The sequence below is a fragment of the Caretta caretta genome, chromosome 22, assembly GCF_965140235.1.
Source record: "Caretta caretta isolate rCarCar2 chromosome 22, rCarCar1.hap1, whole genome shotgun sequence".
NCBI lineage: Eukaryota > Metazoa > Chordata > Testudines > Cheloniidae > Caretta > Caretta caretta.
Window position 1 is genome coordinate 7,270,314 of NC_134227.1, and position 60,948 is coordinate 7,331,261.

The 60,948-nt window shown below is 56.5% G+C and overlaps 1 protein-coding gene across 1 annotated transcript; it reads left to right on the forward strand.

Moving 5' to 3' along the window:
• The first annotated feature begins 34,737 nt into the window (after window positions 1-34,737).
• On the forward strand, window positions 34,738-58,296 carry VSIG10L2 (V-set and immunoglobulin domain containing 10 like 2). Its single transcript, XM_048827146.2, has 11 exons — window positions 34,738-35,092; window positions 39,842-40,117; window positions 40,685-40,960; window positions 42,571-42,831; window positions 44,138-44,398; window positions 46,644-46,934; window positions 48,598-48,912; window positions 55,546-55,668; window positions 57,059-57,083; window positions 57,618-57,676; window positions 58,187-58,296. The coding sequence occupies exons 1-11, from the start codon at window positions 34,738-34,740 to the stop codon at window positions 58,294-58,296; spliced, it is 2,352 nt and encodes a 783-aa protein (XP_048683103.1).
• Window positions 58,297-60,948: the final 2,652 nt, after the last annotated feature.

The window sequence follows — 60,948 nt, forward strand, 5'->3', positions numbered from 1 at the left end:
GAGGGGCAGAAGATGCTGAATGCGCCGAGGTCAGACCCAGGAAGGTGGAAGCCGGGTGAGCTGTGTGTCCTGAAGACAGGCTGCTCCCAGAAAGGAGACTGCCCCAGAGTCCTGACTGGCTTCGTAGGGAGCAGTTCCAGAGCATCGTCCGGGGACTCCATGACACAGGCTGAATCACAATGACGTCAACAGGGGTTTTGTCTGAGGATGGAACTCAGGGTTTGGCTCAGTAACAATGAAACTTGACACTTGTAAATTATGGTCCTTGCATCTCCAAAGCATTCAGTGAGTATCAGTGCAATGAGTATCATTATCCCCATGGGGAAACAGAGTCCCAGAGGAGCTCAGCGACCAGCCCAGGGGCTGCTAGGACTCAGAGTCCATGCTGCTTTCTCGGATTTTCCTCCTAGGAGACTCCGGAACCCCTCTGCAAAACCCGCTAGGGACTCCGAGAGCAAACCCCTGCAAGCACACAAAGAGCATGTGGGGTTAAAGCCCTCTCCTGGCCCCGTGCTGGGCTGAGCTGCTCTGAGAGAGTCCATGGAAACATTACGAGCCAAGGAAAAAACAATCATAGCTTTGAAGTGCTGCGGACCGCAGGACCACTGATACAGGGCCTGAGCGCAGGGGTGCGGAGCACCCACACTTGGAGCCAAAGGGCTCTGGGAGCACGCAGCACCTCTGGGAATCAGTCCTGGCTGGCTCAGTTTGGACACTCAACATCAGCCCCGATCCCGCCACGAGGCTGCATGTGGGCAGCCCCCTGCACTCATGTGAAGCTCTGCTGATGTCACCGGGGCTCTGTGCAGCTGCAGGGATCTGTCCACGCACGCTTACTGCAGGATCTGGGCCCCAGTGGCCACTTCTGAAACATAGCCTGGAGAGGAAGGGAAACCAAGCAAGCCACAGGTGGAGTGCGTGGGAAGGACTGTCGGGGAGGGCAGCTCTTTGCGGGATTGCCATTCCCAGGACACCTTTTAATGTACATCAGAAAAGCAAGTGCAACTTGCCAGCCAGCCTGCCGCAGGAGCAGGGAAGCAGAACTGCTGATGCTCAAGACAAGAGCTTGCTCGGAATAAATTACTGCTAGCTCCATGGAATAGAGAGCTGGAAAAGAGACCCACAGATTAGGTCATCTCCTCCCCAAGCTCATCGGGCCAGGGTAGAACATGCTCCAGGGCTTTGTCCAACCCAATTGTAAATGGCTCAAGCAACATGATTTCCATTGATCCCTTGGGAGACTGTTTTACAGCCGCACAGATCTCAGCGTAGGGATCTTTTCCTGCTCTCCCTCGGATCCCAGGTCAGTCAGCAGGGCTGGGCCCTGATCCAGCAGGTGCTTTCATGTGTGGGAGCTGCGGAGGCAAGGAACTGACCTGGGGCTTCTTGCTCCCAGATATGGGGTGTCCAATCTAGCTGTATCACAGCTACTGTGCACTGGTGTAAATGGTGACACAGGGCAGGACAGGGGAGACGCTGGCCCATAGGGCCCGATCCTGTGAGCCTGCTACCTGCTGGAGCTCCCACCTGGTGGCCTGCATACTGGGCCTGCCTCTGATGTTTGTACAGGGCTCTGAGCACAAAGAGTGCTCAGCATCCGCCCCGATGAGCGGAATGGGGTGGCAAGTTGGATGGAAGGTTTTCCCATTGCAAAATGCTGATTCAACAGAATAGGGACATTTTGCAGGAACATATTGATTTTTTGGCATTTTCAATGAAAAATTATCAAAGCATTCCTGTTGTTTTGTTTCACTAACGTCCAGGTGCTTTGCTTCTACTTTATCAGTTACTGTTTCGCTGTGCGCTCCCCGCCACAGAGCATCCCCTGCTGTCAGGATGCGATGCTGCAGAGCTTCTGTTGCTGTCGCACCCCCTTTTGCATCCTGGTTCCACAATGGTCTGCTGCCTCCAAGACCTCACCCACCAGCTCCCCGCCCAGTCCCCTCTGACTGGGCCCAGAACCAGGCCCTTCTAGGGTTAACAGAAAACAAATTGAATCTTAACTCAGAATAGCTACCTGGGTATTAAAGTCCATGATATAAAGACTGGTCCTTCACAGAAGCCAGTGTTGTCAAGGTTAGACCCTGACTGGGTCAGGTTACTCTGATTACAGCAAGGACAACCTGCCTCCCTGTCCTGTCTCCACCCAGAACTGGAAGTGGCCCCTAGTAAGCAGCCAGCCCTTTTTATGTGTCCTGCTGGGCTCTGATTGGCCTCTGCCTGCTCCCAGCCCTTCTAGGTGCTGGAGGACTAGCTCTTGCTGGTTCTGCCTGAAACTATTAAGGGGATGCCTCTCTGGGCAACTCCTGGAGGTCTGAATTTGCTGGTCTTACCTTCCAGCAGGGTGGGAGAGCCAAGGCAGTGGGTCTCCGGTAGGGGCAGTGAAAGCAGGGTCTGAATGAGTTCTTCCCTAGCTGGGAGTGGGAGAGACTTCAGGAGCAAACCGTATTTACAGGAACACACCTACTCTGCCTAGATATTCAGCAGATAGAGCGGTGTTGCTCAACATGATCAACTTTGGCTGGTGTTGGGTTACAAATCACTTTAGTACTGAATGCAGGGGTAATGATATGTTGTTATCAGTGTTGTTGTCTTTATTGTATGAGTAAAGGGGATCAGAACTGTGCTTAGCCTGTCCCAAATGAGGGGGTCACCTTCAGCTGAAAGGACCTCTTTAAGCCAGGGGCTCAAATGCCAGAGCCCTGTGAAAGTAAGAGGGGAGGGGATAGGGTGTCCTAGTCAGGAGGTGTGGACTCTCCCTAAGGATCTGGTTTAACCTGTTCCTTCCTACTGTTCAAAGATAGAGCTCCATGAGGTGTCTTTTTTATGTTAAGTGCTCACTAGAGCTGAAAACACTCGTGGTGGGACAGCATTTCTGCCCAGCCTGCATCACTAAGAGACCTGGGAAGGGACTGAGTCACCGCAGACTTCACTGGCAGATGACCCCAGAGGACCCATGGACTGCTGTACTGGGAGACCAGGTAGGAAGTAGCCCAGGGGAAATAGATACTAGTCCAGTTGTAGGACCAAGAGACTCATCAGCGTGTTTTGGTAGGATCCCTGTTGACCCAGTGGTGGGAACACTCCCACCGACACTGTTAGGGCCCTGGGCTGGGACCTAGTGGAGTGGGTGGGCCTGGGTCCCCCTACCACCTGCTGCTAACCCCACACTCAGGGTAGCAGCTACTCCCCCACCTTAGGCCTAGAGGCTTGCAGTTGTCTACCGTTCGCCTGAGTCAGAATGCTAGACTATTGAGACTCTGTGTTTGCAGCTCTGGCCTATCTGAGGGTCTTAGCAACCCAGAGTGTTGATTTGATGCTCGACCCTACTTGAAGTCCTGGGACGCTGGGTGGTAGCCCAGTCTACTCTGACTACTAGGTTACACTGCCCTAAGAGTAAGGGTAGGCCAAAGGACTCTGATCACACTCTCCCGTTTTGTGGGTTATGTTGTCAGGGAGGCTCTAGCAATCGGGGCATAAGCTTCCCACTGACTGTATGGGACGGACACCCCTTGATGGGGTGTATCCACCCCACGACACACAGTCTAAGGTGAATGAAAGGCAAAAAGTAAGTGAATAGTTTACACAAGAAATGACACTGGGGAGGGGGGGTGTAGGGTTCATTATCAAAGGTGTTATTGGAAACACATGTGATGAAACATTTCGAGCACAGTCGGGGTTGTAAGTCGATGGGAGCTCACTGGGAATGTTTGTATAGAAGCACTGCATTCCTGGGCTATAACTGTCAGACCTTCAGAAGGGTTTGGACATTGGCCAGTAATCATGGCCATTCATCTAGCCCATGAAGTTTTGCTCGAATGAGAACTGGTGCCAGAATCATGAATTTCCCATTCTCCTGTTTACAAAGTGTCACTCCTCCAGTCAGAGAACAGAAACAGAGCCATGCGGTGACCAGCCATGCCCCACAAATGGTTATTGATTTGCTGATGGAGCACCCACAATGTGCTGAGCACTAACTTGCTAATGGAAAGCTGCTCTTCAGTCCTAGGCCCTCAGAATCCCTCCAGAGCAGCAGAAACTTGGTGTCCTTCAGTGGGATCCACCCTTCTACAAAGCCCTAAGGCCTCAGGGCTGTTCTTGCTGGTCTGTGGGTCTCAGCAGCTGGAGCGTGGGGTGAGATGATGTCGCCCCACACTTGTGCTCTCTGTCCTGGTGAGCATGTCAGGTACACACAATGACGAAGCTCTGGGGTGGCAGCAGGCAGAGTGGAGCTGCTCGTTGGCCAAGCACCAGCTACTGCTTTCCACCTCCAAACATCCCATTTGTGTGGTTCTCCTTACCGCCTGTCCCACACTCCAGCTTCCCAGCTCTGCACAGCCGCCACAGCTAACCTCTTATAGTGTCATAGAGTTTAAGGCCAGATGGGATCTGTGGCCTCTGGCCTCCTCCTGCACATCACAGGCCATCACCTTCCCTCCAAACACCTCTACACCAAGCCCAACACCTTCAGTTAAACCAAAGGATTTCCGTCCTTCGGACACTACACAGTTGTGTGCCCCAGGCCGAGAACAATGCCCTGAGCATGTGAACAAGACACGAGCCAGGCATCTGACAGGATTTTCTGTACCAGCTCAGAGCACTGGTCCATCCAAACAGTGTCCTTCTGTCTCTAGCTGGGGCAGAACTTTGATGTTCAAGGCAAACCCAGATTACAACTGGGCATGGGCGGAAAATGTCCTTCCTGACCTTGCAGGTGACTGACTGAAGCCCTGAAGCATGACAGTAGATTATAATCAGTATCAAACACAGAGTTCCAGCTGTTATGCGCATGTTGGGCTACCTGGAACTCCCCAAGGCCCATGAAGGAAGATGAACGGGGGAATCTAAGAGTCCAAGGATCACCAAGACCATCTAGCCTAACCTCTGGACACACCGACGGCAGAGCTTCTCCACAAACTGGATTAAAGCTTGAACATGCCCAGCTAGGCCGTGGGCTGTCAGAATGCCTTGCACACCCTCCGTGAGGACTTAGGGCAATTAGAGACACTAGGTATCTAATCCACTCCTTAAATGCAGTCTCCCCTTCCCGAAATCCTGCTGGGTTTTCCCAAGTGTTTCCCCACTCTGTACATTAAAATAACTCCTACGGTCTTTCCACAGCCCCTGTCAAACCAACTGGTTAGCAATTTCCTCCCACATCCCCAGACATCGTTTTATACAGTAAAGGAGTTGAGTTCACTACTCCTCCATCCTCAGGGATTTCTCCATAATGAAGCCAGACCTTGGCAAACCTCTCCAGTTTCCACCCTATTCTTCTTGTGTGCAATCGAATATATGTTCCTGGCCCTGGTGCCATGTCAGTTTTAAGAGCCTCTGACCTTTGAATCACCGTTTCCTGTGTTATCTGCACATTTCCTAATTCCTCATCTGCTGTCTCCAGAAACCTGATCCCTGATTTGGACAAATGGCTGCCGGAAAGGCACATGCAAAAGTCATTCTCTGCACTCATCTGCAATCAAACACTCCCTCTACGAGCACGCGGCCCACTTGCTGGCTGCTCAGTTCCCATCCAGAGGTGACCTGCCAAGGAAAAATAAAGGGGGTGGCTCCTTTTTTCGCCTCTATCTGACAGACAAAGAAGATCGGAAAAGACTGTTTATTTCAACTTTTCTCCTGAGGAATTCGGCTTTCACTTCCCTTCTATTTCCTGGGAGAGTCGGGGCAACTGGAGAACGAATGGTGTTAGAACGTCACTGGAGGGAAGGAAATGACCTGAGCTTTTGGTCCCTGGTTCAGACTCTCTACCCCAGATGCTTGGGCGTGGCAAGACCATTCCATGCTGTCGAACAGCTGCTCAGTCAGTGTAGGGTTCTCGTTGGCTAGAGCTGGGTTTGCTTCTCATTCCTTCTCTCCTTTCAGCTGCAAATGGCCATCACGAGCCATGCAGCCTGACACCCCCTCAGCTCCCTGCAGACTGGGGCAGCGTGGGCAGCAGGGCAAGGCTTCCACAGCCAACACACATTAGTCTTGACCTGGAGGATCCCACCTCTGGGGTGAGATTCTGCACAACCCCTTCCAATTTGGTGGGACCACTGCAAGGTGCCAGTTCATTGTGACCTGTGCTGGGTTCACACAGTCACTGCAGCAACATCAGACAGAGATGCGATGGGCCAGACTCCAGCCAGTGACTGGAAGTGTCCTGTTACGAACTCCCCTCTCTGTCTTGACCCCTACTCCATTTTCCTGGGAGCTCAGTTCTTCCTAGGCACAGCTCCCTTTTACTTAAAGGGGAATAGCATCCTGTAGGGCCTGATCCTGGAACAGCTGAGCACCCACAACTTCCTAGCCTGTGTCTCTTCTTCCATTTCCTTTGGAAAACCCCTCTCCCACATCTGCTCCCCGCCATGGCAGAGAAATGAACTAGTGAGACACACAGGACGGAACTCTGCTCTCACTCACACCTCGACCAGGTCTTTGACTGTAAAGTTGCTGGGGGTCAGTATTGGGGTGGGTGGAAGGGTCCACTGAAAACTGTTTTTTAAGTTGTAGGCTGTCACTTAAAATTTCGGGAAGCAGGGGCATTTCCTAGCCCTGCTTGCTGGTTAGGGGGCTCTGTAAGGAAGTGTGCAGGAGTAAGCTGGCCTAGAGTAAAATGGGGTGACTTGTGCCTCGCTGCCTTAGGGAGCAGCCTGCTTTGTCTCTCTCTGTTTTTGGGTTCCTGGGTGTGATAATTCTGATTCTGACAAATAAAGCAGTTTTATGCTGCCGCCTTCCAGCAAGAGTATTTGTGTCTTTATCTAACTTCTCTGTGTGAATGCTGAGAATGTAACATTGGACCTATGGTTTTTTACTTTCTGTAACTGTTCCTGCCCCTCACTGCTCCTTGTGGACTATAGAAACCTCCTGCTACATTTCTGCCCCCTAAATCAGCTGCTTTGTCTGTTGTTTCAATCCCTTTCTTCTGAGTCATTCCATTTGACGTAGCCTCTCTGGGGCGTTTAAGAGTGGGGAGATTACGTTGACCAGACCCAAGATGTTTGCCTCTTTTAAGACCACCTTCTTAAGATTGCAACATGTCCAATGAGGCCTCTGCCCTCACTAATTGCTTAGAAACCAGTGCAAGGGGCCCTGTCCTGTTCCCATGCTTCCCTGTCCCAGCGGCTAGTGATTCAGCAAAGCAAATTCTAAAGTAACATGAGACATGACAGAGAGAAACAGGCACCCAGCCTGTACATATTCATACTGATGGTGACGGCATTTGAGATAAACCCTGCAACCGATCTCACAAAATTGTACGTTGCCTGCATGGAGTCATATTGCAGGGCCAGCACATCGGTCAGGATGCAGTTTGTTGGGCTTTGAAGTATTGCTTTTATAACAAAGGAGCCAGAGCCCAAAATCTTGATTTACTCCCTCCCCCTGCAGAACAATTTGCAAAGACCAGGTAACACTAAGGTGTGTGATTTCTCTCCCCCTCTCCCCCCGCCCTTCATTTCAATATATTAAGTGAATTAGGGGCTGGTGGCAGACACCAGATGGAAATGCTCTTGACCTTGCATAGGTGAGACCATGTGCAGTCAGTCCTCGGCTAGCTAGCTGGTATATTTCAGTCATTAGCAGCTGGGGCTGGATTTGAACCAGGAACCTAAGGTCAAGGGGAGAGGCTCTGGAGCATAGCACCAATCAGCAGAGCTAGTCTGTAATCAGTACCAGCAGCTCAGTGCTTGCAAGCAGGGCCATAGAAAATCAGGGGCCCGGACGTTGCTCATGACCAACATAAATGTAATGGACACTGAAGAGCTGCCACCCTGGGGCACTCAGTGGGGCCGTAAGCCACTCCCAGGCCCACTTAGGGGGTTCCAGCAGCAATCGAGACGGCCCAGAACATGAGGGACAAGAGTGCCCCTGAAGGTGGGAACCAGCTCTTTTGCTGGTGATACTAAACTGGGAGGAGTGGTAGATACGCTGGAGGGGAGGGATAGGATACAGAAGGACCTAGACAAATTGGAGGATTGGGCCAAAAGAAATCTGATGAGGTTCAATAAGGATAAGTGCAGGGTCCTGCACTTAGGACGGAAGAATCCCATGCACCGCTACAGACTAGGGACCGAATGGCTAGGCAGCAGTTCTGCGGAAAAGGACCTAGGGATGACAGTGGACGAGAAGCTGGATATGAGTCAGCAGTCTGCCCTTGTTGCCAAGAAGGCCAATGGCATTTTGGGATGTATAAGTAGGGGCATAGCGAGCAGATCGAGGGACGTGATCGTTCCCCTCTATTCGACATTGGTGAGGCCTCATCTGGAGTACTGTGTCCAGTTTTGGGCCCCACACTTCAAGAAGGATGTGGATAAATTGGAGAGAGTCCAGCGAAGGGCAACAAAAATGATTAGGGGTCTGGAACACATGACTTATGAGGAGAGGCTGAGGGAGCTGGGATTGTTTAGCCTGCAGAAGAGAAGAATGAGGGGGGATTTGATAGCTGTTTTCAACTACCTGAAAGGGGGTTCCAAAGAGGATGGCTCTAGACTGTTCTCAATGGTAGCAGATGACAGAACGAGGAGTAATGGTCTCAAGCTGCAGTGGGGGAGGTTTAGATTGGATATTAGGAAAAACTTTTTCACTAAGAGGGTGGTGAAACACTGGAATGCGTTACCTAGGGAGGTGGTAGAATCTCCTTCCTTAGCGGTTTTTAAGGTCAGGCTTGACAAAGCCCTGGCTGGGATGATTTAACTGGGAATTGGTCCTGCTTCGAGCAGGGGGTTGGACTAGATGACCTTCTGGGGTCCCTTCCAACCCTTATATTCTATGATTCTATGATTCTATGCTGGCTCCTCCTGTGGGACTTGGAGCATCCCTCATAGCTGTTAGGGTCCTTTTCCTCTCTTAGCCCGGGAAGGCAGGCCAGGCCAATAGGACTTTTCCCCGGGGTCTTTCTCAAAGCCCTGACCGGGGGGGCTGTGGTGGAGGCAGCTGGTTTCGCTTTGTGCCCTGCCCGCAGAGGGAGCTGCTGGGTTGTGGGGCAGCATCGGCTCCACGTGTTGCAGACCCGACGCGTACGTCCCGTGCTCTCTCCCGGAGACTTCCCTTTTGCTCATTCTGGTTTTCCCCAGAAAGCGGCTGTGGACGGTTTGCTCCTTGCAGGGAGGGTTAGTAGCAAGCTCCAGGGCTGCCGTGGGTGTGGGGTGTTGGCACCGTGCCTAACAGCCTGGACTTGGGGTCCCACCCGCCCAGCGCGGGGCCACTAGCCGGTCTCTCAGGAGGTGTCCTGGGTCGTCTTTCTGGGGGTGCTGGAAGAACTGGCTTTGTGTGAGCTGAAGGTGAGACTAAGGGACTTCTTACTAGCCTCTGCCACTGAAGGGCTCCTTTGGCTCCAGGCTTTGGTGGTTTTGGTGCTGACAGTCCAGGCTCCTAGTCCCAGGTCCCCCAGAGGACACGCTGGATCTGCAGGGGCCTGCTTTCCTCCTGCGTCCCAGGGTGACTTATGGACACCGAGAGCTGTCTTCCTGGCCGTCACGAAGCCCTGATGTGGAGCAGTCGTGCAAGTAAAATATGACCCATCACACCCGTGTATTGAGGGGCAGCAGAGTGCCCGGGCATCTGGGGCAGCCATGCCAAGCAAGAGAAGCTGCATGCCAGAAGCAGACAGGGAAATTCTCAGCTCCAGCCGCTGGCTGCTCCCATTTCACTGTTCATTGTGCGCCCTGTTTATTCTGTCGGAGCGAGCCGCTTCCCCCCGCCCCCCACAGGGTGAGCTCTGTGCCCAACCCCCACATGTCAGTGATACCCGGTGGCAACACTGAGGCTCATCCGGCCCCTCTAACTTTACAGCTGCCCTGGCTCCTGCGCAATAGCACTGCGGTTACCTTACCAAAACCCGTGTATATTTAATGGCCCTGGGCTAAGGGGAGACTAAGGGATGAAATATCAAACCCAGCAGTGCACAAAGGCCCTCCTTGAATGCAAGCCAGCAGCCGGCAAGGTGGAGAATGAAAGAGCTGCAGCTTTCCGCACCCAGAGCCGCTGTGTGACCCCCCCCCCCCCAGCCCCCCGGCCGGCAGCGAGAACTGATGCTTTCAGCTGGGGGTTTCAAAGGAGCCCAAGGGAGTTGGGTGTCTGCATCCCACTGAAATCCCTGTCCAGGCCCAGACTTTGCCACTCACAAACTGATCAGTGTCATGTATTTTACATGGTGCCTCTCACCTGTTCTCAGCTTGGCTGTGTGGCTGCCAACTCCCCAAAGGCCTCTGGGGACTCAGCCAGGGGAGAGCAGCTCTTGGGCTCTGGGTGATGGCGCTCCAAGGGCCACCAAAACTCATGCTTCAGGGTGTAAGGGGACAGGAAGGAACTACAGCGCTAATCCCACCTGCCAAATACACTGTAGCGCAATGAGTGGCGTTCGGCATTGCAGGGAGCGCTTCCCAGCCGAGGGATTTAAAAGCATTTCATAGAATCATAGAATATCAGGGTTGGAAGAGACCTCGGGAGGTCATCTAGTCCAACCCCCTGCTCAACCCCAACTAAATCATCCCAGCCAGGGCTTTGTCAAGCCTGAACTTAAAAACTTCTAAGGGAGGAGATTCCACACCTCCCTAGGTAACCCATTCCAGTGCTTCACCACCCTCCTAGTGAAAAAGTTTTTCTTAATATCCAACCTAAACCTCCCCTCTTGCAACTTGAGACCATTGCTCCTTGTTCTGTCCTTGTTTCCTCTCCTCTAAGTGCTTCAGAACTGATTCCTTGAGGACATGCCCCATGATTTTTCCAGGGACTAGGTGAGGCTGACGGCCTGTAGTTCCCCGGATTCTCCTGCTTCCCTTTTTTAAAGATGGGCACTACATTAGCCTTTTTCCAGTCGTCCGAGACCTCCCGCGATCACCATGAGTTTTCAAAGATAATGGCCAATGGCTCTGCAATCACATCCGCCAACTCCTTTAGCACTCTCGGATGCAGCACATCCGGCCCCATGGACTTGTGCTCGTCCAGCTTTTCTAAATAGTCCCGAACCACTTCTTTCTCCACAGAGGGTTGGCCACCTCCTCCCCATGCTGTGCGGCCCAGTGCAGTAGTCTGGGAGCTGACCTTGTTCGTGAAGACAGAGGCAAAAAAAGCACTGAGTACATTAGCTTTTTCCACATCCTCTGTCACTAGGTTGCCTCCCGCATTCAGTAAGGGGCCCACACTTTCCTTGTGTGACGAAGTGGGACTGTTCTTAATGTTTCCTCTGAATAGTGTGGGGGTGCCTCAGTTTCCCCTAGGCAGTTCTTAAGTATCTAGGGGGTGGAGTAAGGGTGTATGATCATTGCAGAGCCCTAGAGGGCAGGTGTGTGAAGGGGTCTGGACACAGAGAATGGCCGACACCCTGTTTCCTGGCAACTGATGGCCTGGGCCCTTCCCCCCCTGCAAGGTGAGAGCTGAAGGGTTGGAGAACAAAGGAATCAGGTGACCTTCTGGCCCGGGAAAGGAACAAAGCCCAGAGGAGGAGGGGCTGGAGGGGTTTCAGTTTGGGGCTCGCTGGGACATGGAGTGAAGTGCAGACGTGGTTGTCTGGCTCACTGCCCCCCAGAATGGACCCAGCTGAGGGGTCCCGTTCTCTGCACCTGCAAGCTCTGTTTTAGACCATGTTCCTGTCGTCTAATAAACCTTCTGTTTTACTGGCTGGCTGAGAGTCACGTCTGACTGCGGAGTTGGGGTGCAGGACCCTCTGGCTTCCCCAGGAGCCCCGCCTGAGCGGACTCGCTGGGGGAAGCGCACGGAGGGGCAGAGGATGCTGAATGCTCCGAGGTCAGACCCAGGAAGGTGGAAGCTGTGTGAGCTGCGTGTCCTGAAGACAGGCTGCTCACAGAAAGGCGACTACCCCAGAGTCCTGACTGGCTTCATGGGGAGCAGTTCCAGAGCATCGCCCAGGGACTCCGTGACAACTGGTGGCAGCGGTGGGATGTACTGCACCCCGTGGATGGCGCTTCCTGCAGTAAGTGACTGGGGAGCAGTAACACGAAGGGGGATTGCCGAGGACCAGGCCTGCTGAAGGCTCAGAAAGGAGCGGTTTCGGGGGGCGGTTAACCCCTGGGAGTGTGTGACCAGCGAGAGGGACTGTGCAGTAATGGGGTCCCCCTGGGGACTGCAGTGAGCAGTCTCAGGGGCGGAGGAGTCTGCCGCTCGACCCTGGCAAAGAGGTGGTGACCTGGAGAAGGGCTGGCACACTAGGGGTTCTCCCTGGAAACCGTGGGGAGCTGAGAACACACGGACCTGTGAGTCCACAACAGCTTGGGAGGAAGTGACGGCCTGTCACCGTCTCCTTAAGAAGGACATTGTAACCCTGTGCAAAAAGAGAGGGTTGAGCTTTGGAAAGTTCACCAAAGCAGAGTTAATCGTGCAGCTGGAGGAGGATGACCGCTCTAAGGAACAGATTCCTGACCCCAACTGGGGCTATAGCAGGATCTGGGAGCAGCTGGAGTGGGAGCCAGGCATCGCCAAGACTCCTGTCCCCGACCAGACGAGGGTCTTCACGATCGGGTTCCCCATCGGGGGATCGAGACGGACGGGATTGGAGCTGAGTCCGAGAGAGCAAGAGGACCGTGGGAGACAGCGAGAGCCCGAGAAAGAGCTGCAGAAGCAGCAGCAGCATGAACTGGCGTTGGGGGAGCGGAGAGGCCTAGGGGACCTCCCCGGGGTGAGTGGGGATAGACCCCGGGGTGCCAGTTCCGCAGGGAACCTCGAGACTAAATTGCTGCCCCTGGTTAAGGATGGGGGGGAGGTGGATGCCCGGCTCACTGCCTTTGAGCAGGCTGGAGATTTGAACTAGGGGGACCCTGCGGAAAAGCCCCGGTGTCTAGCTCCCTTGCTGGGTCCCAAGGCCATAGACTCCGTCAGCCAGATGGGTGGGGATGTGGACAGGCTCCCACTCCTGACCCCAACCTATATGTCGGTGTGGAGTTTCCTGGGGCCAGGCCCCTCGGACCTCCAGTGGGAGCAGAAGGTGATGGTCAATGGGGAGACATTCTTGGGGTGGCCAAAGGGCATGGGCTGCATAAACCTTCCCACATGCGGCCTGCGAGTGCTATCGACCACCCCTGACCTAAGGGAGGGCGTGAAACCGGAGGGGCCTGGTGTAACTCCTACCAAGGAACGGGAGAGATGCTGGGGCATCCATGGGAACATTGGTGGCTTCGAACTTCCCCAGGTCACCGGCTAAAGTGACCCCGCTCAGTTCGATCTCGAAGGGGGGAGAGATGTGACGAAGTGGGACTGTTCTTAATGTTTCCTCTGAATAGTGTGGGGGTGCCTCAGTTTCCCCTAGGCAGTTCTTAAGTATCTAGGGGGTGGAGTAAGGGTGTATGATCATTGCAGAGCCCTAGAGGGCAGGTGTGTGAAGGGGTCTGGACACAGAGAATGGCCGACACCCTGTTTCCTGGCAACTGATGGCCTGGGCCCTTCCCCCCCTGCAAGGTGAGAGCTGAAGGGTTGGAGAACAAAGGAATCAGGTGACCTTCTGGCCCGGGAAAGGAACAAAGCCCAGAGGAGGAGGGGCTGGAGGGGTTTCAGTTTGGGGCTCGCTGGGACATGGAGTGAAGTGCAGACGTGGTTGTCTGGCTCACTGCCCCCCAGAATGGACCCAGCTGAGGGGTCCCGTTCTCTGCACCTGCAAGCTCTGTTTTAGACCATGTTCCTGTCGTCTAATAAACCTTCTGTTTTACTGGCTGGCTGAGAGTCACGTCTGACTGCGGAGTTGGGGTGCAGGACCCTCTGGCTTCCCCAGGAGCCCCGCCTGAGCGGACTCGCTGGGGGAAGCGCACGGAGGGGCAGAGGATGCTGAATGCTCCGAGGTCAGACCCAGGAAGGTGGAAGCTGTGTGAGCTGCGTGTCCTGAAGACAGGCTGCTCACAGAAAGGCGACTACCCCAGAGTCCTGACTGGCTTCATGGGGAGCAGTTCCAGAGCATCGCCCAGGGACTCCGTGACACCTTGATTTTCCCGGACTGCACAGTCCAGTGTCACCCCCGCTGTCCTGCCATCCCCTCCTTTGCTTCAACGGTGCTGTGACCTCACTTCCTTCCAGCAGGCCCTCCCGCGAACGACAGCTCCTCGCTCCTCCCGTGGAGGGCCACACGCATTCCCCAGATGCCCGAACTGTAACCCTCTGGCAGGTTCCCAACAGCCAACCTCACCAGCTCTGTGCCCCTCGTGCCCGGGGGCCGTGCACACAGCCCTTCACGGTCCAGTTTCCTCTCCAAATCCCCTTTTCACCCCAGTGCCGTCTCTTTTCATCTCCTTCTTCTCTGACCACCTTTGGGCAGACCCCGGGCCCCCCCGCCCCAGCTGGAGCTGCCCTCTCCTTGTCTGTCTCTCCCCCCAGGGCAGCAGTCTGCTGCAGCAGGTACCAGTGCCGGGCCAGGGTCGATACATGTGCAGTTCCACCCCGTTTAACAGCCTCTGCCACAGTCACGAACGTGCCCTCTCCTGACGCTGGTGATGAGCCCTGGCTGCGACGCCAAGCTCTGCTGAGCTGCCTCAGACACGTGCCTGGCTCTGCCCACGCCTAGACACCGATGTCCTCTGCTCGCAATCCCGGGTTTCAGCCTAGGCGCCATCCCAGCCATGGCATTACCTGTGCGCCAGAGTTTGGAGTGGAGCGCTTGTTTCTTACCATTGCCAAGTAAGTTGTGTCTGACCAGCAGGGGTGGGAGGCTGGACGGCCGCACAGAGAGAGCACTAACAGTTGCTGAGCTCAGGCCAGTGGGAGGTATGGCCCAAGGGGAAGAAAGACTAGAAGGGGCAGCCCAGGAACTAGGCTGGAGGAGCTGCCTAGGGCTGGATACCCTAGTCACCCCTCTGCTGGTCTGTCCCTGAGGGGCTGTGTTGGGACCTGCTGGGCTGAGGGAATTTGCCCCTTTGCATCCTGCCAGCCACAGTACAGGATCCTTTCATTTGTGCATTCACGGGGTGCTTGGGGCCGGTGTCCAAAGGTCCTGCAGCCCTGGCCTCTGCACTCGTATGTGAGACAGTCTGGAGTCCCACAGTGACCCCAGCAGGCGGGGATAACAACACCAGTTACTAACATGTGACAATCCCTTGCAGACGGCTCAGGGAAATTGTTCCAGGTGCTTCAAATCAGAGCTCTTCTTTCTGGGGGGGACAGCCCCTGAACCCATAATGCACTCCCCATCCCTGCCCCTGCTGGCATGGGGACCTGCCACACCAGAGACCACGCCACCAGCAAAGCTTCTGAGATCATCACCGGGTGGCCAGGGCAGAGCTGCAGTGGGACAGGCGCTGACCTGCCCTGTAGGGCAGATGTGTAGGGCACGTTTATCTCCTGGAGTCCAGGCACTGAATTCACCACCGGGTGAGAGCAGTGATGTCACTCCTTGTTCTCCTGCCTTGTGTCGGCAGCCCCATTGACGTCTATCTACAAGGTGAGCAGGATGTGGCCCTTTACAATGAACTCCTTCTTGTCACCAGCATAGGAGCTAACACTGGCTGGGTGAATCGTGGGTTTTTTTGCTTTGCTGGCCAGTCCGAAAAATTGGAACAAAAGTTGTTCCGGGTGGAATGAAATATTCCGTGTCGATGCCGAGCGGGGTTTTCATGTGGTTAATTCTTTCAAAATAAATCTGAAAAAAAGTGAAACAAAACGTCATTTTGATTCGAAAACTCAAACCAGTTTCGCTTTTTCTGGATTGTTTTTTTAACGAGAACAATTCAGCCAAACTGACGCCAGTGCCGGCAACGTTTTGGTGTCCCCAAATCTGCATTTTCTGCAGAAACAAATTTGGTTCAAAAATTTCATCCAGCTCCACTGGCAAGAACCTTCCACCCCTCCCAGCCCCGAGAAGAGGGAATCCTTACACAAACCGTTTGGATTGGATCAAATTCCAGTGACTTTCCCCTGCCTCAGATTTTGATCCTCGGGCTTGTCAAGTGAGGCTGAGTTTTGGCAGTAGGGAAGGGGCTCTTGGGAAGGAGGGGGAGGCCGCTGGATGGTTCGGCGTCCAAGAGGCAGATTAGTTACAGTTGCAGAAGCCCCAAGCTCGAGAGAACCACATTGCTAGTGACTAGAATTTTACTACACGTGGTAATTCCCATTGTGCATCTTTGACCTCTCCAAACGCTGCTGTTTGCTCATCCAGTAACCGTGAAGCACAAAGGCAGAGAACGCTGCTTTCATCTCTGTGGATGAGCTGTAAAACCAAGGCCCTAATATTAATTATCCCACAGCAATTTTCATACAAGGAGCGTTCACCACAGCATCCTGGCTGGGAATTACATTTTGCCCTTAAATCCCTCTGCTTTTTCAACTGGCCGTAACATAACTCTTCCCCTTTTAACCGGTGGTGTAGGGTTGCTGTGAGCTGTTGAAGAGCTGCTGTGCTCCACCCTAGAAGTGGCTGCATGTCAGCAGGGGGCAAATATGGTCCTTGTGTACTGCCTATCAGCTAGAAGCACTGCTATATTTGGATGCCTGCATCTGCTATGATATTTACAAGCCTTTTATGGGTGGGAGGGAGGTAATTTCCCAGAGCTGATGACTCTGAGTGGATTTTTCGAACTAGAAAAACAAGGTGCCTTCCTCGGGTCAGCAGTGCCATTCTCATCAGACAGGTACCCCAGGGAAGAGAACAGACGTCTCAGTCACTGCTCTAGTTAATACAGCCTCAGCCCCCCTCTGACAGCTGGGGAAGTCATTGATGCAGCCTGGGTTCATTCCTTAGGTTGCCAGTTCCCATCCCTCGTGGCTGCACTTTGCCCTCGCTCCGCTCCCAGCAGGCTGCAAAGAGAGCGTTAATCTCACAGCACAGCCCCGCTGATCAAAGGAAGGATCTTCCCATCGGAATTAAATATCTTTCCTTATAAGCTGCGAACCGATTCAGAGCCGGCACGACTTGGCTTGGCCTTGCTCTCTTTTTGCAGCTAGCTGTAGGGTAACAGAGCGTCTCCGAGTATGAAGAAAACCCAGGAGGCCCCATTGTATATCATTAGAGCCATGTCAGAGCTAGACCAGGCTGGTATTCCCATTACACAGGGGGAGTTAAAGTCTCAGCTGCAGCCACATGTTGTCCTTACAAGCCAGCGGATAGGCTGGGCTTCGCACTTTCCCCCAGCTGTCCAAGGAACCACATCAAAGTGGGGAGGGGAGATGGGGCGGACACATCGAGGGGTGCTGGCTCCAGCCCCACTCTATCTCTATCACTTTCGGGGAAAGAGACGTCAAAGGCACTGGATGTCGGTCTCGAATGCAACCAGGCTGGTGGGATTAGAGGGGGCAGGCTAAAAAGGGTGACCACGTGGGCTGCACCTGACCAAACTTCCCCAAGGCATCAGGATCTGAGGTAGGAAGGGTTTCGGTAGGAATCTGGGATCACACGTCCCCATTGCCAGAGCCCACGTGTTTTCCCCCAGGCGGAAAACAAACCCCTTGCCTTTCCAAAGAGTTTGAAACTGAAAGCATCACTTCCCACCGGCGAGAAACCATTTTCTCACAGGGTGTCGATGCTTCAAACTGAATCTAGGCCCACATCGTTCAGGTGAATTTCATGGGAATAATCTGGATGTTTACAGGAGTCTGACTCTTTGCCTCGGGAGAGAATATCACCGTAACTGGGTTTGGTGGCAGAGTTATTCTGCTGACTCACCCGGACAAACAGAGTACGTGGGTCTCATTAGCTCCAACTCAGGAGCATGAAAGACTAAGGGCCAGGTATTCAGAAGAGCTCAGCTTCCTGGGTGCACTGCTGTGCTGAGCTGTTCTGAATATCTGGCCACGCAAGTCCCTAGGGCAAGACAGAGCTTTAGGGAAGGACAAAAGGTCTTGCAAGGAGAAACCTCAGGAACAGCCAGCTGAGGCCACGTGTTACGTCTGTAAGGCAAGGGGGAAAGCTTAGACCTAACCCATTGTGTGGCTATGTGTCCTGCATTCGGTGTAAATCATGTCAATTTGTACTGACGTATGAATGCATCAATTCTCACTTGTGTCCAATAGCTAGTTAAGCAGCAAGGTGCTGTCTGTACTAACATTTGTCTTAACATTTCCTACTGGGGCAGCCCCACATTGGGTAGCGCTCACAAAGAGGAGTCTTTGAACCAGGGTGCTGGCTATGCACCTCGAGAGCACGATGGGTAAAACTCCAGCAGTCTGCAGGGAACCAGGGAATGGGTTATACTGGCATGACCACCTGGGCAGTGGTAGGACAGGCGAAGAAACATGCTAGTGTAGACAAGGTTGAGGACAGCAGAGCTGGAAGCCTACACTAATGCTGGCGAGTTTGGAGAATTAACAGGTTCTCTGATAAAAGGCAGGCATGTTTAAAATATTGTTAGCCCTACATTGAAGACCTGATTGGAGGGATACCGACACTTATCCCTAGCTAAAGCACTATGTGTCTGCTGCAGTTACTCCTTCGCAAACAAAACCTGCTAATAAATCAGGATGACAAATGTCAAAAGCAGCCAGTGTGAGTCATTTCATAATAATCCAGCTCCTACAAAGAGTGTGGTCCGTGAGTGGGAGAGTGGTAAAGAGGGGCTGGGCCAACATGGTAGCAGAAAGCCACAATCCAAGTACAGCCTTAACGCTTGCTAAACCAACCTCCAGAAAGGCTCCAGTCTTGGGCTTGTCTTCATGTACAGGGCTGGATCGGCACAGCTGTGCTGCTGGAGTGTTTTAGTGAAGACGCTACCTCACTGACAGAAGAGCGTCTGAGAGTTAATCCGTCTCCCCGAGAGGCGGGAGCTGAGCTGGCGGGAGAAGCTCCGGGGGCTAGGTCAATATAACTCATCGCTCAGGGGGTTGGATTTTTCACACGCCCGAGCGATGTAGTTATGCCAGTGCGGGTGTGTAGTGTAGACCGGGCCTTGATCTGAAGACATCAAGAGACAGAGAATGGATCCCTTCCCTGGGAGTTTGTTCCGGTGGTTAATCACGCACACTGTTAAAAACCTGGGCCTTATTTCTCATTGGAACTTGTCTGGCTGCAGCTTCCAGCCGCTGGTTCTTGTTCTCTGTGCCTCAGAGCCGGTGCTCTGTAGGAGAGCAGAGAAGAACCGAGAGCTGAGCCCGGGGGGGTGGAAGATCCGTTTGTTAACATTGCACATGGGACTTTTGTCTAAGTTTGGGCGGCTCTGATGGAGACTTGCCTGGGAGAGCTCCCAGAAGGACGGATAGTGCCGCGGCAGGCCGCAATGGGGCTCTACTAAGCTCACCTTGCCACAACGTGGTGGAGAAGGCAGGCGCACTGGGGACGCAGCTCTGTCCCGGCTGGGCGTAGGGATTTATTTCCTGCTGCATGCTGGAGTCCTCTCAAAGACCAACGATTCTGCTCCCCGCCGGTGGGGCACCAGATGGTTTTCCCAGAAGAGCGCGGCCTTAAACTGCGCCTCGCTCGGCCCCCACTGAGGGAGCCGATCCTTGAGCTGATCCATGAGCTCACGCGCCATGTGGGCCCCGGCTCTCTGAGGTGGGAAGGGTGGACGTGCAGCTGCCAAGTGTGTGGAGAGCATGCAGGAAACACTCTGCGTCTCTCCAAACGCTCAGGGCTGGGCCAGAGCCTGCTGATGAGCCATCACACACACAGCGCCTGTATAGTCCTCCCGGCTCTTGGCTGCTTTGGAACAAGCTGTTCCTTCCAGAAAGAATAAAACAGTGAAACATTTTCCCAGGTTGACATTTACATAATTACAGGGGGATTTTATTCCCACTAAAAATAGCGTATTTTAAACCAGGAAAAGGCTGCAGTGTTTTTCCCCCAACCGATAAATGGGAGCGTGAAATGAAGCGTGTGAAGACACCGTGCGGACAGCAATGCCTCTGAATGGGGGCAGGACAGCGAATCCTCTGGCAACACCACCGGCTTCCTGCTAGCTTCAGCAGCGAGTTCATGTCCTTGGCGGGTTTTAAAGCAACAAACGGCTTTGCTCTGACCTGAGTAACAGACAACAGGCCAAAATCAGCGGGCAGGAGGCTAAGGGCTGGTCTACACCCTGCTTTGGAACGGCTTTAGCTATGTACGTTTGAGCCCCTTAAATCGGTTGTCACTGGGCTACCTAAATTCACTCTACTGGCACAAGGCACGTTTGTGCGGGTAAGACAGCGTCCTCACTAGGGGTTGTTGAATTATTGTGGGGCAAACAAATTACCCCCATATCCCAAATAATGAAACTGGTACCAAAGCTGTCCCTCGACCAGGCCCGAGTAGGTCCTAAGGGCGTCTAAGCTGAGGTCATTTAAACCTGCTTCCCCTGACCCCACCCACATGTAAATGTTAGGCCTTGTCTCCACTAGAAAGCTGCAGCTCTGTAACTGTGCCTGGGTGGTGACAGCACCCTGGGGTGGACACACTCCGGCTGGTACAATGGTGCTTTATGTGGGTCTCGCTGAACCGCCTGGGAAGGGGATAAGCTAGAGCGGTGTGAGGGCTTGGCTACTGGGGCAATATTTACCAGCTGTGCTCACCTATAGTCTTGCCAGTCCTTCCCCTTCCCCTTCCCCTTCCCCTCACTTCCCGAGCCTGCTTTTCCCTCGGCTCCCGGAGCCTGAAGGGGGGTCAGTGAGCCTCGCCCTCTGCCCGAGCCTCTGGGAGGGGTGGGGCCCGGGGCCGCCCTCCACAGGGCACCCAGGGTCGCTGGGACTCGGAGGGGCGGGGGGATCCCTGCGCCAGGCAGCCGTACAGCAGGGCTCTGGCACCAGGCGTCCCCCATTTGTTTGTAAGGGTCAGTTCCAAGCCCACGAGGCGACGTCTCGTTAGAAACCAGCCCATCTATTTACTCAGGGTTGGAAAAACGAAGAGTAACATCCAGTCAGCTGATGCCCTCCCTGCCCCAGCGTGCACACACGTACCCCCCCCCCCCCGCACAGCCAGTACACAACCCCCCCGCACAGCCAGCCGTGCACCCCACTGTACACAGCCAACACACAACCCCCCCAACACACACAGCCAACACACCACCCCCCTGCCACTCACAGCCAACCCACAGCCAGCCCCCCCGCACAGCCAGCCAGTACACAACTTCCCCGCACAGCCAGCCACGCACCCCACTGTGCACAACCAACACACAACCCCCCCAACACACACAGCCAACACACAACCCCCCCTCACAGCCAGCCCACAACCAGCCCCCCCGCACAGCCAGCCGTGCACCCCACTGTACACAGCCAACACACAACCCCCCCAACACACACAGCCAACACACCACCCCCCTGCCACTCACAGCCAACCCACAGCCAGCCCCCCCGCACAGCCAGCCACGCACCCCACTGTGCACAACCAACACACAACCCCACAACACACACAGCCAACACACAACTCCCCCCCACTCACAGCCAGCCCCCCCGCACAGCCAGCCAGTACACAACTTCCCCGCACAGCCAGCCACGCACCCCACTGTGCACAACCAACACACCACCCCCCAACACACACAACCCCCCTTCCACTCACAGCCAGCCCACAGCCAGCCCCCCGGCACAGCCAGCCACGCACCCCACTGCGCCCAGCCACTGGAGGCCTTTGCCTCCGTTTCTAACAGGGCACAGGAGGGGATCTGCAGGCTCCACTCTCAGGGTAGCAGCTCCTCTGCTTGGCTGGGCCCCTGGCTGCTTTGAGCACACGAACACCACCCAGCCAGGCTGGCAACAGCACTGCAGTGAAGTCAGATGGAAATACGATCAGTCCACAGAGCCAGATTAATCAGGGGTCTCCGCTTTCGCCTGCCTATGCTGCCAAGCTGGCCCTCCGTGGACGCCCCCCAGCCCCGTGGACGGTCCTGTCTGCTGCTCGGAGACAGTGACAGGTAGTTCCACAGGACAGGGCAATCCCGGGGGAACATTTGAATGACCCACAGCCAGGGGGACACGCCGATGAGATTCCCGGATTGGGAGCTTTGGCTGGAGCTGGGGACGCAGGCAGTTTTAGCACAGCACTGGTCGCTTTCATTTCAATAAAGCAAACAAAGCCGTTTCAAATACTCCTGCTAGGCCCCAGCGCAGCCCTCCTTCCCCCGCGCCCCATCGCGCGCCCCGATCTGGGGATCCCGGGGGCGGAGGGAGGCTCTGCAGCAAGCTGCGTGTGTAACTGGAGAAAGCCTGATGGTTCCACGTGTGTTATGCCGAAGGCGCTGTGTGTGGTCCGGACCCTGCGTGGTAACAGGATCAGTCCCTCAGGGACTGACGCGCAGCAGGCTGGATGGAACGAGGCCTGGCCGAGTGGCTGGGATTTGATTGCTGCTGCTGGGACACAGGAATATGCATGTTGCCTGGAGGGGTGTTTTTGCCCTTCATTTTCTGTATGGTGCATTTTCTTCCTCTCATTTGAGATGCGGGGGTGGTTTGGGGGGTTTCTATTTTTCGCTAAGTTCCACCCCGCTCAGAAAACCCGCACTTTGCAAACACGTCTATTTGCTGCATGAAGGGGCTGATTGGGAGGAAGCAACCCTGAGAGTAAATTGAGGTGTTTGCTAGGCTGCAAACCGCGGGGCAGAAATAGCCTGGAACACAGTGAGCTCTTCACTGCCGGAGGCTGAAGAACCTGCAGAGAGTAGTTACCTAGCTGGGCTGCAGAGTTCAGACCCCCAAACTTTCCCCAAGTCCAGAGGGGGCCAGGTTCCGGGGCTTTGTTCCAGGCCCATCGTGGGCATCAGCGAGTTCGACAACACCGGGTGGAACTTCTCAGCCAGGAATGGCTAGATTTTCAGAGCCCGGCGCAGGAATACAGAACAAATACTGCAGGGTTTTTCCTCCAGGTATGGGACCCTGTTCCTAACAAGGAAGCAAACGAAAGCCATAAGCAGTCCATAAAGAGGCAGGCCCCATCGCCGGGGGTTTAGCTCCACCATCAGCCCCACTTTCCCAAGGCCTTCCTCTGCATTGGGCTACGTTCACCCTTGCCCTGCGGCCCCTTTATGCCAGCGAGGCTGCTGCAAAGGGGCTGCTGAGCAGGCATAAGGGCCCTCGGGAACACCCCCGGCACAGGCTCCTCCGGTCCTGCACCACTTCCACAAGAACCCGGGAGTCGGGAATGGTCTTGGACAGGCATGGGGCAGAGAGGGGGCATGGCCACACCAGTGGAGACAGGACATACCTGGGGTGGACCTTCACCCTCTGTGTCCATGCAAAGCCCCCAGGGGCTATTGAAATGGGGGCACAGCTGGTATGTGCCAGGGTCTGAATCAGTGCCAACAGCCACTTAATAGGGGAAGTGCAAATTGTCTCTCCTCCATCCCAATAAACCTGGCATTTTGTCTCCCATACAGGCACTCCTCTGTCCTCTGTGCCAGGGCAGGGGATTTAAGTCTTGTTCGACAGGAGCAGAGAGTGTCCCTTCCCCAGCAGGCAGCTGGCATGTGCAAAATCTGCAGCCAAAACCTGAGCCATGCCTGTGTGCACCCGAGCACCCTGGTACTTTAGAACCCAGCCCAGCCCGTCCGTGGCATTGAGAAACAATATTTGCACCCCAGCTGTGGTTGGAAATGCACTCGCCCTCTCAAACAGCTCCTGTCCCCAGCTCCCTGCACTCACCTTTCTCTTCTCCCCTGGGCTCTTGCTCAAGGGCTAGTGATTGAAAATGCAGGCTTGTCAATTCCAGGATTTTAGAGAGACAAGGTGGGGGAGGTAACATCTCTTATTGGACCCGCTTCTGTTGGTGAGAGAAATAAGTTTTTGAGGGGACACAGATCTCTTCTTCAGGTCAAGCTTGGTGTAGCTCGAAAACTTGTCTCTCTCACCAACAGCAGTGGGTCCAATAAAAGATCTCACCTCCCCCCTTGCCTCTCAGCGCCTGACAGTGAAACGCACCTGGTCCTCGGCAGGGCAACTAGCTGGAAGCGCAGAGCCCAAGGCAGCAGTCTCCTTTGTAACACATTACAGCAACTCTGCCGAGAAAATGGCAAATGAACTCTGCAGAGTTCTTAGAAATGTCAAGGCGTAGAGAACAGAGAATAGTGGCTACATACACCACAGTCTCCATCTTGACCCTGATTGGCCCAAACAAACTTCCCTGAAACACTGGGACTACATCCAAAACTGGACTTTGCGGCATTGGCCCTTCCCTGCTGGATGGCGCTTAGGTCCCTTGGCGGGGCAGGAGGCTGGCTGGGGCAGCCCAGCAAAGCGAGTCTGGGAAGGGAAGCGGATGAAAGCCTGGCACTTTTCGCCGGAGAGGGTGCCAGGTCGGATGGCTGGCTGGTGTTTGTGTTGTGGGAGCGGCTCGGGGCTGCCTGCTGCCCACAGATGTTGTCAGTTGGATGAACTCAGCGTCTGGGTGGGTATCTCAACGTGCGGGTGGTGCTGGGGTGACACAGATCACGCAGGGAAGAGCCTTTGCAGCCCCCTTGTGTAACGTGCTTCCAGGGGTTTTCAGCAACTTTCTGCAAACCCTGGGTTGCATTTCAGGGGCTGGGAGAAGCTGCTTAGTGGGGCAGCTAAGATTCCAACCTCATGCTCGCCCGCACGTCTCCCTGCTGCAGGGGAATAGCCCCCTAGCAGGGGCAACTCAGGGACAGGCCATCCCTGAGTCAGACCAGCATCTGTCATCAAACACGAGGGCATGAGCACACGCCTCTCCAGGGACCCAATCGGCACAGAAAATGCTGGCAGACCTGATGGCTCAGAGGGTTGCTCGTGGGAGACAGGGGCTTTCACCAGGCCCAGATCAGCTCAGGGCAGCCGTGACTGAAACACCTCTCACTTGGGGTCACCGCTGGCTGCTTGGGGTCCAAGGGAAATGAGTTCGGTGGCTCTCATGCTGGTTCCTAGCTGGGGACAAGAGACCCCGCTGTTTGCGGTCACTGCCGAAAGCTGAGAAATGATGGCGCTCCCCTCGCAGCTAGGGAGACGGGATCTCCAGGCGGAGGCTGGCTGGGGGGAGCTTGCACTGCGGCTGCCCCTGCAGGACCTGTCCGACAGAGCGCGAGCTCAGGCTGGGCCCTTCCAACGAGCACACACCGCAGAGCACAGCACACAAGATGTAGCCAGCCCTGCGCTACGGGCGAGGTCAGGGCGCTACGTGGGGCACCCAGACCACTGCCCTCCCCTTTGACGGCTGGTGCAAGGAGGGGCCTGCTCCAGGCACTCCCAGGCCAGGAGGAAGAACGCCAATCCCCTCCTGATCAATGGGAAGCCAAGAAGCCTACCCCAGGTCTGCGACCATGCCAGGCCCTACTGCATAGGTGCTGGAACTAGGGGTGTGGGGGTTCTGCAGCACCCCCTGGCTTGAAGTGGTTTCCATTATGTCCAGGGTTTACAGTTTGGTTCAATGGCTCTCAGCCCCCCTGCTATACAAATTGTTCCAGCCCCCCGGCCCTCCCGAGAGACAACGCACAGGGCAGTCCAGCGGCAGCGGGCACGAACGGAGCCAGGTGCCCACCTGCCGCTGGCCCCCCACCCCCTCGCCCCACCAGACCAGCCATCCCCACGTGCTGGCTACAGGTGGCAGGTTTGTCCCAGAGGAAGCCTGTGGGCGGGGATGACTCACGCTGCCTCTGGCATTTCTTTAGAGTCGGACTGTGTCTGCAGGCCCAGCCCGGAGCCTGGAGCGCCTGTGGGCTGCCTGCCCTGAGACACCCCTTGAGCCACAGTTCCTCTGCTTCTGCCGGCCGGTGCCCCCAGCGACTGCTGCCCCGGGCCAGCTCAGCGGCTGCTCCCGCACGTAGGGGCTGTCCATCCCCACCCCGCAGGGAGCAACCAGGCACATCGACCCCCCTTCCCCGACACACCCCGCCCCATGGCTCCCCCCCAAGTCTGAATCACGAGTCTAGCCCTTATGCTGCAAGCACGGTAATGGGCCCCTCCAGGACTCTGCAGCAGCCAAGCCGGGGTTTTGAGGATCTCAGTGATGCCTAACCAGGGGCGTCAGGTGCCTAAGTCCCTTTGTGGCTTTCCCTGGGCCTCGCTCCCCAGCTGTACAATGAGGAGAAGGGCACCCCACTGCCACCCAAGGGCTGGTGAGGGTGGACACAGTGAAGACTGCGAGGCGCTCGGTAACAGGGTAACAGGGGCTATGTAAAAAAAGGAGGACTTGTGGCACCTTAGAGACGAACAAATTTATTTGAGCATCAGCTTTCGTGAGCTACAGCTCACTTCATCGGATGCATTCAGTGTAAAATACAGTGGGGAGATTTTATATATGCAGAGAACATGAAACAATGGGTGTTGCCATACAGACTGTAAGGAGAGTGATCAGGTAAGGTGAGCTATTACCAGCAGGAGAGTGTGTGTGTATGTGGGGGGGGAACCTTTTGTAGGGATAATCAAGGTGGGCCATTTCCAGCAGTTGACTAGAACGTGTGAGGAAGGGGGACTAAACATGGGGAAATAGTTTTACTTTGTGTAATGACCCATCCACTCCCAGTCTTTATTCAAGCCTAAGTTAATTGTATCCAGTTTGCAAATTAATTCCAATTGAGCAGTCTCTCGTCGGAGTCTGTTTTTGTTAGGTGCCATAAGTCCTCCTGTTCTTTTTGCGGATACAGACTAACAGGGCTGCTCCTCTGAAACCTGACAGGGGCTATGTAAGCACCTAAGATAGCTAGAAACCCGCCTGAAGCAACCTGAGAAGTCAAGTCACCCAGAAGAAGCTGCCCAGCCTAGCTCAGCGTGGGCCCAAAGGTGAGCCTGTGCCACCATGCCCAGCAGCACCCAGGAGCACTCCCTCGCTGGCGTTTATAGCCCTGCACGTGTGATGTGAGTAAACTGCAGTAATGAAAAGCAGCTTAGCATGGAGCGTGTGTGGGCTGGAGGGAAAACTGGCTCCCATGTGTGTACGGGGTCCCTGTAATGAGGCCCAGTCGGGGTATGAGCTCCAGGTGCACACTGCATCACCCCTAGCTGTGTTCCCCTGGGGTCGCTCCCTGGGGTGGCCGTTCTTCTGGATAACGGCTCTCTCCAGTTACGCAGGGCAGAGAGTTGCATGAAAGCAGGGCGGGTGAGAGGATGTTTGGCTCTCTCTGACTGCAGCTGGAGTTGGCTGGAGAGTTCAGCCCCGCAGCCTTGCTATGCGTCACTGTCCACTTGGGTCACATCACGGGGGCGCCAGGTTGCTGGCTCGGGTGGGGCAGTTACTCGGACGGTCGGCCTGTTAGCGCAGGGTTGGCCTGTTTGTACAGGGCCCTGATCCTGACTGGAGCTCGGGGGAGCTACCAGAGTAATAAGAACTACTTTGTATGGCTGGCGATTGTCCCCAGGAGCTCGGGCTAGTGGGGACAGAAACCAGCAGGGTTGTACCTGCCCGGGGCAGTTCAGGAGCTTTCCTGTGGAGCTAAAGAGAAAGCTCCATTTTGATGCTTCACCCTCCTGTCTTTGCCCATGACCTCCTTGCCCCAGAGTGGCAGAGCACTGGCCTGCTCAGTTCACCTCAGGGCTTCACACGTGTCATGAAATGGTTTTGGTAGTGAGTTTAGTGCTGGTGAAAGGTGCTAGGCAGACCGCACAGGAACCGGTGCTGCGAGCTTCTCCATGCCAGCGTGCCAAGGACCGGGGTGGGGGGATGAGTCCATGACTCACTCCTGCCCCTCGCAGGGCACAGGCAGTAATGCGTCGCATCTCTATGGGTCATCCCCGGATCTCGAAGCACTTTCCAAGCGTATCGGTCCCCCAACGTCATACATGGGTGAGCTGAGGCAGGGGGAGGTTAAATGACTTTGCCATGGTTGGACAGGTGCAGATCCAGGCTTAGAACCCAGGTCTCCTGGCTCCTTGCCCCATCCGCGGCCTCCCTAATGAACAGTAACACTTTGCAGGTGTGGCTGAGCATCCTGAAACATCTAATGGTTTAAGGCTCTCGTCACCCCCGAGCTGTAGGGCCTGGGTCGCAGGGGAGCAGCCAGGGCTCTTTCTGTGCAGGGTTCTAGCCTAGAACCCAGGAGACTGTGCTTCCGGTCTCGGCCCCAGGCAAGTCACTTAGCCTCTGGGGGCTCTAGCTCCCTGGCTGCCCTCCCTCGTGGGGTAAATATGTTACAAAGCGCCAGGAGCTCAGCTCCTGCACCAATGGGGGGGCACAAGCAGGGTTCAGTTTATACTGCACATGCCTCCAGGCCGCGTGCCTTCTCTTTTAGATTAAAGGAAAACAGCCGCAGAAGAAAGACCAAAAGGCCAATCCCCTGGAAGCAGCACAGTGTGTGCGTCTCCCCTGCCACACGCTGCTGCTGACCCACGGACAAGACGGCGGCTGCTTCTGTCCGACAGCAGAGCCTAGGAACGTCACGGTGCAGCGGAGACCCAGGCCCCAGGTGGTACACACACCACGTCCAGCTTGGTGACTCGCCTGGAGGGGGTTTCCCCAGCAGCACAGTGCCTTTGTCACCAGGCTGGGGCCCTTGTGCAAGGCTGATGCGGAGAGCGAATGGGCGCACAGCTCTCCGGGGGGGTCTCCCGCCCAAGCACAGGCCGTCCCCGGCATGCCTTTACCAGAAGCGCTATCAGAAGTCTGGCATAAGGTGATAGGCCTGCTGGCACTTCATCTGAACGTGGGCTCTCCCTGGGCCTGGCTTCAAACCCTGCTGAGGACCAGGTGGGGGTGAAAAAAGCACATTTGTAAAAGCTGACATAAAGAGCCTGGAGAGAATTGCTGGAAGGACTTTTGCCAATGGACATGGCAGATTCTCCATCACTGCAGTCTTTACATCAAGACTGGACGTTTTCCTAGAAATATAGCCAAGCTCGCCCACAGGATACAGGTGAGGAGGTTGGACTAGATGATCATAATGGTCCCTTCTGGCTTTACAATCTATGAAGCGATGAGGGGGGCTGAGATATCTGTCCTGCCATGGCAGCATCCCAGACCTCACCCACCCTCACGTGAAATGAGTTATATGCAGAGCTGGGTCTGAACTCTACATTTGGTATAGTTCTGGAGTCTGGCCCATTCTAGAGAGAGGAGCCAGGCATACATTTCAGATTCAGATCTAAGTTCAGCTGGCTGCTTGGAACTGAGATTTTGGTTTGGTTTCATCTTTATTTATTTGTATCGTCGTTGTACCTCTGAACCCTCGTCATGGACCGAGACCCCACTGCTCTAGGGGCTGTCCAAACACAGAACGAAAAGATGGTACCTGCCCCAAGGGAATGGATTTCTGTTGCTAGGGTCTCATCTGGTTGACTGTCCGCTATTTGGCAGCTGCTGTGTAGAAGACTATTTTCATAGTTGTGGGAATTGTAAGTGCATTGTTAGTTAAGGACGGAGGGTTCCTTTAAGCCCTGGAATTCTGCATCAGCCCCTGGAACTCATTGCCAGGGGATGTTGTGAAGGCCAAAAGTATAACTGGGTTCAAATAAGACTTAGATACGTTCATGGAGGATAGATCCATCAATGGCTTTTAGCTCCGTATGTCCCTAAACCTCCAACTGCTAGAAGCTGGGATGGATCACTTGAAATTGCCCTGTTCTGTCCATTCCCTCTGGCACTGGCCACTGTCAGAGACAGGATACTGGGCTAGATGGACCATAGGCTGTTCTTATAAAAGACAAGAATCACATGTAGCAGCTGACTCTTGATTGGGAGATTCAGGGAGGAGAGATCTCTGGGGAGAGGATCCTTGAGTCTCCCTGGCTGCAGCTAGAGCTCATATTGCTCTGAATAATTGTCTGGGAATGACACTCGGAGGCCTCTTGTCCTGCCATGGGCTTTAGTTTATTTTACTGTGTTTGCAAGGGTGGGAACTCATGAAACGTTTCAAAGATGTGTTCCCAGGACTTCCCCACCCCAGTAATGAACAGATGGGTCTTTGCCACCAGGGATCTGGCCTGCTGCCCTCCAGCTAAGGGATCACACCTTCACCAGCCCTGTAGAAAGCAAAGCAGACAGCATCTGCTTTTGACTCGATGTTTTTGCTGCTTGCCCCAGAACGGAAAAGTGAAAAACTGCCACTTTGCAGTGCAATCAGTGCCCTGCCCTGGTGAAAATGAGCACTTGCTCACAGGCTGAGGGCGCTTTGCTCTTCCACAGATCAAAATGGGGCAGTAACAACTTCCCCTCACCCTGCCCTGAATTCTCACAAGGGCATCTAGCTGAGAGCTATCAGAGCTGGTACTGCTCGCCTGCGATGTGTGATCAAAGGAGAGAGCGAGAGCAAGAACCCAGCGTCCCCTTTTGCAGGCAAGGAATGGAAACAAATACATGAAGGGAAGTGCAGCGGGACAGCGGAACGTAGGAGAAAAGGGGCCAGTTTATGAAACACCAGGCGAATCCAAACAGGTGAAGTCACCCCAGCCTCAAGCCAGATGAGTGTAAATTAGCTCGGCGTGGCTGTGATTTCCAGGACGTCTCCAAGATAAACAGCCCTCACCCTCGCCCAGAAAAGCTCTTATGGAAACTTCTCGTCCAACACTCCTGCCTCTGTCTGCAGCAGCGAGTGGGCTGTGGCGATTGGCCTCTCCTTAGAGCTACAGCCTAAATCATCAGTTACAATGAGTTTTTCTACCAAACGGGCAATTGGGCAGCTCGAATGCCGGGGACGCTGGGGAGCTGTTCTCCGGGGCGAGGCGCTGCCGGTCACTTCCCATGCACAGGACTATGGGGAGGTGCTGTCTGCCCCCTGTTGCACTGCTCAGCCATTCCACAGCAGAGTGGGTAGCTCAGAGGAATGGGCAATGGGATCCAGGGGCCTGATTCAGCGAGGATCAAAGCCCTGTACGCTATTAACTACACAGTGTAAAAGACAGTCCCTCACGCCCCTGCAAGGGAGCACAACTTACAGGCTTGATCCCATGCTTGTTGAAGTCAATGGCAAAGCACCTCAGCTTGCCACACACTAACTCCCTGTCTAGACAAGCCCTGACTCACTTGCCTAGGTCCTACTGGCAAGAACTGACCCCAGATGTCCCCAGTGCCTTAATCACATGACCATCCTTCCTGGCTGATACTTAGCACTAAGCCTCACCTTGACTGAGACCGAGAGTTACATGGGCCTCTTGCCCTCTCCCCATCTCTGACCCTAGACACAGGTTACCCAGATCCAGGGCGAGGGACAGACAGGTGTGGACAGGCAGATTTCACTCTCCAGAGATCTCAAGCTAGCACCGGTCAGGAGCACTAGGTTTGCTGTCCTGTGCACCAAACTCCATTGCAGTGTCCTTCGATACATCCCAGAATGGACAAGTCCAAGCCTCAGCAATCGTCCCCCTCTGGAGAATTATCACAGTCAATGAGCAGACTGTCCATCTGCAGCATTTTCTGGCCTAAGCAAAGTCTTGGTGAAAGCCAAAGGCAGTGAGCAGGGGTGGCCAGATTATTCATGCCGCAAGACTTCTCCTGCCAGTCAGGCGGTAGCAGAGCATCACTAAGGAAAATGTTTGGAGATTCCACTTATGTCCGGGGCTGCACATTCCTCAACCGAGTCCATCATCACCCAGTCCTGGTCCAAACTAGCCGACCCAGGGGGTGCATACAGCACACCTGGGATCCGGCTGCCATGTGCCAAAAGCTGTGGCAAGCCACAGAGAGTGATGACGTGGGCTACAGAAGAGTAGGCCTGCAAGGCTGAGTGGGGGGTGGCTGAGACCAGCTGAGGCTGACGGGACAGGGCTGAGTGGAGCGAAGGGATCATGTTTCCAAGCTGTGATGGTAATGAATCTGTCCCAGTGGGGTTTACACGGTGGGTAGGCCTGGAAAGCAGATGTTCCCCTAACTGCCAGTGTCTGAGGACCACACAGTCCTGTTGAGACCTGGCCCCCTGGGCAGTCCCAGTGGCTCCCTGAGCTTGATGGGTGCTGCTCAGCTGATGGGTTTGTTTTTAAAGCCTGGATGAAAGTTAAACCCACCGGCCACCCCAGTCATGAATAAATGACACGGCGGATACCTAACCTGGCTCCTCTGGGAGGCGGACTGCAAATACTAAGCAGCAGCCCGTCGAAATCGTGTTTCACCCGCTGAGACTCGGGGTGTCTGGAAACCGTCGTAACTGAGAGCGGTCTCCCCACCCAGACTCAGCTCTGAAAGCTCCCCCCAGCCCGTGGGAAGGTGCCAGGGAAATGGTTGGAAGAGGCCACAGGGTAGCTGGCTTTGTGAAGGGGCTGGGTAAGACCATTGCTAGTTTTACGCTCTGGGATAAGGGTGATTGGGTCTTGTGCTTTCACGTTTCAGCTGGCCCCTCCGCAAGGGTCAGGAAGGAAACGTGCCTCTTATGTTCAGCTCTGCACAAATAGCCAGGTGCATTGTGGGTTGGAGGCACTGGTTTCCCAGGAAGCACTGGGGCAGGTTCAGATGGACCGATGGATTTTTCTGATATGGCAAATGCTGCCTTCCTCCCCTGAGTGTCCGCTCTGAATGGGGCCCACAATACAGGGTCATTTCTGCAAGGCCAGCTGGGCAGAGATGCCAAGGCTAGGATGGGAGCATCCTCGGATACAGCCAGACACAGCCCCAGTGCCCAGCTTACATTAGATAGCCTCTCTTGGGAAGGTCCCAGGCAGGTCTCAGTTCTGCATCCTCCTTAGCTCAGTGCATGAAATGACCACAGACGCTGGCTGGGCCTGTCTCGGGAGCCCATGTCTTCAAAGGGAGAAGATGATGCCTTCCCTTGTACTCTGCATCAAGACCAGGCCGGGGCTTGGCAGCCCCCTCAGGCGCACACACACAGTGAGAGAGACGGCAGCCCACATTCACTGGAGGGGCAGAGAGGCCCTAGCCTGAAACACAGGTGGGGATTTGTAGGCTGTCGCCTGGAGGTGCTGGGAGGAGAGGAAGGCTGCCCCCCCCCCCTGCAAGCTACACCCAATAATGGGGCCCTGGGTCTGTTGGTGAGGCAGTTTTCTCTGGAGTCTGTGATAACCTGAAGCTCCAAGCACAGCTAAGGCTTTGGTGCCCTGCCCTGCAAGGCTCTGGGCAGCACCCCCAGTCCCTGACCATCAGATCCCAGATCTGCCCTTGGGGATTCTTTAGTAGTTTCAATTCAGATTTCCATGGACGTGAGACACCAGGCCAAGGGAATGCGACCGGTGACTCCGTAAAGAGGTGCCTGCATAATAGATCAAGGAAAAGTGATTAAGGAAGGGAAGGGATATGAATAATTGAGGACTAATCAGGGACTATCCAGAGTAACCGGAGACCGAACTGGGCTGCATTTAGGCGGATGGGAGATTGAAAGAGGAGACGGACACGTCCCACTCCCGCACCACAGAGATTATACAGGGCTTCGGGCTCATCAAGAGGTGGAAAAAGTGGCAGCAGGGCTGGGTGCAGAGTGAGAAGCGCCAGTGTGGAGGCAGCTAAAGGCGGATGGTCTCTCCCTCAGAGTGACATGGAGACATGGATTATGGAGCAGCAAGGAATGCACCATTTAGAAACCTGCTGAAAATATTTTGCCTTCTCCCAACAGTGGCTTATGGTGAGTAATGTGCTCTGGCTCAGCCAGACCCCTGGGCAATGGCTCCCGTGCAGAAATAATGGGCTAGGTACATTGCTATGGGCCCAGTTACCCAGCGCCCTGCACCTGTGCGAAGCTAACATGAACGGTCCCATGCTGAGCTGGCAGCCCTTTACGCTGGGGTAGGCGATGAAACAAGGTGCAGGGCAGCGGTGAACCTGGTCCGACAAATCCATGGGAGGAAGCAAAGAGTTAATTCCAAATAACCAGCGCGCCCAGCCCCCAGTAGTTAGGGGTTGGGGCTTATGTGCAGAAGCAGGAGGGTTTATAACACTCCCCAAAGCTCTTGATAGTCGATATGATATTGATGGGTTAATAATATTTGCACTGATAACTCAGGACCGTCCTGTGACCAGTATGAACGCTTGGCCCTGTCTGGAACCCTATCAAGCGCTTGTGACCCAAGCCATGCTAATCCTGCCAGGTCCTTGAGCAGCTCCCACGCGTGGCTCTCTCCACATCTGTTCAGATTATCCAGCCCTGGGGCACTGTGCTGGAAAACTCCTCCTGGCTCAGCAGCGCCTCACCATTATCCGCTCTCCCAGGAGCAAAGGCATACACAGCACAGATTTCGGCAGGCTCCATTTCTCTGTTGCCGCCCACCCCTCCTCTCGGGGGATGCGTCGCTCTCGGTTAAATTGATTCCTCTCTGTCCTTAGCTGGAGGGGCTGCCAACTTCCTGGAACAGATTCCCTGTGAAAGGCTGAGCTCTGGGGAGTTCCTAGGGGACAGGACCCCACATCACAGAACCACCCCCATGCTTGGCCGTCTCACCGTGTAGCCTGAGCTCCCCTCTCACCCTGGCAGGATGCAGCTTGTGGGTGGGGGTGCAGCTGCCCCTGTGCTGTGCATCCACAGAGCACTTCAGACTGCAGGGCCAGCCCCGAATACCCCCCGCCAAGTGTAAACATGGAAGGGCTGGGCCTGGAGCACCGGCTGCTGCTCTGTGACTGCACCGGGTCAAATAGGCCTATTTCTGGGATGCCAGCGGCCCCAATTCCCTTTGTGGATCTGGCCCTTGGTCCTTCCTTTTCCCTCGCTGTGTGTTTCCTTGGTCCTTCCTTTTCTCTCGCCTGCTAGGAGAACACAGCATGAGTGTTAAGGGCAAAGTTTTAAATTTTGTCCCTTGGGAAACCCTGCTGACACTGGGGGCGACTCCCTTGAGCTCCGGGGGGCACTGTTCTCTTATGCTGACTTCAGTGCCTCTTACCAGCACCTCCCAACCGTCCCCGTATCCATCCTCACAACCCTCCGCGAGGCGGACAGTGCTGTATCCCCACTGGGCAGAGGGGAAGTGATGCACCAAGAGGCTGAGTTGACTGGCCCAAGGGAAAGGCTCACGCAGGGAGCCTGTGCCGGAGTAGAGAACTGATCCCCGGTCTCCTGAGTCGCAGGCTGCCGCCCTAACCACTGGCCCGTCCTTCCTCTCTCGTTCATGCCAGCTCAGCTACTCCACCCGGGCGATGCGAAGTACGAGGAGCAGGCAATGCGGGGGGTGCGGCACCGCTCCGTGCAGCTGGCGTGTGGCGACGTGGTCTCGCCCATGGTGGTTTTCTGGAGCTTCACCAAGCTGGGCTCGCTGGTGCCCAGGGCCGTTGCCATCAGCAACGGGATAGAGTCCAAGGTGGAGAAGGCTTCTGCGGCCCTGGGGCAGGTGAGCCTGAGGAACGGCACCCTGGAGGTGAGCGACCTGCAGACGGCTGCCCAAGGGCACTTCATGTGCCAGGCGATGTACGAGGAGGATGGAGAGATCAAAGTAGGCTACTTCTACATAGAGCTGGTCGTGCTGGGTAGGTAGCCTGGAGGCGGCGTCACCTCTGGGACTGTCTGAACAAGTATACGGAGGCACCAGTCAGGGTCCCCAAACCCTAAACCACAGTCATAGGGTTGGAAGGGACCTCAGGAGGTCATCTAGTCCAACCCCCTGCTCAAAGCAGGACCAATCCCCAATTTTTGCCCCGATCTCTAAATGGCCCCCTCAAGGATTGAACTCACAACCCCGGGTTTAGCAGGCCAATGCTCAAACCACTGAGCTATCCCTCCCCCCTCCTACTGTGCTCCCTTCTAGAGCGCCCTGTTACAACCCTCGCAGACCCACCCCACTGAAGTGGGGCGCGACCGCAGCAGGCAAACTGAGGCAGGGGGAGGGGAAGTGGGTTGCACCCAAGGTTGCAGGGTGGGACTAGAATCCAGGAGGCCCGATGCCCAACCCATCTCCTCCAATCACTGCCCGCGCACCCCCACTCGTCTGTCCCACGTATCCCTGACGGTGAAGCAGGGATGGTGCTGCATGCAAAGATGCATGAGAGACGGAAAAGACCCATTTGGTCTCAGCTATTCCACCCTCCCCAGATGTCCCCGGCAATATGTTCTCCATTGCCTAACCCAGCCTGTCCTTATATTGCGGAAATGCCTAGGACCAGACACTGTTGTGTTAGGTGCGGTACAAACATCGAACAAACAGGCAGTCCTTGCCCCAAAGAGCTGAGTGCTCAATGCCTCCAAAAAGAGGACTTCCTCTGCTTCCTTCTGGAGGCTCCTCTCCTGGGGACCCTGTGCTACAAGGCCTTGTGTAGCATGGCCAACATTCCCCTCGGTCAAGAGCAGCCCAAAGAGAGCCCTTTGGCATGGGGTTGTGTGATGGGCATGAGTGAGACAGCAGCGCTGTCTGCCCAGCCTTACTGACCTTACCCACAACAGCATACATCTGTGGGCACATTGGCATTCTCATCTCTGGGCGCTGGCGTTCTGTGTGCCCTCTGTGCCTGGATCTCACCTGGCTAGAGACTGCCAGGGAGAGAGGGATACCCCCAGGCATCCTGCTGAGCAGAATGGTGTCCTACACGGCCACGCCGCAGTCACAGTCTGCATCTTCACACCAGCTAGTGCAAAGCAAAGCAGATGTTCTGCTCAGCAATGTAAGCGGGCGCACGTAGTCCTCTTGAAATCTAGCTGGAGCTGCGGGTGGAGCTGCAGAATTGTGGCCGAATCCCAGTATTTCTGCCAGGGGGGTTACTGTCAGGGATTTTCTGCCGGACCCGTGAGGGGTGTTTTTATCCCACATTTCCTGGGACACCCAGCCGTTCTCAGCTCCTCCCCGTGCAGTGTGTCTGTTCACATGCACTCTGCTGGGTGGGGTTGGGTACACTCCACTGGCAAATACTTCTTGGTTGCTGGGAGATTATCTTCCTAAAGAATGTCGCTCACTGCCGGGCAGCCACTTCCACTGCTGATGGAAGAGCTCAGTCGTCTGTCCAGGGCTCAAAGCCCCTTGGCTTTCTCTTCAGTATTAGCAGCTAACTGGGACTCTTAGAAAGGCAGAACATTTCATAGATTCATTCAGAGAGTTTGAGGCCAGAAGGGACTCATTAGATCCTCTAGTTGGACCTCCTGTATATCAAAGGCTGAAGAATTTCAGTCCCATCAGGTGTCTATTCCAGCTCACATGAAAGCCATGTGAGCCAGGTGCTGTTAACGTCCTTACCACGATCACTGGAGATATAAAAAGGGAGAGATTTGGGGCTTCCGAGTCTGTAATTCCAGAGAGAAAACAAACATGGGGACAAGGCAGAGCTGGGAAAATGACTCGCTAATAATTCATTGACTGATGGGTGGGACAAATTGGTGAACAATTCATTGTCTGCTTGGTAGAGCCGGTCAGATAAAGAAAACAAGCGTTGGGGGATTATTTACTCATCAGGGGCTGGGAAAACGCTCTGAATAAACTTCCTGAGAATAGCAACCTGCTCTAGGAATTCTAACACCTGGCGTTTGTCTGATGCCTGCCCTGGGAGTACCCCCTAGAGCACTTTAGGTGTCAGTAAACTGACCTTGCCCTGGTAAGGAGGGCAAGGATAAATATTCTCATTTACAGATAGGGAAACTGAGGCAGGGGGCAGTTAGAGCCAACATGTTCAATATTAGCCTCTGATTTGGGGTGCTTCCCTTATATATTGCTGTGGTGACACCAAGGAGCCCCGCTCATGACCCAGAGCCCCATGGTGCGAGGCGCTGTACAAACACAGAACAGAAAGACAGTCCCCACCCCAAAGAGCTTACCATCTAAGTCTAAGACGAGAGACAGGTGGCTACAGACAGATGGATGGGGAGAAAAAGGAGGCAATATCGGCTAGCACGACCAGTGGTCTCAGCTGGTTGTCAAGCTCTTACAGGCGTTACAGCAGAGAGGAGCCCCTGCAGCTCCTACCAGCTCCATTTGGGATTGCGTGTGCTGAGCAGCTCTGAGAATCAGGCCATGGGAGTGTCGAGTTGGGCACCCAAAATCAGAGGCCACACCCGGCTCTGTTGGTTCACATTTTAATGGTGGGGGCGGGGTGCTCCCTCCTCCCGGGGCCCCTCTGATCCGAACCGTGCAGAGGTTTTCAATCTGCCCTGGGCACAGAATCAATCAAGTGCAGCATCAAAGAGAGCCTCCAGCAGCCAAGAACAGTGACACATGTACAGCTGCCTCTGAGGCAGCCGGGCCAAGTGACAGAGGCTGGCTCCAGCAAGACAGCTCAAATGGTCCCCAGCCGGCAGCGCTGACGGCTCTGGAGTGGACACTGCTCCTCTGTGAAACCAAGGGGCTGAGAGTCCACTGGCCAGGCCCAAACTAGCCTTGGCATCACCAACCCCAAGAGGTCAAAAATCTTGAGTCAGGTGCCCCCCCCAAATTCACAAGAGTGGCTTTAAAATCCTGAGATATATAAAAAAGAGGACGTTTTGGGGCTTTGGGGGGGGACTTTTTGGTTGCCTTGGGTCACGTTTACGCACTTTTCTCCGCAGCCACTTGCTTTTTTTCATGCCAGCTGGGAAGCTTGTGTCATCACCTGACTCCAGGAGCTGGGGCTTTAAGAAAAACACCAAATATCATCAGGCTCATAATAAAAGCATGAGAGATGGCAGCATAGCAGCCAGCCACTGGATTCCTGTGGTGCCTGGCAGGGCGACCAGAGTTAGTCACCAAAGGACCCACCTAGGGCAGGCGTGCCCACAGCTCAGATACATGTGTGCACGGTGGGGCCAGGCTGCTGCCCCTGGGCTGAGTGAAGAATTCTGATCAGGGAGCCTTTTGTATTCACTTCACTCTTGCTGGGCACCACTGTAAATGGCCCCACCAAGTGCAAAGCAGCTGAGAATCCGAGTCCTGGAGGGGCCTAGACTAATTCCCGGATCCAGACATCCCTAGGGAGGTTGAAACCAGGATCTGGATGGTTGCTAGGGCGCTGCCCTATTGACAGGAGAGTTACTGCTGGGTCTGGGGCACTGGATGTTTGATAGAAGGAGAACTCAGGGCATTTATCCCCAAACCCAGCTCTCTGCTCCCCCGACCCAGAACTCTCATTGACGTCAGTGGGCATCGGCTCTCCCCCATGGCGCACCAGCTCAGTCCGCGGATGGCTCTGGTACCTGGCGCTGCGCAGAGCCCGGCAGCCGGGTCACGGGGCTTGGCCGGACCCTGTACAGTTCTCCCCCTGGGGCGAGCGGTCAGAGCGAGATCCCACGAGAGCACCGGGGGTGGTACAGCACTCCAGGGCCCAGCACGCATCTCGCCAGGGCAGGGTGAGAGGGGATTGCTCTCCCCCATTCCCGGAGGGGGTGCCGGGGAGAGCTGCCCTCCCACCCCTGCTGCCCCCTTGGGCCAGGGAAGGAAGACGTGGTCTGATCCAGGAAATGCCTTCTTCATGTACTTCTCCCTCCCCAGCATGCCTGGTCAGGTCCCAGTGCCCGGCTAGCGCCATCTCTGTGGAGGGCAGCCAGCTGACTCGGGCTGGGAACTGGCCTGCCCCTCTCCTGGCTCTGTGACGAACCATCTGGGTAGCTCCCCCCTAGACCCTGGGCTCCAGCAGGCTTCGGAGGGTGAATGCTGCCACTGGCCCCTGTGCCCCAGCTCATCAGCACCAGGGCCTGGAGACTCGCGGCCCTCCTGTTCAATCCTTCAGAACCAGCGGGCTGCTGGGAAGCCTTAATCTTCTTCCCTCGCCGCACCACCTGGCCAACCTCCCACTGCCCCCTTCCCCAGCCACTTATGGCTCCCCGGCCCCTCTGACCTCCTCCCCGCCCTGTCCCCCCTCAGCTGTCTCTGCAGGACTGTCCAGCCCCCTCCTGCTGCCCCACCTCCCTCTGAGCGGCCATCTGTGCTGAATGATCATCCCGGACAATGCTGCACTGGGAGCAGCTTCCATCGTGGGGGGCTGACTGACCCCTCCTCTTCACGTCTCCCTCGAACCTTCCCTCTGTCACTAGCAATGCGTTAGCATGGGTCTGAAGGGCACAGCATCAAAATCACACGCCTGGGAGCGCAACGGACGAGATTCTAATTGCAAGGGCTGGCTTGGAAAAGAACGGAGCAGGTCATAATGGCAGGGTATGAATGGAATGGCTTGGGTGAGACAGCTGGATGGAGAGCCTGGGGGACGTGGGGCGAGGGCTGGAACGGGGCGGTTCAGAATGGATTGGATGGGGAATGGGGCAGAGTGCACCGCGAGAGGCTGCAGTGGGTGAGATCACATCTGAGCTGTGTGCTTGGTCTCCCCTAGTTCCCGTTGCGAAGCCCTTCCTGCAGATGACCGACCCCACGCCGGTGGAAGGCACGGTGGTGACGATGACGTGTGCGGTGAAGGAGGGGACGCCCCCCGTCGGGTACTCCTGGCACCGTGACACCAACCGGGAGGGTGCGGTGGCTGTCGCGGAAGCGGCCAGCGGGCTGCTGATCCTGACGGCGGCTAACCGGACTCACATGGGCTGGTACGCCTGCACCGCCCACAACGAGGTCAACAGCCAGACCAGCGACGGGATGTATCTTGACGTGATTTGTAAGTGACCTGCAGGCAGGAGCAAACATGTCCTGCCCCTCGGGCGTGCCGTCACACGCCCCGCTCAGGGCCCCGATCCTGCCAGCTGCTGAGTGCCCGTAACCCCAACCAAGGCCGGTGGAACTGGGGTGCTCAGCACCTCCCAGCACTGGGCCCCAAAAGAGCGACTCCAGAGAACATAACCAGGGCTTCCAAACTCTTTTCCGCCCAGCCCAGAATCCTTTGTGCTGGCTTCCCAGGCACCTCTGGGCATGTGGGACAAGCACCATCCCTGCTGCCCCAGTGTCTGACAAGGACCGAAGATTTGGAATGGGAATAAGATTATGATTCCCCCAGAAAACAACCGCTGGCAACCACTTTGGGGTCATAACCCCATCCCTGCCCCCAGCATTGGGGGTCAGAGCAGACCCCGCTGCCATTCCTGGGCTACAGAGCCCCACATCCTATTCCTGGACCAAAAAGATTCAGATAAACAATCCAGCTGCCAGACGGTCATCTGAACCGGACGGTCACCCTCCCCTTCCTGCCATCAGCCTGGTGCTAACCACCTCCTACTTCATTCTGCAGATGGCCCTGATGAACCCGTGATCAACGTTGAGCCATTTGCTATTAACCAGAACGGCTTCTCAGCTAATGAGCAGGAGGAGGTGATCCTGACCTGCCTGGCCCCTTCCAACCCGCCCAGCCACTACATCTGGTTTTACAACAGCTCCCAGATTTACTCCGGCCAGAAGTACGTGATAGCCAAGATCTCCCGGACTCAGACGGGCACCTACACCTGCCTGGCCCAAAACACACACCTCAATACGCGCTCTCAGACCACCATCCTCCTCACCGTCTACTGTAAGTGCGTCCTTCCCAATGGCTGGGCACGCGGCCATGTGGGTATGCTCTCTCTCTGGCATGTGCAGCTGCATCCCCCTGCTGGTCCCATCTCCTCTGTCCTCTGCATTTCGCCCCCTTACTTCCCTTCTTTGATTCTCATGGTCACCCGTTAGCTAAAGAGGTACCAGGAAGCTAGGGAAGAGCTCTCCAAGTTTGAGAGTGGGTAGTTTAAGTCTTGTGAGAAGAATGGAGAGGTTTCTACCTCCGTTGGTCCCGAATGATCCAGACCAAGCAGGGACCCATCCTTTGTGAGAGCAGAAGAGCCCCTTCCACAGTGCTTAGCTCCTCGGGACAGAAGGGGGGCAGTGTTGTGAGACTGATGGTGTGTGTGGCCTAAGGCAGCCGTTGTGTTCTTTCCAGTCGGGCTCCTCCAGCTGGGCTGGCAGGACTGTGGGGGAGCAGAGAGGGGGCTTGTGCGAGATCCAGAGGTAGGTCGTCGAGCAGATGCTCATGAAGAGGGACTGTTTGCTGACAGCTGTGGCGAGTAAACACCTGTGTGGATGGTTCCACTTGGTTTGGATCTCCAGCTTTGGTCTGCTACGCTGTGGTGCATGAGGGCCCGGAGAGTGTGCCGCTGGGAGAGGCACTGGGCCTAGTGATGACGGCGACTGGGGAGCAGAACTGTGTAAGAGAACTGAATTCCCTGCTAAATCCTGAGGCCCCTGAGCCGGTAGCTTTGATCCTGGGAACATCCGCCTGCTCCCCCTTCATTTAGTCCAGGTGTCAAGCCCTCCAAACCCTTTCAAAGCAGAGCCAGCCATTCGAGGGGCCATATTTCTGGGAGAGGCCACTGGACATGTTCCAAGATATTGATCAGGGGGATGCTGGCAGCCAGGGAGGCTGGGATGGAGGAACTGTCATGGGGGGCTGGAGGGGATCTTGGCAGGTGGGTTGGGGGCTTGTCACAAGGAGAGCAGGGGGATTTGGGCAGATCAGCGAGCTGGAAGGGCTGGTCATGGGGGCAGGCTGGATTCCGGCAGCTGGAAAGCATCACTTGAGGGAGAGGCTTGCCATGAGGGTGCTGGAGGGTTGTGGCAGCCTGGGGAGGGGTTGACTCTAGGCAACGACTGGCATTGAAACTGTGACACTCGCAAAGCTGGCACCTGCTTGAAGAATCGGTGTCAGGTCACGCTGTGTCCAAATGTCTCTGGCTCCGCACAGTCGGGGAGACATCTTGCGGACTGACCCCGGCGCACCAGAGAGTCTCCGAGTCGCTGGGTTGCCGTCCCGTCCCCGGCTTGCTGCTTTCTGCCCTCTTGTTCCGCATGTTACCACCTTAGCACTGACAGCGGCCAGGGCCTGCCCAGCACATCTCGGGCTTTGTGATCCAAACCCATGTCGCAGGCCGCCGAGCACCCTGTGCTCTCCCAGTTCCCCTCCATTGCTCCTATAGTGCTTCACCAGGGAGCTGGTCCCATTGGGAAGAGCCCACAGAGCTGCCACATGGTCCCCAGCTCCCTGGCCCCAATGCAGCTCCTGCGCATGGCAGCCCCGGGCAGCAGGCCTTGTCTTCTTCCCGGTGTTGCTAACGCCTCTTGCTGTTGATACAATCTTTGCCCCACGCACAGATCTGCCCGAGGGGAAGCCCAGCTGCACACCAGTCCCTGCTGCCAATTTCCGGGACATTGCTCTGCAGTGTTCGTGGCCTGGTGGGTTCCCCCCAGCGCGGCTGCGGTGGGTGAGATCCGGCCGGGAAGCAGACGCTGTGGCATCCTACTCCAATGCCACCAGAATCCAGCGAGGGGCGGACATCCGGAACGGCAGCTCGTACACCTGCCTGGCCTCCCACCCAGCGCTCCGAGAGGATGCTGTCTGCACCACCACTGTATGTAAGTACCCTCGCCCTGCCCCCTCAGTGCTGCCCAGGAATGGAAACACCACTGCCCCTTCCATAAGGCAGCCGGGTCCTGTGCTCTGCCCCCTGAGAGCCCACGCCAGCTTGTGGAGATGGAGTCTCCAGCTGGCGGGTAGAAACAAGGCTGACGCTGTGGAAAGCAGCTCTCCAAACACGGGTGCAGTTCCTCCCTGCTTACTGGAAGGCCTCAAGTGGACATTCAGAGCTCCAGGGGCCCTGGGTAGATGGCACCATTCGTCTGGCAACAGGGAGCTACGTGGGTACTGCATGGCCGCAGCGGTGTGACACGGCTAGTGAAGGTGACTTGTGTAGGAGCTGGCCTTGCTCGGGCTCTCATTCCCAGAACTGAAATAGGAATAAGGTGCTGATGCCCCCAGTGCAAACACTGGTCCTACAGGCGAGACGGGTGCGGTGTCAGGAATCTGTGCAGCCACGAGCCTGTATTCCAGAACCACTTCGCTCTGGAGGGGTTTTGTCTGTGAAGTGCCTGGAGGCCATGAAATCACTTCCAGGGCCTGCAAAACCCCATCGCGGTGCCAGGTCACATCGTGTCCCGCTGACGACTTTGCCCAATGGGATGATGTCACTCATCCCATCCCATCGCGATGAACCAACCCAGCGTCACGACATAAATGTCCCAGGGTTGCTTGTGCCTGACAAAGATGACGGGCTCGGCGGGCCGTGCTGGTCCCGTGGAAGCAGACGCAGGTGGTGCAAACCCCAGAGGGTGCTGTGGTCAGCAAGCTAGCCCAGCACCCGGGGGACTCAGGACTCCCAAGGGAGGCACAGGGAGATCTCCAGGGATGTGGAGGAACGTTAGGGATGGTCCCTTCATGGCCTGGTCTGGTCCGTCAGTAGAGATAACTCTAACGGGCTGCAGAGCCTATGGGACTGTACCTTAGCTTCCCCGCTTGGGCATGGGTTTTTAAGACTCCTTTCCCACGTACGTGTGGCTGAGACTTTGGTGTCTTGGCAACTGTCCCAGCTTTAGGCCTGATTCTCCTCTCGCTCACACTGATGAAACTCCATGGAGCTCCCCCCCCAGGGCCAGCGAGCGCTGATTCTCTGGGGTGTTTCCTGCATGAGGCCCAGTGTTTGTATGTCAGAGGTTCTGGGGCAGAAAGTGCCCTTTGGGGTATTTGGGAACACCCAATTCCTCCCAGTTTATGTGGGGAGAGCAGAGACCGGGGGACCCACATGATGGGATGTGTAGCGTCTCCACCAGGTTGGATGTGGGCAGGGATGCTTGTCTCTCAGATGCTGCTGTCTCTGCCCCCCAGGGGTCCCTGTGGGGAGCCCCATCTGTTCTGCCGTGGCTACGAAGCAGAATGAGTTCCTCATGTTGTCCTGCGATTGGGCAGGAGGCCTGCCCCGCGCCACACTCTGGTGGCGAGACTGGTGGAACCGTGCGCTGGGCGGCTTGAGACCATCCAGCAACATCTACGTCATGCAAGCCAACAGCACCCTCGGGGGCAAGGAGTTCACGTGCATCGCAGCCCACCCTCTGCAGGCCAGAGCCACAGAGTGCCTTGTCCGGCTGGGTAAGCAGGCCGGCTGCCATCCGGCGGGGCCGCAGCGGGTCGTGGGCCAGCGAAACTGCTGGCAAAGCAAGTGTGGGGAGCGCGGGTGGGACATGGCACCAGTTCTGCGGTTCCTGGAACCTGACCGAGAGGCAGATCCCACAGCTTCACGGCAAAGCGGCTGTTGCTTTGAGCCACCCTTGGGGCTGTGGGGATGAGTGGAGTCTCGCCCTTTTCGCCACTGACCCCTGTGCGGGCCAGAAACAGGGAAAATCCACGCTGGGTCCGGCTCATGAACGCTCTTGAGGAGAGCTGGCTGAAGAGCGTCCCCAGGAGTGTGTCAGAGCCCCAGGCAGGGACCGGGCGCCACGCCTGCCCTTCACTGCCTCCCTCGTTCCTCTCCCCTCACCCCTAGCCGCAACTCTGCTCCTCCTGCAGCTCCAAGGGCTCTTTACCCCCCTCCCCAGGCCTGGAGGAGGCTGCAGCGAGTCCCCGGTGCCCCCTCCCAGCCCAGATGCTGAAGGGGAAGAAGGCAGGGGCAGAGGAGTTGTCCTATTGCTCACGGGGAGGGAAGGGGGATGAAGGGACAGAGCTGCCCTGAGCTGCCGGGCCCCCTCTGCTCCCCCTCACCCCTCCTGGGAGAATGGGGTCCGCTCCTGAGCTCTTGCTGCCCCCTACCGCTGCTCCACCCCAAGAGGCAGGGCAAGGGGCTGAGGCGGGTTCAGGGACAAGGCTTCGTGAGCTGGCAGATGGGGGAACTGTGCCCCGATGACAGGCGCACTCAGTGCGAATGCTAGGGGAGGCGGCCCTGGCCGGTGGTCTGTGTACGAACGGCCTCGTGGGCTCCCACGGCAGTCGTCTTGGGGATTCCTGACTCAGAGCACTCGGTTTGCAGCCCAAAGCGTTCCTCACACGTCAGCGCCCAGAGCAAGGGGCCAGTAGGCCTCACTCTGCCTTCAGTGACACCTGTGCTGTCTAGGGTTGCCAGGTGTCCGGTTTTCAACGGGACTCTGGTGGCTCCTGTCAGCACAGCTGACCGGGCCGTTAAAAGTCTGGTCCGTGGTGCAGCAGGGCTAAGACTGGCTCCCTGCCTGCCCTGGCTCTGCGCGGCTCCCGGAAGCGGCTAGCATTTCTCTCCGGCTCCTAGGCAGAGGCGTGGCCATGGGGGAGTCCACACGCTGCCCCCACCCTGAGTGCTGGTTCTGCAGATCTCATTGGCCAGGAACCATGGCCAACGGGAGCTGCGGGGGCAGGACCTGCAGGTGAGGGCAGTGCAGAGAGCCGTCTAGCCACATCTCCACCAAGGGGCCATAGGGACATGCAGACAGCTTCCCAGGAGTGGCCTGAGGTAAGCGCTGCCCAGAGCCTGCACCCCGAACCCCCTCCTGCACCCCACCAGCCTGCCCCAGCCCTGAGCCCCCTTCTGCACCCATATTCCCTCCTGGAGCTCACACCCTACACCCCCTCCCACATTCTGAACCCCTCAGCCCCACCCCCAGCCTGGAGCCCCCTTTTGCACCCCAAACCCTTCATCCCCAGCCTGGAGCCTGTACCCCCAGCCAGAGCCATCACCCCCCTGCACCCCAACCCCCTGCTCCAGTCCAGAGCCCCCTCCCACACTCTGAATCCCTCACTTCTGGCCCCACCCCAGAGCTCACACCGCCAGCCAGAGCCCTCACCCTCTCCTGCACCCCAACCCCCTGCCCCAGCCCGAAGCCCCCAGCCCCTCACACTCTGAACCCCTTGCCCCTATCCCCCCAGCCCAGAGCCCCCTCCTACATCCCATACCCCTCCAAGGCCCCTGACCCAGCCCAGTGAAAATGAGCAAGTGAACAAGGGTGGGGGAGAGTGAGGGGGAATGGAGTGAGTGGGGGCGGGGCCTTGGAGAAGGGGCGGGGCCTCAGGGCAGGGGCGGGGCAAGGATGTTTGGTTTTCTGAAATCAGAAATTTGGCAACCCTAGTACAGTCCCGTCCCCCCCGGCCGCCATCATCACCAGGGGTGCCCGGGGTTGTGGAGGGAAGAATTTGGCCCTGCACTGGAACTGCAAATTAGTTACCAATCCTGGTGATCATGCATGAGCTGGAATAGACCCTGGCTCCCCACCCTGGGCTGGGCCGCCCTGCAGGGCTCGCGGGACAGACCCCGGCTCCCCTCCCCGGGCTCCCTGCAGGGCTCACGGGGCAGACTCCTGCTCTGTTGAGAGTGAGGTGCCCTGCCCCGGGCGCTGCTCTCGCTGCAGTGTCCCCCGTCTCTCTCTCCGGACAGACGTTCCCAAGCTGGCGGCCGAGCGCACGGAGGTGTCGCTGTTCGAGGGCGGCGAGGTCCGGCTGGCCTGTGCGCTGCAGGGCCCCCACCTGGGCTCTGAGGTGTTCTGGTTCAACAACAAGCACCAGGTGATCCGGCCGGATGCTGCGAGGTACAGGCTGCAGCAGGGCGACGCCTGGTTCAACCTGACCATCCGGGACACCGAGTGGATGAGGGACAGCGGCACCTACCACTGTGTGGCCGTGAACGCCGTGGGCAACGCCACCGTCCCCATCAGGCTCCGTGTGAAGAGTATGGCGGGGCAGGGCGGGTGCTCATGGGATCCATACAGGGACGGGGGGGCAAACGGGGGGCTTGGCAGAGTTTAGAAGGAAGCAGATCGGCGTGTGCTGGGAAGGAGAAGTGGATGGGAGGGTCTGGGGGGCCATGGGGTAGGGAGGCAGAAGGAGAAGTGGATGGGGAGGTCTGGGGCCCCCATAGCAAGGGCTAGGGGAGGGGAAATGGATGGAGGGGTCTGATGGGGTCCACCGGAAGGGTGGGGAGGAGGGGAAATGGGTAGGGAGTTTGGTGGGGCCCACATGGTGTGTGGAGGAAAGGGAAGTGGTGGAAGGGTCTGGGTCAGGGGTTGAGAAGAGGGTAGGGATCTGCTGGGGAGTGTGTGGACAGGAGGTTCTGTTCCAGCTGGGTTTAGTCATGGGCATGTTTTGAATGCTGGTTGGTAGAAGCATAGCAATGGTGGGATGGGAGGGAGATCATCCAGACCAGCCCTTGCACTGAGGCAGGACTACGTATTATCTAGTCCATGCCTGACAGGAGTTTTTCCAACCTGTTCTTAGAAGCCTCCAATGATGGAGATTCCACCATCGCCCTGGGCGATTTATTCCGGCACTTAGCTACCCTGACAGGAAATTTTTCCTAATGTCCAACTTAAACTGCCCTTGCTGCAATTTAAGCCCATTGCTTCTTGTCTTCTCCTCAGAGGTTAAGGAGGACAAGTTTTCTCCCTCCTCCTTGTAACAAGCTTTTATGTACTTGAAAACTATTATCATGTCCCCTCTCTGTCTTCTCTGCTCCAGACTAAACAAACCCACTTCTTTCAATCTTTCCTCATATGTCATGTTTTCTAGACCTTTCATCATTTTTGTTGCTCTTTGCTGGACTCTCTCCAAAGTGTCCACATCTTTCCCGAAATGTGGCCCCCAGAACTGGACACAATACTCGAGCTGAGACCTAATCAGCCCAGAGTAGAGCGGAAGAATTACTTCTTGTGTCTTGCTTACAACACGCCTGCTGACACATCCCAGAATGATGTTTGCTTTTTTTGCAACCGCGTTACACTGTTGACTCATACTGTATTAAGCTTGTGGTCCACAATGACCCCCAGATCCCTTTCCGCAGTACTCCTTCCTTGGCCGTCATTTCCCATTTTGTACGTGCGCGACCGATTGTTCCTTCTTAAATGGCACACTTTGCATTTGTCCTTATAGAATTTCATCCTATTTACCTCAGAAGGTTGGACTAACACGTTATGCGGCCCTGGGCTCCCCAGAGACCGTGAGGTGAACTCCCAGGGGTTCCTGTTTCATTCCCCCCCCCCTTGGTTTCTACAGCACTGAGTGAGGTCATGTTGGGACTCTGGGAAACCCCAGGGTCCAGGGACTGGGCTGGGGCAGGTTTCGCTGCAGGTGGGGGAGGCAGGTGCAGCCTTTGATTACCTGACTGGCCAGTTATACCCTGAATGGAACGAGAGAGGAAGGGAAGGAGCCTGTGCGTGAGAAGGTGTGTGAAAGCTGAGGTGTCTTTGTGCGCGTGTGTGACGTGCAGGTGTCTGTGTGGGGTGTACAGGGGATGGGGGTGTGCCGGGGGGGGCGTGTGTGAGAGCAGCACGGAGTCGGGGGGGGGTGTGAGGTTGTCTCTCTGGATGCACCGCTGACATGCTCCCTACCCCCTGCAGGGTACCCGACGCCCCCCAACGTGACGATCAGCAAGCTGATGTACACCCGGCAGCGCACCGAGGTGCAGCTGGAGTGGGTGACGCAGGGCTCGGGGAACCTGACCGGCTTCGTCGTCCAAAGGCAAGAAGCAAAGAAATCCTCGCTGGGCCCGTCCCGGTCGGCAGCCCGGGCCTGGGAGACGGTGGCCAGTGACATAGAACCTGACGTGCGGGACCACAGGGTGGGCGGCCTGGCCCCGGCAGTAGTGTACGCCTTCCGCATCCTGGCTGTCAACCACCGCACCACCGGACACCCCTCCGAGGGGAAGACCCCAGGTGAAGTGACTAGGCCCCAGACTCCGGCTGGGCTCCACTCTAGGGGCTGGAGTGAAGTATCCCCTACTGCAGCGGCTGTCCACTGCCCACATGTCCAGAACCCCACCCCCTCTCCCACGGCTGGGCCTGTGGGGAGGTGAGGGGGGGGGTCTGTTGGGGTGTGGATGAAGTGGGGGGAGGATGCCGGGCTGTAGAGAATGGTGGGTGCATCTCTGTTCTGTTCCAGCTAGACAGGTAGGACCGGGCAGGATTAGCTTCCAAGCTCCATTTATTCAACCAGCCCCTTTAGGATTTTTGTTACATTGGGATGAAGGACCTGGAAAGCAGACGGCTCCCAGGGCCATGTCCCTCCCTGGGTGTGAACCACAGCAAGCAGGACAGGGCTGTGTGGAGCTGGCAAGGCTGGACAGCTCCCCACAAGCAAGGCTGGGCCAGGGGTGAGGAAGTAGGTCCTTAGCACAGCTGGACTGTGGGGATATAGATTGGTGTGATTGCATTGGGGTGTAGGGATGTTGTCATTGTGTTGGGGTGTAGGTGACTGTGTTGAGGTGTAGGTGACTGTTTTGTATTGGAGTGTTGGGGATGTTGTCATTGTGTTGGGGTGTAGGTGACTGTGTTGAGGTGTAGGTGACTGTTTTGTATTGGGGTGTTGGGGATGTTGTCATTGTGTTGGGGTGTAGGTGACTGTGTTGAGGTGTAGGTGACTGTTTTGCATTGGGGTGTTGGGGATGTTGTCATTGTGTTGGGGTGTAGGTGACTGTGTTGAGGTGTAGGTGACTGTTTTGTATTGGGGTGTAGGGATGTTGTCATTGTGTTGGGGTGTAGGTGACTGTGTTGAGGTGTAGGTGACTGTTTAGTATTGGGGTGTAGGGGATGTTGTCATTGTGTTGGGGTGTAGGTGACTGTGTTGAGGTGTAGGTGACTGTTTTGTATTGGGGTGTAGGGGATGTTGTCATTGTGTTGGGGTGTAGGTGACTGTTTTGTATTGGGGTGTAGGGGATGGTGTGATTGCATTGGGGTGTAGGGGATGATGTATTATGATGTAGGGAATGGTGTAATTGTACTGGGGTGTGGGGGATAGCATTGTATTGGGGTGCAGGGGATGGTGTCATTGTATCGGGGTGCAGGGGATGGTGTGCTGGAAGACCAACCAGCATTGTCGCACCGTGCAGGGAATGTTTCAAGTGTTTGTAGCGGAGCTGAACAAAACTGCTCACAGAACTTGAACACTGCACCCTGCTAGTGCAGTGGAAGACGGCTGAGACAAGGGCCCAGGACTGGGGTGGCAGCGGGTGTTGGGAGTTGGGAGTGCAGGGTACCGGCAGTGTAGTGCGGAGGATTCCAGGAGTGGAAGAGCAGCAGGTGCTGTTGTTCAGGATTGAGGAACATTGGCAGTCACTTTGTCTGTTTATTCATGACCGGGGTCAGCTGTGGGCTTGGGGAGAAGTGCGGCATTGTACTCAGATTTCACGCAGATTCATAATCCCAGAATCGCTGAGAAGCTGAGTGCGTTTTCATAAACCGATGAGCCGTGACCTGTAAGCATTAGGTTTCAGAGTTAACACACTGAGGCAAACAGAGCAGGTCACATCTCCTTTACAGCTACTGGGCCTGATTCTATTCTCACTCATGGTCGATCAGAAGTATTCCACCTAACTTCCTGGAGTTACACCAGTGTCACACTGGTGTATGTGAGATCAGAGTGGGACCCGAGGGATCTCGCCCCTGGTGCTTCTTGTGGAGCAGGGAGTCAGCTCTGTATACCCCAATGGCTCATCTCCTGTGACTGCAGGTGGAGTGCTTGCACTGGGCCCTGGGCCATTCCCACCCTTACTTCCTGTGCGTTAGTGGGGAGCTCTGGCCTTGGCAGTTTCAATCAAGTCTGAATCCGCCCTGGCCCTCTCTGTTAGAACGTGGCTGCGAGTTAGAGGAGAACACCCTCCTCTGTGCTCACGAGCCAAAGAGCTGAGCAGCTTACAGCCAAAATGAGCTCTGCCTGGCTCCTGCTGGAATTGCTGCCTACGGAGCGAGAGGGGCCCGGTTCAGGTCGCCCCTTATGGAAAAGTCATATGGAATTTAATGGAAAATGCCGCCCTGTCTATAGGCTTATTGAGCCTCCCTGTGGGGCTTGAGGAAGACTATCACTGCTCTAGGCTTCACCTTCTCTTGCATTCTGTAGGGAATTTCTAAGGGATGATGGAGTTTTCCTCCCTATTATGTCCACAGGAATTATCCACTGAGCCCCCTTGGAAACGTATGGGGTGCAGATACCACAAGTCCAGCCACCAGAGAGGGACTCCGATAACTGCTGTCATCTGGCTGGTTCATGAGCAGAGGCCCATGAACACCCCATGGGTCTGTTGGTTCCATTTGGCGCATGGGGCATTTCTGTGCCAGCAAAAGATTTCCCTGGAGTGGCAGGTGGGACCAGTGGGACATTATCAGCCCATCCCCCCTTAGTGTTAGCTGCCACATTTTGCTGCAATCCAGTCCCCGTCCCTCCCTGACACCCCGTTTCCTCAGAACTGCATTAAGAGGGATTGGAAGCACGGACATCCCTGGTTGGTCCTGGATTGAGACTGAGGGGGTTTCTCTTGAGCATGGCTCTGCTGAGCTGGCTTGGCCTGAGTGCCCTGCAGGGCAGGAGTAACAGCTGCTGGGAGTCACCGAACTGCCCTGCAGCTTGCATGGGTGTTGTTAGAGAGGGCTCTCTGCCGCCTGACAGTGATCTCCATGAGAAGGTTAACATGGCAAGCAGCTGCTCTAGCAACAGGACCCGCCCTGCGCGTGTGACCAGCCAGTGAGAGTTAGGCCTGATGATGCCATGCTGCTAGCGTGGGATTTCATTGCACAAGTGCTGATGACCTGCCGGAGTGATGGTGCAGGGAAATCTCAGAATTTTCTCTCCGACTCGTGAAGTTTGGTTCAGCTCTTGTGAAACTCAGTACCTGTCTGCCTGTCTCCTTTCTAGGATAACAAGAGGCCCAGGGAAAGAGGGTGCTAGGTCTGAAATGGTGTCAGCATGACCAGAACAAACCCCTGCTGCTCCTTCTTCTCCCCGTGCCTCTTCCGGGGTCCCTCGGTGCCTCCTTTTGCTGTCCCTGCCTGTCTGTTTGCCTCCTGCATGGCCCAGCTGCTGAATCCCCCCAGCTGACCCTGCTGCATGAGTCGCCAGGAGTGGGTGTAGATTCCTTGTGGTGCTGTGCAGTGTGGTCTGGAGGGGACCCCTTCTCTGATGACTTCAGTGTGATTGTCACTTCTGTTCCCCATCATCTCGTTATCCTAATTGCATGGTTTCCTGCAGACGATTATCCTTCCCTGGGAAGCACACCCCACCCTCTCGCTCCAGATGTCACTGCACATCCCCAAGAAGTCACTCTGCTCACTTGTTTACTTGTCACTGTTAGCAGCCCGGGCCCTGGCCGCAATTCGGGTTGGTTTCACTCACCTGTGCTCTCTCTGCAACACACCTGACTCCACGCTGCATTCATTCTGATAGGGGATACAACGGGAGGATGCTCTGAGTCACATTTGCACAGAGGAAGCTACTCCAATTTGGCTTCATTATTTATACGCCAGGCTTAAAATACCCTCGAAATTCCTGGAAAATGACTTCTCTTTGAAGTGCGATTCTCCCCTGAAAAATGACTAAAATGGTCCCTTCTATTTGCTGTCTGGGAAAAGATTCGTTTTCCCCTACAAAATTTTTCAACAAAAACAAAGTGTTTGTATTCATTGAACTTTTCCTTAACATTTGGTGGTGGTTGTTTATTTTGGGGGGGGTCATCAAAAAACCAAAAACGTCTCAGTGTTTGGTATTGATATTTTTCAGTTAGAGCCCTACAATTTCTGATGAAAACGGGGATTTTCACCAAAAGATTTCCATCTTCACTGAGAAGCCATTTTTCGTCAATTAAAAAGTTTCAGCAAAAACTTTTCAACTAGATCTGCCCCCTGTTTGCACAATAGTTGGATCTGCTGACTTTAGGGACCAAAATAAGACCCAAACAGCTGATTATTTATTCTGCCATAGCACCTAGGAGCCCCAGTCATGGACCGCACCCCGTTGTGCTAGATGATGTACCAGCCATAGAGCAAAAAGACAGTCCCTGTCTCTCTGAGCACAGCTCTGCTGAATTGGCTTGGCCTGAATGCCCTGCCATGCAGAACCAGCCCAGTACCGGGAGAGGCAGCTGTTTCGTCCTGGGCAGCATGCACAGGACCCTGCGTTATGTCCCGACTGGTTGAGATGTGCAGCCAGTCAGGGTGCCGGGGCCTTGCTGAGGTCAGAATGTGGCCTGCAGAACCTCCAAAACAGAGGCTGACGCATGAGAAGGGGCGAACTCAGATCCCTGGCTGAGTCTGCAGGGATGTCAGCAAACCCCGTTTTTCCCTGGGCACTGAGCACCTTTAGGGAGACATGGAGCCCCACCATGCCCTGTTTCAAGAGCGTTTCTCTGAACGGCTCTCCAAGTGGTGTTGCTAGTGGACAGTAGCTGAGCACTGGTCTTCACCGATGTCGCTAGAGGCAGCTGGTGTGAGCAGGAGCGAGACAGAAGCCATGGACATGGAAAAACCAGGGTGTTTGGGCCTTCTCTGCTGCCTTTCGTGGGAGGGACTCAAAACACTTTCTGAACATTAAACCGCACAACACCCCTGCCAGGCAGGTGAGCGTCATTGTACAGATGGGGAAACCAAGGCACAGACTGGCAAAGGGACTGGAAGTCTGGGTCACACCTCTATTCAGTAGCAGAGCTGGGAATAAAACCCAGGGGTCCTGACCAGTTCAGCGCTGGGCACGCTGGCTATCCCTGGGGGATCGCTGCACAACCATGGCCCAGCTTAGATGGTGTTGATAAAGTGCAGAATGAAAAAAGAAATTTGCCCCAAGTTAACCAGGGGGCATCTGACTTGAGAATTGAACGCAGGTCCCATGAGGCTCCAGACCGTGCCTTCTTCCTTCCCAGCGCTAGACTTGACCCTTCTACAAAAAACGAGGAAGAAATTGGTGGATTTTCTTGCCCATCTGTATGTGTCCAGATTTGATCCAGTGGATCAGTTAAATGGGGGCCAATCTCTCTGCTCAGACGGGATTGTACAAACTGTGAAAAGTTTTCTGTTGCGGTTGTTTAATGCTCAGCTCTGGCCCAGCCATGCACAGAGAGATCGTCCCAGCTCAGAGGACATGGGTGGCAGGTATCATAGGCCAGGGGAGGCTAAGCCTCCCCAACCCAGGCCATGGCCCTGCCCCCACTTCCTCCCGAGGCTCCGCCCTCGTTCTCCCTCTCCCCCAAAGCCGGGGGGGCTCAGTTTTGGCCGGTGGCCCGGGGCTCAGGGCGGTTTGGCTGGGACTCCTCCAGCTACGGGGGGATAGGTGGGGGACTCGGGGCTCTGGCGGACGAAGGGGGCGGATGGGGTGGGGTAGCAGCGGGGCTTCTAGCAGAAGGGGTGGGCCCCGGGGGGGCTAGCCCCCCCGAAGGGGGATTCATGCAACGCCCATGCCGGCAGAGCTTACGAACTGCATCCAAAATCTAAATCTTCCTCCTGTGGCAGGTGCCAGGGCCAATGGCAGCACCCCTGCGTTTTCTGCTGATGGTTCCCTTTGCTGGGCTCGCGTCCCCCCACGGCTGTGCTGAGCACCTTGCCACCTGGCTCCCACCGGGCCACTGGCCGAGGCCTTTCCGTGGCTGGGGTCACAAGCCAGAGCAGCCCCTTACTCAGCATGTGGATTCTGAGTCCTACCCACAACTGGTGGGCCTGGTTCACCCCAGGAGCCTGCCACTGACCTGACCTTGCGCCAGGTGGAATCTGGCCCACGGAGAGACCCATCTTTTGCACGGCAGCCCTTCTCCGCCCCTTCCCTCCCTGCTTCATGGTGCAGCCTCCCAGCCAGGGCTGAGCTCATCAGCCAGCTAGGAGAGAGGTGGCCAGCTGGGCTGGGCTTGTGGCCACTTAGCCACATCAACTCTGTCCCTGGGCCTGCCCCGGATCTGAGCTGTTCTCAGTGCTGTTTTAAACCTGGGGTAAGCGAATTGTTGCCGAAACTGGGCAGCAGCTTGCTGTGCCCCCAGCCCCCACTGTCGGAGCCAAACGCCGTGAGTGAGGCGGGGCTGGGCCCTTACAGATCAGAGCTCCAGCAGGAGGAAATATTTGGGTTTAAATGCCCCAACTTGGAGTGGGAATGATCTGACTCCAGGCGAGAACGTGCATCAGTGGTTACAGCACAGGCCTGGGGTCCAGGACACCTGGGTTCTATTCCCTGCTCTGCCGCTGACTCGCTACATGGCCTTGGGCAGCTCCCTTTGCCGCTGTGTGTTTAGTCTCCCCCCGTCCAATGAGGGTAACAGCATCTGCTGCGCACAGTGCGATTGGTGGGAGCAGTACATCACCTCCCTTGGGCCCTGGTGGGAGGTGCAAGGGGAGCTCAGTGACATGTGTGTCTGTCTTAACAAACCCTTGTGAGTTGCTCCGAGATACACGAGGGGTGAGAGCTGGGAGGCCAGGGGGTCTGCACAGGGGGCTGTGTGGCCCTCACCTGGAGAACAGGTCCCTGTTTCCAGCAGGCTCCTCGTGCAGGGATCCCCAGCCCAGGCCACGTGCTGCTGAACCCGGCCTGCTCTCTCTCTCTTCCAGCCGAGCCCCCTTTCAACGCCTACCCCACTGTGGTGGGCGCTGCAGGAGCCGGGATGGTCGTGGCGGCAGTTGCCTCTCTGCTGGCATTTCAGTACATCGTCCGGAACCGGGACAACAACCCACGTGAGTGCGGGGAAGGCTGGGGCCCCTTCTCGTTACCGCTGGGGCTGGTCGGGGAAGCAGGTGCAGCGGAGAGCGCAGGGTTAGAACATGGGGAATGCCCGCGAGGCACAGCTAGACCGGGACCGGCCGATGGTGCCCGGTGCTGCAGGGACAGATACACCCTGAATGCTTTCGACTGGGAGGCAGAGGTGGAGTAGGACGGACAGCGTGCCAGGTGGAGGTGGGTTGGGACGGACAGCGTGCCAGGCGGAGGTGGAGTGGGACGGACAGCGTGCCAGGCGGAGGTGGAGTAGGACGGACACCGTGCCAGGCGGAGGTGGGTTGGGCCGGACAGCGTGCCAGGCAGAGGTGGGTTGGGCCGGACAGCGTGCCAGGCGGAGGTGGGTTGGGCCGGACAGCGTGCCCGGCGGAGGTGGAGTAGGATGGACACCGTGCCAGGCGGAGGTGGGTTGGGCCGGACAGCGTGCCAGGCGGAGGTAGAGTGGGATGGACAGCGTGCCAGGCGGAGGTGGGTTGGGCCAGACAGCGTGCCAGGCGGAGGTAGAGTGGGATGGACAGTGTGCCAGGCGGAGGTGGGTTGGGCTGGACAGCATGCCAGACGGAGGTGGGTTGGGACGGACAGCGTGCCAGGCGGAGGTGGAGTGGGACGGACAGCATGCCAGGCGGAGGTGGGTTGGGCCGGACAGCGTGCCAGGCGGAGGTGGAGTGGGCCGGACAGCGTGCCAGGCAGAGGTGGAGTAAGCCGGACAGCGTGCCAGGCAGTGGTGGGTTGGGCCGGACAGCGTGCCAGGCAGTGGTGGGTTGGGACGGACAGTGTGCCAGGCGGAGGTGGGTTGGGACGGACAGCGTGCCAGGCGGAGGTGGAGTAGGACGGACAGCGTGCCAGGCGGTGGTGGAGTGGGACGGACAGCGTGCCAGGCGGTGGTGGGTTGGGCTGGACAGCATGCCAGGCAGTGGTGGGTTGGGACGGACAGCGTGCCAGGCGGTGGTGGGTTGGGACGGACAGCGTGCCAGGTGGAGGTGGGTTGGGACGGACACCGTGTCAGTGGAGAGCTGCTCAGAAGGGCAGAGAGCCAGCGGTCCTGAGCCAATGGCTCAACACTCTCTGCAGTTTGGGGTGTCGGGTGCAGGAGCCGATGTCAATGGGTGTGAAAGTGAATTAACCTCCTCATCCTGTGGCCGGCGTGCCCAGCGCAAAGGTTTCCCTGCTGCTGGCATGGACGGCTGGGCTGCTGGCACAGGGCTTTGCGTGAACATTTCCTCTGGGGCTGCTCAGCATGAAGGGCCTGCCACTGCCCCGGGCCTGGCTCGGGTTAAGCACGCTCCTTATGCCGGCATGTTTGAGCCCCAGGTGGTTCTGACAATGTTGTCTCCTTGTGTTGCTCCCCAGGGCTGCACGACCTGCTCTTCGGAATGTAAGTGTCCTGGGGAGCCCTGCGACCCGACCCCCGACCCCCGCAGCCGCCCTCCCCGGCCACCCTCCCGGGTCCACCCCGCCGACCACCCCTCTTTTCCCCGTGCTCGGGGCCCGGCGCTGTACCCCCCAGGGGCCCGAGACGCGGCGCTCCAGGCCAGATCCTCAGAGGTGCTTAGGCTCCGAACTTGTATTGAAATCAGCGGACCTGCCCCCAAGAGCCAAAAGCCAGGCCAGACAAACAGCTATGGACAAACAGCGCGCCACGAGGGCAGCCCCCGCTCCCTTGGCATCACCAGCCCTCCCCCACCTCCTTCCCCACGGCTCAATTTGACTCTCCTCCCCCCCCACCCCCTCTGCCAGCCAGACGCTCCCTTCATGCACGTCTGGGGGCTTGTTTCCATGGCTCTCTAGCTCGCTGTCACGGCTCCGCCCCAGCACCCGGCTCCGTGCGCCGTTCCCCCCAGGACCCCTGGCGCCTGCTGGGCTGTCTGTGAGGAACGGTTTTAGGCACGTTTCCCCCCCTTGTCCCCAGGGCTGGCCCAGAGGCTCACGAGCAGATCAGCTCTCCGGAAGATGCTGAGACGGCCGCAGGTGTGGCAGAGGCTGAGACAGGCGGGGAGCTTGGGGGCATATCCCCCACATCCCCCCCGGCTGGGGAGGCATCAGCAGGTAACTGGGGCGCAAGTGCAGCTGATATGACAGTGAGAGGGCCCAGCTAAGCGCGTAAGCTAGCCTGTGTTTGAGAGTAAGCCTGCCTAAGGTGCAGCCTGTCATGTAAATCGTCGGCCGTCGCAGCTGGTGCCTGGCTTTGGCTGGCCGCGATCAGAGGCTGCAGAATGTGCCAGCTAAGTAATAATCTGTCCTGACCTTTCTTCCTGACCCTGCAAATGATTGACTGGCTTGTGCCCTGGAGCATGAGGGTTTATCGCCCTTGGTTATGGCAGTCGTGCGCAGGCCTATTGTGTGGGAGGTGGGGGCAGTTAGGGTGGGCTCGGGGTGTTCCTGGAGGACCCAGGTGTGCTTACGGTGCTCACCTGGGGCCATTAGCTGTCTGGAGCTCCCAGCTCTCAGTGATTTGCTGTGTGTCTCTCCCTTTTGCAGAGTGTCACCCAGAGCCCCCTGCATCCACCCAGGAGGCTCCCGCAGCTCCAGATCTCGCCGCTGATGATCCTCCGGTCAATGTCACAATCACAGTGACTGCGACATCGTGAATCCCAGTCAGCCCCCGTCAGACCCAGTCAGCACCCCTGACCTGCAGTGGGGTCTGGCATTTACAGGGCCCCCGTGCAGGGATTGGCATTGCCAGACTGTTAGGGTGTGGCTGAGAACAAAATGGTCCCTTGGTACGATGCCCCAGAGGGCAGGAGCCAACGTACCAACGCACAGCCTGGAAGGAGGGTTTGCCGTGGGGCTTGGAATCCGCTGGGATTTTGGCCCTTTCTCCCCCTCCCCACAGCGATTAGCAGGGTGGCGCTTTCCTGTGTGGCTTAACTCGCTCCTCTGTGCCCAGCTCCTCTCTGGAGGGCACCAGTGCCGGTAACAGTCGACGGCCCTGCTGCGGCTACGGGTGCATGCACCCAGCCCTGGCGACACAAGGGAGCTGGTTCGGCTGGGGTGCAGGAGTGAACAGGAGATGGCTGGAGATGGCCACACGCCGGCCTCCCAGCCTTGTTCGGAGCCAGGATACCGAGCACATCAGCAGATGCACCCTAGCCCCACCTCATGGCTCTGCTGCCTGGGTGAGGGGCTGCGGGGGTCCTGGCTGGATTCGGGTTAGAGGGCTCCATGGGGAGCCAGGATAGCCGAGGAAAAGCCCAGGACCTTTGTGTGAGCCAGGCAGGGTTTGGAGCCCCCTCCGCCCCCTTTGGCCCTGACAGGCGCTTGGTAGGCCTGGTGGAAGCCAAGGGGCACAGGGTCCTGGCAGAGCCCTGCCCTGTGCTCCTGGGACTGGGACCCAGGCCCTCTGGGGAACTGCCCAGCAGCCATTGCAGCTCAGCGAGGCAGGCTGCAGCTGAGCTCTGGGAGGACCAAACCCTCTGCATGTGGCACCTAGAGCAAGGCTATTACTGATGGGACGCTCACGCTGCAAACAAGGGGCTGTGGGGTCCCTGCCGCAAGACACAGTCCCCAGTGAGCAACTCCTCCACGGCTCGGCCCACAGCTTGGGCTGGATGGGCAGCAGGGAGGGTGCTGAGCCGCTCCCCAAATCTGCCCACTTACTTAGGTGTCTAAGCTGAGCTCTGGTGCAAATCTGGAGTCTGGGCTATACCCTGGCCGGAGGTCTTGCTGCCTTAAAGGCATAGTACTAAATTTCCTTGCCAAGGCCTTACATCACCAACCCCCCATGTTCATCTGTACCGTCACTGAACCGGCCAGTTTCCCCTTTGACATGGGCGGCAGGGGTATGAGGGGCTCCCCGTGTCCAAGGGACTGTGTCCAGGGCACTTGTTTTATTGCCTTGCCTGGAGTGGGGCAGGAGAGCATGCAGGGGGGGGGTGGGGGGCTGGAGGCAGGGGGAGATACCTGGGCTGCCCAAACCATCCTCTGTCTTCGGGGAGCGGGCTCAGACTATTGCTGGGGCACAGGGAACGCAGCTGGAGCCATTTCAGTGCAGCGGCTGAGCGCCAGCCCCGGCTCCCCCTTGGCTTTCCCCTTGTGCCCTTGTTGAACTTGTCCTTGTTGAACCTCATCAACCTATTAGCCTGAAATCCCCTGCTCTGTTAACAGGTGCTGACCCTGCTGGCAAAGGGATAAGTGAGTTCTGCCTCACCCCCGTCAGTGACTAGTTACCTACCCTGGGTATCAGGGAGGGGGGAGTGGCTTGCTGGGGGGAGATGATCTGGGGTGTGGGCTGAGCAGGCCATTGGGAGGAGCCCGATGAGCAGCCCAGCCTAGGGAGAAGGGTTGAGCTGAGCTTTGGGATTGTATAGTTAATTTGTTTGTGTTAATAAAGTCAAACCCCCGGAGGGGTGAGTCTGGACTCCGCAGTGTGAGGCCAGTGTCTGAGAGCAGATGGGGTGGGCCTGACACCGGCTCCCATGTGGTGCGTGCAGTGGGATTTAACCCTCTCTGCCAAAGAGGCACAAAGTTGGGCGGGGTGGGGGTGAGGAATGGAAGCTGGGCTGGAATGGAGGATGGCGCAGGCCCTGGCTGCAGCCCGAGGCCAGGCAGCAGCCGCTCCAGACGCTCATCAACCCATAGACCAGCCGGGCGGCCTCCCCAGGCACCTTCATGCTGGTGCCATTGGATCTGTCCATTGGCCCTGAGGGATGCTCTGGCGGGTAAAGCCCTGCCCTTTCACCAGCTGGAGGCCAGGAGGCCAGCATGTCACACACAGGGCTGACGCTGCATCCGAGCCAGGACAGCAACTTCCAGTCAATTGTGCGAATAGTCTGAGACACTGAATCTTACATGTTATCCAATGAGCATTTGTGCCGGAGATGCTTGTGTGCGCCTCCAATCAGGCACCAGCCTCCGTGACCAATTCAGCGTGAATATCCAATACACACCAAGGTCAAAGCAGAGAGGTTTTTAAAAACATGCAAAAAGGTCCAATGCTTTAACCTAGCAAATCCCAAGGTGTAACAGGGATCGGGTCTGGGCTGTACTGCCCCCAGAGAAAGGAGCTGTTTGTCCCACGACCCCTGGGGTCCAAATAATTCACTGGTCCATAAAGAAAATATAGGGGCCAGATGGTTTTCTGTGAATTCCTCAGCAATTTCCCCCAATCCTAGAAGCAGCCGGGCGAATCGACAGGTCCCTTTCCAGACGGCAGCCCCCCCCCCCACCCCCCCGCTGGAGCCCACAGCACGGTGCCCTGGCAACCGCCCTCTGCATTCGGCCAGACCCATCCAGCGGCCTGT

What these genes read in the sequence shown, in the direction of transcription:
- VSIG10L2 (XM_048827146.2), top strand. Translation starts at nt 34,738, where the DNA reads ATGCCAGCTCAGCTACTCCACCCGGGCGATGCGAAGTACGAGGAGCAG. An exon ending in CATCCTCCTCACCGTCTACT is followed by an intron (nt 40,961 to 42,570) that starts GTAAGTGCGTCC and finishes CCCCACGCACAG; the next exon opens with ATCTGCCCGAGGGGAAGCCC. An exon ending in GAACCGGGACAACAACCCAC is followed by an intron (nt 55,669 to 57,058) that starts GTGAGTGCGGGG and finishes GTTGCTCCCCAG; the next exon opens with GGCTGCACGACCTGCTCTTC.